This window comes from Pleurodeles waltl, chromosome 1_1 (genome assembly GCF_031143425.1).
Source record: "Pleurodeles waltl isolate 20211129_DDA chromosome 1_1, aPleWal1.hap1.20221129, whole genome shotgun sequence".
Lineage (NCBI taxonomy): Eukaryota > Metazoa > Chordata > Amphibia > Caudata > Salamandridae > Pleurodeles > Pleurodeles waltl.
This window is the reverse complement of record NC_090436.1, coordinates 618083124-618155212: the sequence shown is the minus strand read 5'-3', so window position 1 is coordinate 618155212 and position 72089 is coordinate 618083124.

Genomic DNA, 72089 nt, shown 5'->3' with positions numbered 1-72089 from the left:
CCCACCCACATTACCCACAACCCTTTCAATGAAAAAAAAGGATTGCCAACAGAGAGAGAGACAAGCCAGGAGCACCCACTCAATCTGAGCCACAGAACACCATCACCCATACACCATCCACGCACCTCACAGCACACACCACAACACATCACCCCACACATCATCCCACACTTCCTCACACATATCACTCACACCACATCCATGGCACCCCAAAGACACCCCAGGTTTTCAGAGGAGGAGCTAAGGGTCAGGGTGGAGGAAATCATCCGGGTAGAGCCACAGCTGTTCGGATCACAGGTGCAGCAGACGTCCATTACTAGGAAGATGGAGCTATGGCAGAGAATCGTGGACAGGGTCAACGCCGTGGGATAGCACCCCAGAAAAAGGGATGACATCAGGAAGAGGTGGAATGATCTACGACGTTCCGTGGTTGCAAGACACCAGGTAGCTGTACAGAGGACTGGTGGTGGATCCCCACCTTCTCCCCCATAACTAACAACATGGGAGGAGCAAGACTTGGCGATCATGCATCCTGAGGGCCTTGCAGGAGTAGCAGGAGGACTGGACTCTGGTAAGTCAAATCTTTAATACTATATCCCTTGACCCTTGACCCTTGGGTAGGTCGCTTCCTCGCCGCTGCAGCTCCACCTGCCAAGCCCCTGCCACGTCTTTTTTAAGGTTTTCTTTCCTTTCCTGGCGTCTTCCACTTTGAATTTCTTTTTTCTTTGCGCTTTCCCGCCGCTGCCACCCATGCAGCCCCGCCCCCCCTGCTCTCATTCGCTGTCCTCCCTCCTGCCTCCCAGCTGACCCCTCCTCCCCCCCTTCCCTCTTATGGCAGCCGCTGCACGGCAGAGACAGTGACCCTTGACCCTTGGGTAGGTCGCTTCCCCGCCGCTGCAGATCCACCTGCCCAGGCCCCTGCCACATCTTTTTTAAGGTTTTCTTTCCTTTCCTGGCGTCTTCCACTTTGAATTTCTTTTTTCTTTGCACTTTCCCGCCGCTGCCACCCGTGCGGCCCCGGCCCCCCTGCTCCCATTCGCTGTCCTCCCTCCCGCCTCCCAGCTGACCCCTCCTCCCCCCCTTCCCTCTTATGGCGGCCGCTGCATGGCAGAGACAGCGACCCTTGACCCTTGGGTAGGTCGCTTCCCCGCCACTGCAGCTCCGCCTGCCCAGGCCCCTGCCACATCTTTTTTAAGGTCTTCTTTCCTTTCCTGGCGTCTTCCACTTTGAATTTCTTTTTTCTTTGCGCTTTCCCGCCCCTGCCACCCGTGCGGCCCGCCCCCCCTGCTCCCATTCACTGTCCTCCCTCCCGCCTCCCAGCTGACCCCTCCTCCCCCCTTCCCTCTTATGGCGGCCGCTGCGCGGCAGGGACAGCGACCCTTGACCCTTGGGCAGGTCGCTTCCCCGCCGCTGCAGCTCCGCCTGCCCAGACCCCTGCCACGTCTTTTTTACGGTTTTCTTTCCTTTCCTGGTGTCTTACACTTTGAATTTCTTTTTCTTTGCGCTTTCCAGCCACTGCCACCCGTGCGCCCCCCCCTGCTCCCATTCGCTGTCCTCCCTCCCGCCTCCCACCTCCTAGCTGACCCCTCCTCCCCCCTTCCCTCTTATGGCGACCGCTGCATGGCAGAGACAGCGACCCTTGACCCTTGGGTAGGTCGCTTCCCCACCACTGCAGCTCCGCCTGCCCAGGCCCCTGCCACATCTTTTTTAAGGTCTTCTTTCCTTTCCTGGCATCTTCCACTTTGAATTTCTTTTTTCTTTGCGCTTTCCCGCCCCTGCCACCCGTGCGGCCCGCCCCCCCTGCTCCCATTCGCTGTCCTCCCTCCCGCCTCCCAGCTGACCCCTCCTCCCCCCCTTCCCTCTTATGGCGGCCGCTGCATGGCAGAGACAGCGACCCTTGACCCTTGGGTAGGTCGCTTCCCCGCCACTGCAGCTCCGCCTGCCCAGGCCCCTGCCACATCTTTTTTAAGGTCTTCTTTCCTTTCCTGGCGTCTTCCACTTTGAATTTCTTTTTTCTTTGCGCTTTCCCGCCCCTGCCACCCGTGCGGCCCGCCCCCCCTGCTCCCATTCGCTGTCCTCCCTCCCGCCTCCCGCCTCCCGCCTCCCAGCTGACCCCTCCTCCCCCCTTCCCTCTTATGGCGGCTGCTGCGCGGCAGGGACAGCGACCCTTGACCCTTGGGCAGGTCGCTTCCCCGCCGCTGCAGCTCCGCCTGCCCAGGCCCCTGCCACGTCTTTTTTAAGGTTTTCTTTCCTTTCCTGGTGTCTTCCACTTTGAATTTCTTTTTCTTTGCGCTTTCCCGCCGCTGCCACCCGTGCGGCCCCAGCCCCCCTGCTCCCATTCGCTGTCCTCCCTCCCGCCTCCCAGCTGACCCCTCCTCCCCCCCTTCCCTCTTATGGTGGCCGCTGCATGGCAGAGACAGCGACCCTTGACCCTTGGGTAGGTCGCTTCCCCGCCACTGCAGCTCCGCCTGCCCAGGCCCCTGCCACATCTTTTTTAAGGTCTTCTTTCCTTTCCTGGCGTCTTCCACTTTGAATTTCTTTTTTCTTTGCGCTTTCCCGCCCCTGCAACCCGTGCGGCCCGCCCCCCCCTGCTCCCATTCGCTGTCCTCCCTCCTGCCTCCCGCCTCCCAGCTGACCCCTCCTTCCCCCTTCCCTCTTATGGCGGCCGCTGCGTGGCAGGGACAGCGACCCTTGACCCTTGGGCAGGTCGCTTCCCCGCCGCTGCAGCTCCGCCTGCCCAGGCCCCTGCCACGTCTTTTTTAAGGTTTTCTTTCCTTTCCTGGTGTCTTCCACTTTGAATTTCTTTTTCTTTGCGCTTTCCCGCCACTGCCACCCGGGCGCCCCCCCCTGCTCCCATTCGCTGTCCTCCCTCCCGCCTCCCACCTCCTAGCTGACCCCTCCTCCCCCCCTTCCCTCTTATGGTGGCTGCTGCGCGGCAGAGACAGCGACCCTTGACCCTTGGGTAGGTCGCTTCCCCGCCGCTGCAGCGCCGCCTGCCCAGGCTCTTGCCACGTCTTTTTTAAGGTTTTCTTTCCTTTACTGGCGTCTTCCACTTTGAATTTCTTTTTCTTTGCGCTTTCCCGCCACTGCCACCCGTGCGGCCCCGCCCCCCCTGCTCCTATTTGCTGTCCCCCCTCCCGCCTCCCAGCTGACCCCTTCTCCCCCCTTCCCTCTTATGGCGGCCGCTGCGCGGCAGAGACAGCGACCCTTGACCCTTGGGTAGGTCTCTTCCCCGCCGCTGCAGCTCTGCCTGCCCAGGCCCCTGCCACGTCTTTTTTAAGGTTTTCTTTCCTTTCCTGGTGTCTTCCACTTTGAATTTCTTTTTTCTTTGCGCTTTCCCGCCGCTGCCACCCGTGCGGCCCCGCCCCCCCCTGCTCCCATTCGCTGTCCTCCCTCCCGCCTCCCAGCTGACCCCTCCTCCCCCCCTTCCCTCTTATGGTGGCCGCTGTGCGGCTGCGCTGCTGGCGTGCCAAAGGCAAGCCCGTCTGTGCCTGTCCACGCCTGGACCGTGCCCAGCACCTGAACCCCTGGCCCCCACCGCACTCAAAACACACGACTAAGATATGACGCCGCCTCCCTCAACGCCCTCAACCCCGGACGAACAGCCACCTGCTACCAAGCCAGCCCTAAACGAACCCATGGACCCTTCACCTGTCAAGCCTGCAAATACACATTCCTCCGATCTTGAAGACCACCCACCGGCCCTCGCAACAACAACCACCTCAAGTGCATCCTCCTCAACACACGCTCCGTCCACAAGCACGCCATCGAACTATGGGACCTCCTGGACACAACAGCACCAGACGTCGCCTTCATCACAGAAACCTGGATGAACGCCTCCTCGGCCCCAGACATCGCCATAGCCATCCCCAACGGCTACAAGATCGCCCGGAAGGACCGCATCAACCAAACCAGAGGAGGAATCGCCATTATCTACAGGAGCACCCTCAATGTCACGACCACCACCGAAGACACACCCCTCGCCGCCGTACACATACACTTCCAGATCCACACGACCCCAAAACCACCCTCAGAGGAACTCTCATCTACAGACCCCCGGGCCCACGCGCCCAGTTCAGCGAAACCCTCGCAGACTTCATCAGCCCGCATGCCCTAGCCTCACCAGAATACATCCTCCTCGGGGACCTGAACTTCCACCTGGAGAAAAACAACGACAACAACACCGCCACCCTACTCGACAACCTTGCCAACCTCGGACTCAAGCAACTGGTGAGCACCCCCACCCAGACCGCTGGCCACACACTCGACCCCATCTTCTCCGCCAGCAACCACATCTCCTTCAGCCACTCCTCCGGACTACACTGGACCGACCACAAATGCATCCACTTCACCTTCAAACGGGAGACTCACCACCATCGCACACAACAAATCCCCCGCAGACGCTGGTGCAAAATCTCCACAGAGCAGCTCCTCTCATCACTGAACCAAAACCCTCCAGCCAACATCACTGACACCAACAACGCAGCCCACAGCCTCACACAGTGGATCACCAACTGTGCAGACAACCTCGCACCACTTAAAAAAAAAACAGGCGGGACCAGTATCAGGAAACCCCCATGGTTCTCGGACGCCCTCTAAGAATCTAAAAAATCCTGCCGAACCCTCGAAAAAACCTGTCCCAGGGAACAAACCACAGAAAACATGACAACCTTCAAGATCGCCACCCTTTAACACCACCAGCTGATCCGCTCCACCAAAAGTACATCATTCAAAGAGCGACTAGACAACAACTCCCACAACAGCAAGGAACTCTTCAACATCGTCAAAGAGCTCTCCAACCCCAGCGCCAGCTCCAACAACATCACACCCTCACAAGAACTCTGCAACTCCCTCGCTACGTTCTTCCACTGAAAGATCGCAAATCTACACGACAGCTTCGGACCCCAGACCCCACCCCCTACCACCGAACCAGCAGCTCCCACCACTACACTCAGCTCCTGGACCCCTATCAGCTCAGAAGAGACCAGAAGCATCATGAACACCATCCACTCCGGCTCCCCCTCGGACCCTTGCCCCCATCACATCTTCAAAAAAGCCAACTCCGTCATCGCCCCCCATCTCCGGAACATCATCAATTGCTCGTTCGCATCAGTCATCTTCCCCGAGAGCTGGAAACACGCAGAAATCAACGCCCTCCTGAAAAAACCCACGGCAGACCCCAATAACCTGAAGAACTTCTGCCCCATCTCTCTTCTCCCCTTCCCGGCCAAGGTCATCGAGAAGACCGTCAATAAGCAGCTGACCGCTTTTCTCAAGGCTAACAACTCACTCAACCCATCCCAATCTGGATTTCAAGCCATCCACAGCACAGAAACCGCCCCCATCGCAGTCACCGCCGACATCAGGACTCTGATGGACAACGGAGAAACAACCGCCCTCATCTACCTGGACCTCTCGGCTGCCTTCGACACCGTGTGTCATCGCACCCTAAAACCCCCCTCCGCACCACTGGAATCCTAGGACAGGCCCTAGACTGGATCATCTCGTTCCTCTCCAACAGAACCCAGAGAGTCCCCCTCCCTCCCTTCCGCTCAGAACCCACCAAGATCATCTGCGGCGTACCCCAAGGATCCTCGCTCAGCCCTACCCTTTTCAATATCTACATGAGCCCCCTCGCCGCCATTGCACGCAAACACAACATCAACATCATCTCCTACGCCGACGACACTCAACTGATACTCTCCCTCACCAAAGACCCAACCACCGCCAAAACCAACCTACAGGAAGGAATGAAAGATGTCGCGGAATGGATGAAGCTCAGCCGCCTAAAACTGAACTCAGACAAGACGGAGGTCCTCATCCTCGGACAATCTCCATCCGCCTGGAACGACTCCTGGTGGCCCACGGCGCTGGGCACAGCACCAACCCCCTCGGGTCACGGATGCAACCTCGGATTCATCCTGGACCCCCTCCTCACAATGACCAAGCAAGTCAATGCCGTCTCGTCATCATGCTTCAACACCCTACGCATGCTCTGAAAAATCTTCCGATGGATCCCCGCCAAAACCAGAAAGACAGTTACCCATGCCCTCGTCACAAGCCAACGAGACTACAGAAACACCCTATACGCAGGCACCACCGCAAAGCTTCAGAAACGTCTACAACGCATACAGAATGCCTCCGCACGCCTCATCCTCGACATTCCTCGCCACAGCCACATATCTGCCCACCTGAAACACCTGCACTGGCTCCCCGTCAACAAGAGGATCACCTTCAGGCTCCTCACCCAAGCACACAAAGCACTCCACAACATGGGCCCGAATACCTCAACAGCCGCCTCTCGTTCTACATGATTGATTGATTGATTGATATATCCCCTAACCTACCTGCATGCCATCACAAACTCCTACCCCTACCCTCACCCCATCACCCCACCACCTCACACATACCCCACTATCACAACCCACCCATCCCAATACCAAGCCATGCATGCCACACCAATCCATGGACCCCCATCACAGACCTGCATGGACACCCATCACCACAGCATACCCATTAGAGAGAATCACCTAGCCCACAAAATCACCACGTACACAAGGCAAAGCTGACAGGGCAATCACAACCATACAGGGAAACACACCCATGCACAAGATGGCACACGCAGATACAATAACACTGCATTTGCATCCCCACAGGACCCCTACTCAACGTCACTGGAGAAGAGTTGCCAGCAACATCCAGTCTCCCCCAGAGGGGCCCACAGTAATGACAGCAGCTCTGCACGCCAGGATCACGATGTCCAACTTGGCCCATCAGGGACCTCTGGACAGTCAGTTATCCTGCCACAGTCCCAACCCACTACAGACCCTCCCCCCTCAGGAAACACCAGCACAGCACCCACCCAGCAGGCCATGCCACTGTCCCCAGGACACCGTCAATCATCAGTGTGTCCACCACTACAGGGACCCCAGGCAACCCCACAAACACAGGACGATCAGGGACCTGGGGTCAGTGAGCACACGGTTTAGGGGACAGAGGCACACGACAACAGGGAAGCTGGAAGGACTGCTGTGTGACAAGGGGAGGACAGGCCCAGGGAACCCACTTTCCAGGAGGCACGCACCAACATCCTGGGAGCATACCACCATTCCCAGGAGACGATGGGCCAGATACTGGCCAAGTTGCAGGAGACCCAGCGGCTGCAGGAGGGACAGTAACTGGGGATCAGGGAGGACTTCAAAAACATCTACACCATCCTGGTCACCATTGCAGGGGTGCTGGCTGACATGGGCAACACTGTTAGGGAGGAAGTGGCACAATAACAGGCCCCTGACACTAGCCACACCGTAGAACAGCCCTCCACCTCTGTCGGCGCTAGTGGACAGGAGGCCCCGCCACAGGAACAACAGGCCACCAGCACCCCACCCTCTGCAGAAGGAGAAACACCATGCAAACGGTCCCTGCAATCCAGGCAGAAGCCGGAGAACATTGCCAAGACTCCGCCAGGAAATAAGACTCTCCTGATTGTCACCCTTGTGTCCCACTCTGTCACCCTGTCTGCCTTGAACTGCCATTGCTCCCCTTCCTATGCCCCCTTGGACAATGCACCTGTGATATAAATAGACTGGACTCTACCCTAGACTTTCCTCCATCAGCAGCCCAGCCCATTGCACATCCCCCTGTACGTATGAGCACTTAAAAAACACCATTGGAACAAATACAAATCTGGAGTCTGTCAAATGACTGAAATATGTATTAGTTCAACATTCATAAAACATTGCAAGTAATATGTAAAATTATGTAAACATTGGTATGACCTTTAGTCAGCAGCAGTAAACATACCAGGAGCCAGAGTGGGCCACAGATATCTGAAAATAGAGATGCCAAAGGGTACAGTAAGTGGCCATGGACATAGGGAAATCAGGCTGCCATGCACAATGTCCAACACAAAACTGAAAAGTAAAGTGAAGTTACAGTGTCTTACCTGTGTGTCAATGGAAGTACTGCTGTATGATATTACTTCTCTTGTCCACATCTTCTTCCTCTGCCTCCTCTTCCTCACTGTCCACAGGCTCCACCGCTGCCACAAGACCATCTCCAGGCTCATCCTCCTGCAGAAAAGGCACCTGGCGCCTCAAGGCCAGGTTGTGCAACATGCAACATGCAACGATGATCTGGCACACCTTCTTGGGTGAGTAGTACAGGGATCCACCTGTCAGATGGAAGCACCGGAACCTGGCCTTCAGGAGTCCGAAGGTTTTCTCAATTATCCTCCTTGTTTGCCCATGTGACTCATTGTAATGTTCCTCTGCCCTTGTCCTGGCATTCCTCACTGGGGTCAGTAGCCATGAGAGTTGGGGTAACCAGAGTCACCTGCAAATATCGAGGGATAACTGTTAGACACACACTAACCCTTAGGGACAACCCCATACCCAGACACCAACATTTACTGGGTGGGGACCTTGGGCTCACATATTAGCCACACCCGGTGCCTCTGGAGTCGGCCCATCACATATGGGATGTTGCTATTTCTCAAGATAAAGGCGTCATGCACAAAGCCAGGATACTTGGCATTGACATGAGAGATGTGCTGGTCCGCCAAACACACCATCTGCACATTCAGAGAGTGATATCTTTTTCTATTCCTGAACACTTGTTCATTTCTCCAGGGGGTTGGGGGGGGGGGAATGCTACATGTGTACCATCTATGGCACCAATGATGTTGAGGATATGTTCCAGGGCATAAAAGTCAGCTTTCACTGTGGCCAGATCCTCCACCTGGGGGAATACAATGTAGCTGCGCATGTGTTTAAGCAGGGCTGACAACACTCTTGTCAACACGTTGGAGTACATTTGCTGAGACATCCCTGATGCCATGGCCACTGTTGTTTGGAAGGAACCATTTGCCAGGAAATGGAGCACTGACAGGACCTGCACTAGAGGGGGCATACCTATTGGCTGGCGGATAGCTGACATCAGGTCTGGCTCCAATTGGGCACACAGTTCTTGGATTATGGCCCGATCAAGTCTGCATGTTATGATAATGTGTCTGTCTTCCATTGTCGCAAGGTCCACCAGGGGTCTGTACACAGGAGGATGTCTCCATCTCATATTCATCCTCATCGGTTGAAGCCTAGGGAGGAAAACTGTGAGCAGAGGGTCATAATTACACATCTGGTGCAATATTGATGCATTTCTACATTTACAACCAGTATGTGAATCCGAGAGTCAGTTGCTGTGCCAATGTTTGCTGTGATGCAGTGAGGTGCCATGGCCTGTGCCCCCCTGAAATGGTGGCTGTCTGACCTGTGAGGAGGGACAAGTGGAAATGAGGTCACTCCGCTGGCGCTGTGCACCGTTGCGGTAGGCGACCACCGTGCAACTTTGCGTTGGTTATTATTGGGCCCTACGGGTTCCAGGACCCAATGCTGATGTACGCCGGCGATGACGGTACGTACCGCCGCGGACGTGACCGCCATGTTCTATCTCTTCACTCACTTGCTACCTGACCTTTAACAGGAGAGGACCTACACTGCAAGTGTTGCTGTGACCTGTGTCTGGTAGCCACAATGGGTCATGTGTCTGGGAAAATGGCCCCTGCCTTCACTGCGGAGGAGTTGGAGAGACTGGTGGATGGGGTTCTACCCCAGTACATGTTATTCTACGGTCCTCCAGACAAACAGGTCAGTACACTGTGAGCATGATGCGTGGGCCATGAATGTATGGAGTGCTGTGCATGTAAGCCACATGCAGGGGGGGCTGAGGGATCCTGGCCAGAGTGCTGCATGTATGGTGGTGAATGTATGTGCATCAGGAGATGAAAGGGATATGGTGGGCCATGAGTGTCACGTTACAGACGGTTAACTAATTCCCTTTTCTGCTGTCTTTTTCCTGCAGGTCAGCACCCATCAGAAAAAGGGTATTTGGCATGCCATCGCCAAGGAGGTGCAGACCCTGGGATTATTTGACAGGCAGAGCACCCGCTGCAGCAAACAGTGGGAGGACCTGCGCCGCTGGGCAAGGAAGACGGCGGAGGCCCAGCTGGGGCTGGCCTCCCAACGAGGAAGGGGTGCCCGTCGTACCCTGACCCCCCTGATATTCTGCATCCTGGCGGTGGCCTATCTGGAGTTGGATGAGCGCTTGAGGGCATCACAGCAGCCACCAGGGGGTGAGTACAAATTCTGATTCAGTACTTTGCGCGCGTTAAGCTTTTACCTGTGTGGGGATGTGGACAGGCCAGGCCAGGGCGAACATGGCAAGGTAGGTCCCTTGTTGGGCAGGCTCTGAAGCACTCCAAACCCAATAGTGTTAGTGGGCATCAGCTACTGGTCAGGGCCCTGTTTGTTTCAGGTGTGCAGCTGATGGCATTAGGCATTGTACTCCATGGTCTGGTGACTGGCATTGTACCTGGTAGTCCATGGAATAGTGCATAGGGCTGTTCCCTGTGAGTTGTGTACGCCAACTGTAGTGTTGTTGCTGGCAGTGACCAAGTGTATCCTCTGTCTCTCCCCCCCTTTTTGTTTTGTCACCCTGTCCTTGTGTGCGTTAGCATCATCTGGCAGAGGAGCAGAGGCACCAGCGACGGAGGGAGAAGGTCTGGAGCCTCCACCTACCACTGGCTGCACTGGCACCTGCACCGCGGCCAGCACCGCCACCTGCACTGCCGCAAGCACTGCCGCAACCCATGCCACCTGCAATGTTGACAGTAGCACCACTGCCAGCAGCAGCAGCCCCAGTGGGCATCCGTCCGAGGAAGCAGGAGAGGAGCTGGAGCCTCCCTCCACCACTGGCAGCACCCCAGCGGTACCGGCACTACCACCATTGGGCAGACGTAGCCGCCACCGGATGGACTCTAGCCCATCCTCCATGGACTATCATGCATCCTGGTCACTGCAAATCTCGTGGCTCAGACACCCAGGTGAGGGACTGTGAACTGCCACACCCCAAGTGTAGCATCACTGGGCACAGAGCCCCCACCAGAACCAGTGGAGAAATGCATCCACTCACCCTATCCTTGGCAGGATGAAGCACACTGGGCACCAAGCCCCCTCCAGAACTAGTCGAGAAAGGCATCCACTCACCCTATCCTTGGCAGGATGAAACACACTGGGCACCAGGCCCCCTCCAGAACCAGTAGAAAAAGGCATCCACTCATCCTATTCTTGGCCGGATGAAGCACACTGGGCACCAATCCCCCTCCAGAACCAGTGGAGAAAGGCAGCGACTTGACAGACTGTGTCTTTGCACTCCCCAGGAGCAGGCAGTGGGCAAATCACCCATTTGAGAGACTTGAGAGACTGTGGCTTTGAACTCCCCATGAGCAGGCAGTGGGCAAACCACCCACTTGGGAGACTTGAGAGACTGTGGCTTTGAACTCCCCAGTAGCACGCAGTGGGCAAACCACCCACTTGAGAGACTTGAAAGACTGTGGCTTTGAACTCCCCAGGACCAGGCAGTGGGCAAACCACCCACTTGGGAGACTTGAGCGACTGTGGCTGTGAACTCCCCAGGAGCAGGCAGTGGGCAAACCACCCACTTGAGAGACTTGAGAGACTGTGGCCTTGCACTCCCCAGGACATCGCTGTGGGCATGGAGCCCCCTCAAGGAACAGTGGCATTGTCCAATTTTCGTGCTGAGGTGCTCCCCCCTCCTCATCCCCCTGAGGTGCCTGTGTGTTTTCGACCTGATACCCCTGCAGTGTTCTCTCCTTATTGAGGCAGGAGTCAAGTGTGGGCTTGGCCTATGTGATATGGCCCTGTGGCCCACAGACATTATGAGTGGACAATGTACCGCCTTATGTACATATTGTATATATTGTAAATACTGTTTTTGAATTTGTAACGTATATCTGCCTATTTCTAATATGACACTCATTTGACTCAATTCCTTTTGTCCTTGCGTTATTCCAGAGGGTTACGGGGTTTATATGTAATGTTGATGCATGTGTTTGTGTGTGTGGTTTTGGCGGTGAGGGTGGGAGTGGGGGTGTTGCGTGTTGCATGCGTGTGTCACTCTATCCCCCCCATGCTCTAGGTGCAGTACTCACCGTGGTCGTCGCCGCCGCCATTCGTACTCCTGGTAGTTGAGAAGATACACCAACATCAGTAACACCTGTAGTTCGGGCTCCATGGCGTCCTAGTTCTTCGTTGACTGTCGAGAGGTAAGTGGTTTCCTTTCTGTGTACTGTTCCTGTTGTGCTTTTGATGGCGTTGGTACCGCCCCAGAAAAGTTGTGATGTGGTGGGTGGTACATTGACTTCCACCAGTCTGTTGGCGGTTACCGCTGCGGTGTTTGTTGCTACCGCCATGGAGGTCAGAGTGTTAAAGTGGCTGTCTGTGTTGGCAGTTTCCACCATGGTCGTGATTCAATTTTTTTTTACCGCCGGCCTATTGGCGGTATTACCACCACTTTAACACCGACCGCCAGGGTTGTAATGAGGGCCTATGTGACCACTTCCTGTGGGCAGAGGTCACTTTCCTATTCCTGATAGGCTATTTTCCTACCATGCAAGATGGAGGAAAATGAAATGGAGAGGTCAACCTCCAAGCAAAATCTTATGGGTGGTGCAAGCAGGGGGTGGCCACTCCTCCTGTCCTTTGTGCATTTCCCCACTGTTGCTCCTGCCAAAAGAGGGGGTTTTCAATGGGGCAGCCATCTACTGCTAGCAGCATGGCTGGGGGTTGAGTTTCGAGGGGGTAAGCCCTTTGAAGCTCTTAGGCAGGGCTGTACTCATTCCTGGGTGAGGAGGGCGGGCTTTGTTCTCTAGACCCAGAGAGCACAGGCTCTCATCCCAAGGTCCTAGAATCTTGTCTGGTTGTAGCAGGCTGGTTCTGACTGGCCACCAACCATGCCAGGGTTTTTATCTAAGGTGGCCCCTGGGTACATTTTGCAATTAATCTAATACTGATGCCAGTCTGGATTTATCATTCTGAGTTGTTTGATATCAAACAGCCCAGGGTGCTGAGTGGCCATCATGTAGCTGTGAAGCTCGTACTAGCCAGTGTCCAGCATATGCATGTAGAATGTCTGCTCTGTTCACTTACTATGCCCCAGGTTTGGCAGGGACACAGTAGGGGCATATTGATCATGCATTTGTGCCCACACATGCAGTATAGTGCACTACGCCTTAGGGCTGGAAGGCCTGCCAGAGGGGTTACTTACCTATATTGCATGCAGTGTGTAGTGGACAGGGCACACAGGCTGTGTGCCATGTCAGCTTTGCAAATTGTGATTGCACCAGGACACTGGCCTGTAATGGCAGTGCTGGGTGAACTTGGATGCATGGTACCTGAGGGTGGCACAGTCTGTGCTGCTGCCCTCAGGGGCCTACCCCATTTTCCATTTAATAGGGACTTATACTGGCAGCTAAAGGTGTTGCCAGTTGTGCCAATGCATCACAAAAGTTTGGGGAAAAGATCTGGCCCAGGGAACCTGGTTAGCAGGGGCTCTGGGCACTAACAACTTTGAAATCACATCAAATACCAGACAAAAAGTGGGGACTAACCATGTCAAAAGAGGTACTTTCCTGTACTTTGGACCAGAGTTCCTAGTGCTGGGCGCGGTCCAGGTGCAGATGGGCATAGACTGGCTTTCCTTTGGCGTACTGGTGGCGCGGATGTGCTGCTGCTTCCATTAATCAGGGCTTTGGAGAATTTAAGGAGTGCTAGGGGTAGGTGGGCGGGCTCAGCAAGAATGTAGAGGGCGGCCTGTCTGGCAGGAGAAGCAAAGCAGGAAAACACGATCAGCAGAGCAAGTTAGGGGGGCAAAAACTGACAGAAGAGCCAAAGATGCAAAAGCCACTAAGAGAGGAAGATGTACTTGTACTGACTGCAGTGAGGTCATGGAAGCAAGTTTTACACTTGGGGGGTGGGCTAAAATTGTGCAGTATGTCCAGTGATTGAGCATACAAGCTATGACCGCTAAGAAGAGAATATCCATAAAATAACAACTGATGCCATATTTTACATTTTACTCACTCTGTACTGAATCAGTAATTTTAAATTGGTATCTTAACATATATTCCCTAGATAAACCAGTAAAGTCTACTTTCATAAATCCAAAATACAATGGGAGTATGTTTACAGGACTTTTGACTTATTTCAGGGTATCAGTAGTTGTCACTCCGTACAGAGCAGCTTGGTGGATGGCTTCTTTCCCCGTGTGAGTTGAATCAAGGTGCAGCGGCACCTCCTTAAAAAAAATCTACATTTTTCACTGTAATATCAGGAGACAGAAAGAAATTAGCCTTTCCTTACGACTCAACCCGTGTTTGGTTGGGTATAGCATTGCATATATCAGTCATCTCTAGCTTATACAGTAATTTCTTCAGATCTAGGAAGGATGGCTGGACTTCCTTTTCCGCAATAGTGAAGCGGGATATGTCTAAGCCCTTGTGAATCGTAACTCCTTGCCATTCGAAAAATGAAGTCCCTGTACCTTTAAATTAATACCAGCTTGCAATGTAACAGCTTGGCGATTACAGTCTGAGGTTGTTCACAAGGTGGCGGTCTGTGTGTGAGTGCTGTTTTTGTGCCTTTAACTAAATACACTTGTATATGGGGCTCTAAGCCGAAAATTGATATCATTGTATTATTGAGTAATAGTTCCATCTGACCAGTGTTTGTCCTTTCGAGAGCACCCAGGATCCGGATGTTAGTGCAGAAATAGTAGCCTTTTACATCTTCATTGGTAGATTTAATACTTTGAAAAGTATTTTTTTAGCTATGCAGTTTTTCGTTAACAGTAATAGAGTTATTTTACACATGCTATATACTTTTTTTGGCAATGTCCAAATGTGATGCATGCTTGTCAAGCTCCTCCTTCATTTGGTCCAGTTTTGATATTATATAGTCAATTTTACTGTCGGTAGCTAAATTTGCTCTCATTTCATGGAGCATGTCTTTCATATCTTTGTTACCTCCCTCGGTTGCTTCAGGGTTGGGATTTTCTTTTCAAAGTCTAGTTTCCCCTTTTTTCATTGTGCCATCTGGTGATGATCAAAGTTGAAGACAGACAAGTTTGCCAAGAGTTACTTGCGTTTTTCTCATATTTAGAGGTGAGATTCTGGGCATATGACTTTTGAGTTACTCCACTAAGCAGGAATATAGGTCTTTTCAGAGGCCATCTCTGCATGTGACCACAGCTCATTTGCAGCTCAGCACAAATAGTGACCTTGGGCTCTTCATCTTCCTGGTCTTTGTGTTGGAGGATGGTGGTTGTGTTGGAGGGTGGTGTTTGCGCATACACAAGTACACCCGGGGACTTCTGAGTTATTAGCGCTCCTATTCAGCCTCGTTGGAGCAAGCCCCACTCTTTACTTTATTGGAAATGCCTGTTCCAGAAGCCGGACCTGTACCGCTTTACTGCTGGATAGAGGGTACTTCAATATTTCCCCCTTATTGTGGCCATGGGCCTCAGCGTGGTTGAGCCGGATCCAGCTTCTCAGAATTCCAGGATGCTTCAACCCTTGCCTCTTTATCTCTTCATGCCTGAGGCTCGGTGACAGCAATTCAGGGATCCTAGGGGCCCTGAATTGGATTGACCGGGACAGAGCCCTGGGTGGAAAGAAACATGGGTGTTTGTTGTGGGGGTGGAAGGGTCGCTGTTGTGTAACGCAGGAGGTTTGAGGAAGATAGGAGGAGTGCAGGGGGCTGATAGGGTGCTCACCAGTATGGTGAGGTACACTAAGGGCTGAATACAAAAATGTTAACGGGACCCGATTGAGACCAAGTAGGATGGGCAAGCTGCTGTTTGCTTGACATTGTAAGACATTTCCCTCAGAATAGTGGCTGCCCGCGCCTCGCCCATGCCCAAGACCAGCCCTGCCTAGGGGTCCTGACACCTCTCACTCACTCGCCAGATTGATTAGTCTGATTATGGTAGGATTATGACCTGGTCGCAGGGGATTGCGGTTTACAGCACCATGTTACTACGCTGCTGACTGGGGCACCATTAGTTCACATTTAAAGTAACCATTGTAAGTCTGAGGCGGCGATTAACTTAGAAGATTTCATTTGTGGCGCCTGTGCTCAAAAGGGTTTTTGCGTGACACTAAGGGCTCCATTAAGAGTCACCTGTTGCCTGTTATTTGGAGAGTGGATTCTAATTCCGGCAAATCCTCTGCGCAAAATAATGGTCTTTACATGTTATTCCACCCAGGATGGAAGTTAACATACAGACCCAGAAATATTTGGCACTTTTCACGTGAAATTCCCACTTCCAAGTGGAACAACAGGTCCTTTCCCACTGTTCTTTAACCAACTGCTATAAGCATAGAAAATAGTTGCACGGAAACGTGGGGTGGAGGGCAGACAAGGCAGATCAGGACAATACGGGAGTGGTGTTGTCTGTTGCCCCTGTGGTGATCCCAATACTGAGCACGGACCGGGCTTTTCCCACAATCCCTGCACACGGTTTCACCAGGGACAGAGTATAGCTTAATGAAACTGGGCCCCATAATTCACTTTGCAGGCCCAGCAATCCTGGGTCTTCAAAACCCAAAGTGGTACCCGCCTTGGACATGTCACCCTGTGTAAAGAGGCCCTGAATGTTGTGTTATTGTGTTAAGTCAAGTCAGTGCTGCCTTGTGTGAAGTTTGCACTTCATGTACACCTTCTAGTGCAAATTTAAATACAAGAACAATCATCCACAGGTAAACTGCATGGAATGTGCAATTTCGCAAGTTATGTGGAGGAATATCGTGAATTCTGCTTTCATCTTGTTTGCCCCTAATTCCATTTCGCGTTAGGATTTCATGCAAAGCCAGGTCACACTATTTTAGTAGTCCTGGCTTTGCCTGAAAACATATGGGTATGTTCCCGCACTGTTATACACCTTTTGCTGTGGTTATATGGGTGGAGCTCCAGAATGCAAAAGCATTTTTTGCTGCTCTTTTGCCTGAAAGTTGGTTGACGCTGCCGTTTGGGCCACTGTAAGTAAATATTGGCATTGTACCCAAAAAGTATTTCACAACAAAAGATAAAGTGGTCTGTAGGCGAGCCCTAAATCAAGTTTTGGGTACAGTACCCTCTTGTCTGGAACACATTGTTTTTGCAACTGAGACAATATTCGAATATTCTTATTTTACATAGCCTTTCTTAGATCCTCCAGATATTCCACGAGTCAGCTGGACAGCACCTAGAGACGGTTTTGTTCACTATGCATGCTTTACAAATGTTTTGATTCAGTCATTGATTTATATAGTTTCACACTTTGGGCATGTTGAGATTTATGGTTGGGGTAGTGTAACCTGAAAATAGTTTTCAGTTTGATCCAAGAGATTTTATTAAGTCATAGAATATTAACAATTATGTAGTGTGTTTGTTCTCATTCACTAAATCATAATGTTATGCAAAGTAGGAAGAAAGTGAAGGGGATGGTAGTGAGGGGGTTGGCTAATTAGGAATCCGCTTTGTACTTTACTTGGGAGGGCTTTAAAATGTTCTGTGAGTATAAACTCATTGGGCCAGCCGGGTGATAACGTGAGATGAGATTGAACCCAGGTTGGTCATACATAGGCCTTGTCAGTATCTTTTCGAGGGAGAGGGCCCTGATTGCAACATCTAGCCGTAAGCTTCCATTTGCATAGTTCTTTCACCATTGGAAGTCATGAATCTGGTGAGAGCCCACAGAGTATGCAGAGGGGATTTGAGATGTGTGAAGAGACCTAAGGCAAAGAAGACCACTTTTGTTTGGTTGTAAAAATAGGCAATGTGTAGAAGATGAAATGCAATTGTCAAAGTGAAACTGTGGTGTAACATAAGGGGGCAGAAAAAAGACAGAATTTTGCAAATGCCAATGACTCAAAAAAGAACAGCGATATTTAAGGGATGGCAAAGTTAAAGCCAGAGATTAGGAAGAGTCTAAAAACCTATAATTGGGGAAATATATTTCCATACCTCACTTTCTTTATGTGAATCTATATTACTTTCTTCCCAGACGATTGACCATTCCAAGGCATGGTGGTCTGAGCTGAAATGATATTTGTAAATAGATTAGTAGCAATGGCAAGGGAACAAAAAGGCAAACTTATAACTCTATCATGATAAAGCATGCAAGGTGTAAATCTTAGCAGGAGGGGTATTTGCAAATATGTGTGTATTGTAAGCAGCTAGCCATATGTGACACTTCTCAAGGTCTTGTTCATTGACCCAGGGAAGCACGTAGAAATGCATAAATACTGCATATCAAAGACACCTATTATTATTTACTTCTAGCCAGCTCTACCCATGGTACAAAAGGCAAACCAAGAGAAAGGCATTTAATATGAAGACTGCATGTCACGCCTAAGTGTTTATACTTTTCCTTTCAAAACGGTCCGGTTTTAATAGATGCTTGTTTCTGCCTGGTATCAGCCACAGTTTATCAGCGCGTTGCATCTTCAAACGTCCTATAATGATTTTTTAAACCATGTACAATGGCTTATCATTACTACCGAAGGTGAGGTGGTGTCCTTTACTGTGATTTCTTCAGGGTAAAACATAAGTGGTCCCTACCACTGCAAACCTCCGCACGGTCATTGGAAAGTCACGACTTGATTAGAATATGTGGTCACTGCACACCTTATTGTGGTATAGTCAGATATGAGGCCAGCTAACCGAGAAGCATGACACACCTAAGATTTGGCATAACACTATTTCATTGCTTTGCTTAAGTGGGAATTTGGCGTTATACCACGACTGGTTCTACACGAGAACTATGAGATCATTAATTGAGCTAATTAAGAGTAAACATAAACGGCGCTAATTTCCAAAAACATCCAGCAGGTTTATGTTGTCTTTATTTGTTAAGTGATCCGGTTTGCGTCTGAAAATGCTGGTGCTGTTCAGTGTTCGTGACTGAGTGTGGAGCCTTCAGTCCCACTCTTTGATCGGCGGCCAGGGGCCGGCAGCAGCGCGTGGTAAAATGTGTCACGGCGCGCGCGCTCCACAACCGCCAATATCAGCTCAACCCTTTCATTTCATTCACAGCTGAACAGCCTCGAGCAGTCGAACTCAACTGGCCGTTGCACAAAGGACCTCTTCAGCCGACTCAACTGCTAAGCTCACACTGTGAAAGGCAGACCCGAAAAGGCGTCACTTAGACCTTGTAATGTAGCCGTTCTATTGGCAACAACACAAACGGATTCCAGCCAGACTGAAGAACACTTGCTGCTAGCACTCTGAGTTACTGCTAAGGTAAACTGCATAAAGTACAGTGGAAATGTTCCAGCGACGGCCGTTGCTCTTGCTATAAAGAATGGGCTGGCTTCTTGAAAAGCCACAAAGGGCTTCACATGAGTGCTACAAAAAAGCGATGACCGTTGGTTTCTTGGCGAAGATGCTTCCTTTGTCTTGCAGCAGCTGGTTTTCCCCGTTTTCTTACCTCTTTCACTAGGGATAAAAGAGTGCTAGACAAACGTGTCTAAAGGGAGCAGGAGTTCTCAGATAAATACACGATCCATTTGGTTGGAACTTCGGTGCCATTTATTCAGTTAAAAAAAATAACTATGTGAAATAAGCTTGGTTCACAGATATTGGGTTTCAGATACCCCCCACCACAACATTCATGACCACCGCATATGTCTCCCTAATTCTGTTGCTCACATACTTGAGAGAAGCCTATCCCAGAAGTTGTAAAGCATGCGTCTGGGAAGAAGTTTTTTTTCACTTTACCTGGGGATAAGCCTATTTTTTCCTTACTGTGCCCATCGGGCGGAACAGTGAAAAGACCACAACACTCTTTATAAGGGGTAAAAGGATGCTTTAATAAAACAGGTCTGGCTATAAATCATAACCTTGGCGTAAAAGCCTCACAAAACTACAAAATCCTCCCTAATACAACATTTTAGCTCCTATCCCCTCCCCGTCCCTCTAAACTTACCCCTCAGCACTACCCCTTGTCCCACCCCCACCTTGACCAACCCATTAACACATCTGTCCTGCTGTCCACCTTCTGCAGTTACCCTTGCCTGTGAAAACTCTCTGCCCTCTCATCTTTTATGATCAACCCCTTCCCCCCCGAAAGGCTTTCTATGAACAGAACCCCCGCCACACAGGAAAACCCAATAGGCGTTTTCCTGCCCCACCCAACCCAACCTACCTATCCCAAAGTTTCTCACCCAACAAATCTGCAATTACCAAAGCTCCAACTAATAATGCTCATTGCCCAGAAAAGATAAGTGCACGCCATCCTCCCGAAATAGCTCCCTGTCTGAACCAATGATGTTCTCATGCGTCAAAACTGAAAAATCATGCAGCCTACAGATATTCCTCGTCTCCGATTGACCTTCTTACGCTGCTTCTCTATTCCCACAAAGGAATTAGCACCCCTCCAAACTCTTCTCGGCACCAAACTCGTCCATTCAATATGTGTACCTGCCCAACGTTCCTTTATCCTTCCCAAATCCAACTTCATCGCCTTCAAAAGGCCAATACCAGATAACAGCACTAAATCATTCTCTCCCAAATGGATGACCAATAAATCCAGGCAAACCCCCTGCTCCAGTCTCTTCGAAAGCACGCATAACAATTTGCCCCACCTCATGCCACTTTTATCCACCCAGCTAAGTTTAATCCTTGCCCCATCTAAACCTAGTTGCCGACCAAAAGGCCGCGATGAAGCTTGCTTCTCAGCCCAACGAACAAATGAGTGCCCCACAATCCATACAGCACAGGCTCTGTCTGGGCCCCCGACGCAACCTACAAGAGAACAAATCTTAATTAACATTGCATAAAGAAACACATTACAGCAAATGAGGGGAAAATTCGGAGGAGGGTAGAGAAGGTGGAAAGAAGGAAGAAGGCACAACATAGCAGAATGAAAACACCTCCTCCCTACTTAAACAACCTCATGTAGCGCTGAAAACATTGCGATCTCCACCTACCCAACTCCTTAATAGCCTGATCAGGTTTACCCAGCCTTCTTGCTTCTGTGGCAGCCCCAATCCTAAATGAATGTGTGCCATAACAATTCGAATCCAAATCCAACTTCTTAATAGTCATTTTCAAAACCGCAAGCAATTGCGAGGCTAATAAACAGGAACCATCTTGGTAAACAAATACCAACCTGTAAGATTCTGGCAATAATCAGGCAAAAGACCTCCAACTCCTAACAGGACAATCACAAGAGTGCTTACATTTAGAATGACCTCTTGGCCCCTTCCCAACTGATCCACTTTAGATAAACGCAACCAAATACAAATATCCCCCCTCTTACCTGAACATCCTCGCGGGCGATACTTTCTTTACCCCTCACCCCCAATAGCTCAGAAACAGGAAATGCACCATGAAATAACCAAGACATGCAGAGTGATATCAAATGCACTTCCCAATTTGAAAAGCAACCCTCCACCAGAACACGCAATAATGCCCGTAAAAGGTGAGATGTAATCGGGCGCCTGCGATCCCACTGCGCACTTCCTGACCTAGCCTAGCCTGCCAAAATTCTCCTACAAATCTCACCCTCTGCCGGATCATAACCCCAAAAATACTTACCGTAAAATGAAATCCCTGATAATTTACTGCCGACAACCCAGCCTCAGTCTTCTGCATGACAAAACGAACAGCATGCTCCTGCCTCCTTGAAAAAACGTCAAACCCACCCGTCCGTTGTACAGCACCTGAATTTAGAAACTCCAACCAGGCCTGAAAACAACCCTTCCTCATTGACGGAGCTATAGACTGCTGTACTAACTCCAGCATCCTCAATCTCCTATCTCCCACAACTCCCCCGGTGTGACAGTCTTCTGAACATCCGCTCCCGGTGCCAAACCACGGAATCTCTGCCACTGAAAACGAGATAGGGCATAAGCAATATCATTATTAATGACAGGCACGTGTCTAGCATTGAACAATATATTGAACTTCAAACAATTCAGCAAGAAAATTCTCAACAGCCTGAGCACCCTCTCATCCTTTGCCTTCTGCGAGTTTACCAAGAAAACAACGGTCTGATTATCCACATTGAAAACCACATTCCTATTAGCCAAATAGGGACCCCAAATGACCAAAGCGACTACCAAAGGAAAAAATTCCAAAAAGGCAATGCTATGCTGAGCTTGTTTCCAACTCACTGGCCAAGCCTCCGCAGCCCAATGCCCGTCCCTAAACAGACCAAAACCATTAGCACCTGATGCATCGGAAAAGATTTGAATTGCCAAAACCAATCAGAGTCCTCAACCAACATTGTCACCCCGTTGAAATCCTGAAGAAAACCAATCCACATCTGCAAATCGTCTTTTACACTGGCCCAAAGCCGAATATGATGATGTGGCAAAACAGCACCACGCATGGCGAAACCCAACCTACGACAGAAAGCCCTGCCCACTCACCACTTTGCAAGCAAAATTTAAATGACCAACCAATGACTGGGCCCAATGCAATTCCAACTTAGGTTTCCTTACCGCCTCCTCCAACATCGAAATCAACTGCTGCACTTTGTCCTGAGGTAGCCTCACCTCCATTCTTTCAGAGTCAAGCTCAATTCCCAAAAAATTAAGACATGTTGACGGCCCTTCCATCTTCTCCCGCACCCGGGGAACTCCAAAAAGAGACGTCATTCTCTCAAACTCACACAAGGACCTACCGCACTTACCCGAATCGCCCTTCCAACAAAGAAAAAATCATCCAAGTAGTGTGTCACCAACTTACAACCACCCTGAAACTGAAAAGACCACTGCAAGAAAGTGCTAAACATCTCAAACAGGGAACAAGAAACTGAACAACCCATCGGCAACATCCGATCCACGTATATGGCATCCTCAAATTGCATGCCCAATAAAGAAAAATCCTCTGGGTGAACCAGCAAAAGCCTAAAAGCTTACTGTATGTCGGACTTTGCCATTTCCACCCCCTTACCACATCTCCGCACCAATGAAATCGCCTCATCCACTGAAGCGTAATGCACCACCGTATCCTCCGCTGCAATGAAATCATTAACCGAAGCACCAGCCGGCCATGACAAGTGATGAATGAAGCGAAATGCGCCTGCCTGCTTCTTGGGCACTACGCCTAGGGGTGAAATAGTCAAGTTCAGCAAAGGCCACTCTGAAAATGGACCCACAATTCTGCCCAGCTCTAATTCCTTCCTCAATTTAGACCTCACCACTTCTGGATAATCCTTTGCAGATTTCAGCTTATTGGCCCACCTACGCAACCTAGGGTCCTGATAACACAACCCGAAACCCTCCAACCACCCACTAAACAGAAGCTTTGTATCCTCAACACATGGATAAAACTGCAACCAAAAAGAAACCACCTCCCACTTAATAGGTGTAGGGCCCTTTACCTGCCAACTGTTGCATCTGCCCCCTACCTCTCTCAACACCTCTTGTCGGTGGCCCATGCCAGCCCCATTGGAGCCCACCATAACATTGATATGCTGGGTGTCTCCCACCACAATTGGAGCAGTCATGTCGAAACTTACACTGTTGCCTACTACAAAGTTCGCTATTGAACGACCAGCACGCCCCATTACCCTGGAAGTGTCCTCTATGTCTAAAACCCACCCCAAATTGGGTGGGATGTCCCTGAGAGGGCTTATACTGTACTGGTAGACCACTCGCCATATGCGTCGTAGGCGCATTCCTCGCCGTCCGTAGCCTTGCATCCAAAGTTCATTGTCAATTTCACCACACGCTTTATTTGAATCCATGGCCTTCCTTGCTCTAAATTCCTCATCATATCTAAACCAACCAAACCCTCCATAGTCCATCTGTGCCCGACGCACAATATCCATATATTTAAACAAAGCCACACAGGAATCTTGATGCAGCTCACAAAATACGCTAGCATAAATCAAGAAAGCTGACGTCCAATTTTCAATCATAGTTGGAACTCTAGATCTCCTAGCTAACTCCCAGTCTTCTTCTTTCGAACCCTCCTTCGCCTGGACCTCCCTAAGTAACAATTTAAAAACATCAACAAACTCCCCTTTCCATATTCTTTTCTTCAAACTCTGAGTGACATGAGCCCCCAAAGGCATCAACACTCCCATATAAGGTAGCTTCTTGGCTTTGGACGTGCCCCCCGAACCCTCTCCTCCCACAGCAGATATGGGAGGCCTGCACCTCCCCCTCACCCAGATCCGCCTTTTGTACGCCAACAGAACCAGTCCCCAAACTCACCTCCAACTTACCTGCCCCCATATCCGTAACCTGACCTACCTGTATGGACGCGTCTACCCTACCCTTCCTTTGCTCATTGGTCACACCACATATATCCTTACCCACCTTTTGGGTGGCATCCCCAACGCCCTCCCTCACACCTCCCAAACCAACTGAAACAAATACCCCTTTCTCACCTCTCGGCAAACTGCCTGCCACCAGCTCCAGATGGCGAACCCCAATGTGATCACCCTGGACCACCTTTGGGATGACTCTGGGCTTCATAGCATCACCCCTCTGCACAGACGTTACATGTTCTTCAACTTCATCGTCGTAATCGAGCAGTTCCACCTCAATGCGTTCCAAACTGACACCAGCGCCCCGGCTAGTGGATGGCCGCACGTCAACAACTGGGTCATCGCACTGTCTCATAGATCCAGCTCCGGCTGCCTCCCGCGATGTCAGGTAAACCGTTCCGGGTTTGACCCTCCCTTCAGCCCGGTGTCTGAAAGGTGCCTTGACCTTCACCGGCAAGCTCTGCACATCAGCCAGCCGCCCGACTGCCGATGCACCATCCTCTCCCCATGTCTGCCCAAAAAATGAGGAGCGTCACACCCAGAAGGACCCTTGTCTTGATCTGACTGCCAAAAATCCAGGCTGACATAAGCCCTACCTACTGACCCATCGCCACTAGCTTCCCCACAAACCATACCTTTAAGTACCAAACCACTCCTATCCACCAACTCAACCTGCTCACCCAACCTAAACACTGCCTGATTTTTCGCATCCCAAGCCTGTACCCTATGTAGCATAGAACTGACTACCCTAGGTATCCATTGGACAATCCTACCTGCCTTTTGCCTAGAAATACCTCCACTACCAACTGTTTCCCTACACACAACCTTACTCTGACTCACCCGCACTTCAACCTCTTCATCCGATATTACCACCACCTCATCATCGATGTTTGAAACGGGCGCAGCCATTTTGCACGGATCACCTAACTTCCTTTCCTCTAATCGACTCCTTTTCAGCCTATCAGCATCGAAGGACGCCGCCATCTTGGACGCACCTCCTAACGTCCGTTCCTCACCCAGGCCTTCAGCAAGCTCCCCGCATCTTTCGAGCGGCAGTTGAGCTTGCCTTTTGTTCTTTTCCTATCGCATATGCTCAAAGCAGGCCTTCTCCCCCATGCAGCTGCTTGCGCTCACCACACTCATGGGGTCAGACCCTCTGCCACCAGCAGCAACGCGCCGCGCAAGGGAAGCGCTTTGATGCTGGGAAAAACTACTCCCACCTCGCCGCCGCATCCCGACCGTCGCCAATGACCCGGCGACCTCCTCAACCACCCCCACCGCTTCATCAGGTAAGCACGTCACTTTACGCCCCAAAGCGCTCTTCGATTTAAATTTCGTAAACGTTTTTTGTGGCGATGTGCAAACAGCAACTGCCGCCATGACACCTTCAGCAGAGAGCCTTTTTGGCCTTCGGAGACCCACCTAAGCTTCCTCTAAAACACCCTATTTTATTAGGTCCTCTCTCCCCTCATCCTGCAACACTTTTAATGCCTGCACAACTTTACTAGGCTCCAGAACAACTATTATGTTAACACACAGCAGAAAGAATTTAACCACTGGCTCCTCCCACACTCTAACGACCGCCTCTACACCTGCACCTAAAACGCCTTAAACAACTCCTACCACGAAGACACAACGCCTACTGGGTGTGACAATGGCCAAAGAGGCCGCCCACACCCTGCCCCTGCCTTATAAGCCCGTGCCCTAATCACCGCCCCGTTCGGGTACCACCTCCAATCACCATTCGAGCGCGTGGACCATTCCACTGTCACCCGATAATCCCAGGGGGAGACCGGGCAAGCCCTCTGCTCCCCCCAAGCCCCCATTTCCCATTCTATAACCATACCTCATCCAAGGGCACCACTCACTGAATACGATATTTGGGGGAGTGTGACTGAGATTGACTACTCTTGCTTTCTTTTTGTCATAAAACCCCCTAGTTCTCTGCACTCCTTCTGCTGGTGATGACTCCACCTTTCCACCTTTCCACCTTCTAACTTGCCTTTCCTCTCTGTAATAACACTGCAGTATCCTGTACTTTCCTTTCAAGCTCTCCTTCGTCTTTGCTTAGCGGCCTGAAAAGTGAAAGGGTGGGACTGCATAGGTGATGCTGCTCCATTGATGTATCCTTGTTCATTCAGGTTTTGCGGTATTCATCAACAGTAGTTTGTTATGCGAAACATTGGTCACAGTTCGATGTCTGGTGCAAGAGAAGGGGGTTGCTTCCTGGATTCTCTCATTTGTTCCATGTTTTATATTTCCTGCACACAGGTTTCTTTAAGTGTTTAGCTCCTTCCCCCATAGTGTTCTCTGAGCAGCCATCTGGAGTTTCCAGGATTCTTGGGTTCTGTAGCTGTCATTGTTCACTCAGCATTCAGACAGATGAGTAGCTTCTGAAACCTGTTCTTTACTCTTTTCTTCTTTCATGGCACCTTCCATTGGTTCTGCAGGGTCTTCTGTGTGCTCCTTTTGGCGTCTGTATTCAGCCACCCTGTTGAGGCTCTTGGCTAAGGTGGCTTTTCTGATGGTGATGACCTCTCCCACTGACATTCGAAGGATATTTGAGGCCCCAGACGAGACACATATTTGGAGCCCTTTGTTCATAATACTTTCAATTAGGCCTGGGTGGAGTTCACGGAGTTTGCAGTGTTCTGCTATGTGGAACTCCGCAAAGTGATGCAAAAATTCTGCGGCGCTATGTGGAGTTCAGCGAGCGGCATAGTTTGGGTAAGTTGCATTGTTCGTGCTGATTTTCAGCGCTAGGAGTTTCTCCTGCACTGTAAAATCAGCACAAATGGCATGACACAGAGCATCACAGGGCGTTAAAATCTTTCTGACACTCGAGGAGAGTTTCTACTCGAGTGGCAACTTCCTCAACGGGAGCTGCAGCTTTCTCAACGAGGGCAGGCACTGCCTGGCGCGACTGCCTGCATTCAGAAATCTCGCTCACCAACATATTGATTTCTTTGACTCGAGAAATTAACGTTGGTGAGCCGCATGAGAGGAAAAACTCCGCTTTGCGTCACTTTGCAGTTTTTCGGAATAGTGGGCAAAACTCTGTGAACTCCGCCGGCGCAGCGGAATTCTTCATCCACCCCTACTTTGAATTTATTATCAGTTTTTAGCTAATTCAAGCTCTTGTGATGCCAAACAATATTACATTTTATGTTAACCTCTCAGAAATTGGGCTGCAAAAAAATAACTGAAAGTAAAGGATGCTCTTGTTTGACAGCCAAATTGTACTAGAGCTCGTATCGAGAATTTTTTGTCTTGTAACAACAATATATCATGTGGCTTTCAGTGTCTAGGCAGCTTGTTACACTTTTTGCAAGAAAGACATACTAGGGGTATCTTAGTGAATGTTTAATGGGCTAGTGCATAGAATTAAAAAAAAATATGCACATCACCCCTGGAACTGCAGCTACAGTTTCTGATATTTGTAATCACAAACACATCCTTCTTTATGATTGGTATTCTTGCTGCATAATTGAATATTTAAGCACTACTCTGAGACTTTTCAATATTCCATTAGGTGGATTCTAATAATTTGCTCCTTAATTATTTTACCCTCTTTTGCCCGTCTCCTTCTATTTTTGTGTCCCTGTCTCCCGCTACACAGTGACCTCCTACTCTGATGAATAAGTGAAATTGGAGGAGGTGGGAGTAGAAAAAAGAATGAGAAGTAAAGATAATGTGAATGAGATGAAGTAATGGGAAAAAGAAGGTAGTGATTAGGCAGATTGATCAGTGAGGTAGGGAGAGGTGTAAAATAAAGAAGGAAAGTTGAGGTAGCCAGAGAAAGATGTGGAGACGTAGTAAGATAGGTAGAAAACGTAGAGTACAGTACTAGGTGTGGTTTCTAAAGCAGTCAAAAGAACCAGAGATAGAGAGAAAGAAATGTAGCAAGAGGGAGGAGGGTGGAGGATAAAAAGGAGTAAGGTAGAGAGAGAGGTAAGAAAGGAAGAGAAGTAAGGTAGAGAACGTTAGACAGAATAACAGATAGAGGTACACAAGATGAGATGTTAAGATCAGTATAGAGAGATGCAATGTAGAGAGAGCAGTGAGGCAAAGAAAGGAGCAAAATGAGTAGAAGTTTAGAAAAACCTGTCCAGCAAAGAGAGAAGTGAAGCAGAGAGAAAGAAAGCTAGAGTGGAAAAGTGAAGTGTAGAAAAAGAAAAAGTAATGAGGTGCAGAGTGAAACGGGTGAAACAGAAAGACAAGTGTGAGGTACTGAAGAAGAGGTAAGATTGATACGGATGGAGAGATATAGAGGGTGAGGTAGAGAGAAACATGTGAGGTAGGCAAGAGATAGAGAAAGACAAGTGAGGGAGATATATGCAAAAAAAGGAGAGTGAGAGGCAAAGATGAGATAAAGCGAGTGAGTTGAAATAGAGAAGGAGGGAGAGATATGAGAGAAGAGGTTATGATAAGTAAAAGTAAAAAAGAGGTAGCGGTAGAGAAAAGGAGGAACCTAGAAAGCTAAAATCAAGTAAGTTAGGATGAAAGATGAGCTAGAGGGAGCATATGGTAAGGTAGTGAATGAATAGTCAGAAACAATGAGTGCCTGATTCCCAAAGGAGTCACTTTTGTGTAACGTATTCACAAACTAAGAGTTAATAGTAAGTTAACGACTGTGAAGACTCCGCAGACGGGCCGGAGAACTCCACCATAAAAAGATAGGACAGGCCTGTTCATTAGAGTCTTGTGGGGCACTATATTTAAGTCTGCTGTTAGGTTGAGGAGGATCAGCAGGATGGGAGTGTGGGAGAAATCATTATCCAAACTGTTGTTCCATATGTTGGTGCAATTTTTGTGCTGGGTCTGGGGTGATCCTAATTGGCATGGCTGCTGATGGAGTTAGTTTGGAGGTGCACTGAAGCTGGGAAACAACATTATTACCATGAGGTTGAAGGTTGATGCTGTTGATGAAAATATAGTTGCGAGTGTGGCTGGGTGAAATTAAGACTTTTTGGATGAGAGGAGGACCTCTTGCTTGAAGGCTGTTAGGATTATTACTGTAATCAAATGATACATCAGTGTATTCTAAAAGGAAAGACCAGGACAGAGGTCATTCTCTGGTTGTGGAAAAATGGTGTCTCTTGGGGTCCATGAGGGCCTCTGTGCATTGCTAAGGTGGAGTGTGCAGGTGGTACTGATGTTGGAAAAGAGACTCTGGGTGAGAGTTGCTGGGTGAACAGTCTGAGTGAACAGGAAGGGTAGCTAGTTTGGATATAGTTTAGATTTTTTATCAGCGAATATATTCTTAATCTTGAAGCAAATATATTAGTCCAGAAGGTAGTAAAGTGTAGCCAGTGCAAAATATGATTTGACTTCAATTTCAACATAGTACGTGAAGCTAGTCCTGAAATAGGGGAAAGAGCAAGGGAGCATCCTGTCCATTTCTGTTAGACGAACTCAGGTAATGGGTTCATAGAGTCCCAGTAGAATGTAATGTGTTAGGCACCAACTATGTAATGGACCTGAATTGCTGAAGAAGAGATTTGATCATCCTTCCAGAAATTAAAATCCTTCCTGGCTTAGGATTTTGTCCCATGAGGACACCAGAGGAAAGACAGTTGAAGAGGGAGCTAAAGAAGAGTTGGTGGCTGCTGGAGGAAGAAAGCAGATGAGTGTCTTGAGGTTGGTAATAGGGGAGAATGCAGTGTCAAAGCAAAGGAATTCTATTACTCAAGAAGGGGTAAGGAACCCCAAATCAGATAAATACTCTTGTTTAACCACCATGCCTGAATACCTATATTGGGTTTTAAGGTGGTCTGCACCAACAGAATCTCTGTGGCATGCTTCATAATAGGACCCTTTCACCCAGAATGACGGTTCATCTTGGTAGGCTTCAAGCAGGACATCTAAAAGCTCTTTGATAAAGTAAATATGAAAATAAATAAAATAATCTAGGGTAATACCAATTCTAACATGTTGTCAAGTCTGTGTATAAATCTGTATGATTTTGACTATATTGTGATAGAAGGTGAAGGTTAACCCAAAAATAAGCCAAAATTATTTCTGTCTGACATTTGTCCGGTCCTCCAGAACGTTGGTAGTGTTGGGAACAGTGAAGTCCTCCAGGTGGCAGTTGAGGTCACAGAGGATTATGAAGGCACTGGAGTTGAGTATAATGAGGCGATACAATTCATGATTGTTCTTCCAAAGTTGATTCGGGTTTCGAGGTGTGTCAGTAGATGAGGGTGCCACTTGAGATGTAGTCAAGGGTGATGTGGAGTTTGAAAGTCAAGTGTTCCATGTTGTTGTTGGTGCTTGTTAGGCAATAGAGCACTGAATGTGATCACTGAGGATGATGGTAAGTACGCTGCTGGGTCTCTTAGTCCAATCATGTCTTCTGATCTTGTATCCGAAGAGGAGAGCTATGGGGATGTCGGGGACCGATGAGGGAGTCAACCATGTTTCTGCCAGGAAGAGCAGGTTCAATGAGTGATCATGCAGCAGGTTCCAGAATCCACTGACATGTTTAGTGAGATACGGGGTGTTGAGGTGCAGGCAGGAAAGGAGAGTGGGGAAGGTCAGATGAAAAATGACCGTGTGTGAGGTGTGTATTGTAAGCGGTGTATGGTGGGTCGGTTTGAGGGCTTAGGAGGGGGCAGGAGAAGTGGCATGTGTGTCAGGAGAAAGCATCAGCTCACCAGCAGCTCAGAGAGATGCGTCTGAGGTACAGAGCAAAGGAAGGAAGCGGAGAGGTAGCAGCAGGAGGTGTGGGGAGGGCCAAGAGCCCTGACTCTGGGCAAAGGTGGGGCACGGATAGTGGAAGATGGGCTTGCTATTGGCACACCACCTTCATGCTCACTGTGGGCATACGCAGTGCAGCTACCACTAAGTAGGAAGGGGAGGAGCTTTGGGGAAGCTGGGGTTAAGCAAATGGTGAGAAGGGAGCCCAGTGTGGTAGAAGTGCACAAAAGAGTGTGAAAAAAGCAAAATGAGGAGGTAAGTGAAAGTGCCATGAATGGAAGGAAAAAGGTATAAAAAACATCAAAGGAAGCACAACAAGTAGAAAAGAATAAAATAGAATGAGTGAGAAAAGGCACAAAAAAGTGGCAAAATAAAGGTGGGAAAAGCGCAATAAAGAGGGCAAAGAATGAAAGAGAAAGTAAGAAAAGCACAAAAAGGGGGCAGAGAACGAACAAGAGAGTCAGGAGGCACAAGAGCAGCAAAGAAAGGCTGAGAAAGCACAAAAAAGTTTGCAAAAAATGAGCAAGAATGAGTGAGAAAAGCACTGAAAGGGCAAGGAAAGAAAGAGAAAGGTGTAGAAAAACACCACAGAAAGAATTAGAAAGGCACAGAAAATGTCAGGGAGAAGGAGCACAGAGAGAGTGGAAAGTCGTGGAAGAGAGGGAGACAGGAAGTCGAGGCCGGGAGCACTGTGGCAGCACTGGAGCTGGGCCTGAAAGGGCTGATTGGAGGACTGGGAACAGAGAAGATCTCAGGCACATGGCAGGGGCCAGGTGAAGGTGAAGATGATTCCAGCATGTACCTACTGTAATATCAATGCATAAGGCTAAAGTACTTCCTTGTCAACACTAAAGGCTGGATACACAAGATAGGCTTTTCTGCATCAGGGAAATCAGCACAGATTACATGAAAACAATTTGAAAATACTATGGCAGGATAAATAACACCATTTTGAAATAATGTAATACCATCCTCTTCTCTCTCCGTATAGCGTTTTGAAAAACATTAACATTTTGTTACCTGAAAAAAATTCAGATTTATGTTATTGGATGCGAGGGTCCTCTCATCCGCAACCAGCATCAAGGGAGAAGGCAGAAAATGAAAATGTCCCCCACTTTGACCCAAAGGTCTGATGGAATTGAGCAACTGAAAAGAATGAGCCCCATCTCCCTGGAAGAGCTCCTTTGCCTCTTCCAACCAAGCATCCATCCATTCATCCTTTCATCCACCCACGGACATCCACAATTTCAACCTTACATTCTGTCACCCATTCATTATTTCACACATCCACCATCTATGCAACCATCCATATATCCATCCACCTAAACGCTCATCCCTTGATTCACATATCCTTCAATAAAAACTTTGGTCCACCAATTGATACTTTTTGCCAATCATTCACTCAGATTACTATTTACTCTGCCATCCTTTCACACGTCCATCCATTTCCCTCTCAGATTTCCATTTATTCTACCATCCTTTTACACTTCCATCCACCTACACAGTCATCTACCCACCCTCCATCCACCCACTCATTCACCCACTAATCCATCTGATCACTCTTCCTGCCTTTCTTCCACCTTCCCTTACTTCCACTTTTCTTTCCTTTCAAAATCCACCCTTCTTTCCCTTTCCTATTAATCCATGTTACTTTCTCACTTAAAGCATTATTTGTGAGCTGTAGTGTTGTCCCTTATGTCGCAGAGATCATCTGTATATGACAGTTTATGCCTTATATTAATCACAGCACTAATAGTTCAGTTGTAAAGTGGTGCACTGAAAAGATATTAAACATGATTTCACTCTAGGTTCGTAGCATGCACCCCATATGGGATAATATTTTAATTTTATGTCTAATGAATCAGTTTGCCTCTATGTTATAGTTTATTCTGTAAATCAACAGTCAGCATTAAAACAATATTAATTTTCATGAAAAAGGTATTTTAAAGTAAAATACAAACATAGAGGATGTGGTGATCTGTTATAGCTACATGAAAGGGTTAACAGAATCTTGTTTTAAATCTACTGTAATAAGAGCAAGTCTAATAGCTTTTCAATAATTCATTTAAGGCAGAGAGATGCTAAAAGTATATTAAATGCATAAATGAATGTGCTATCTTAACTCACTTGCATTTGCCTAAGTGAGGCCTGAAAGGTCCTGCTCCATGACAGTACAGAAAATACTTTTTCACTCTTGCTAACTTTAACTTTTCTTTACAGATATCATTCCCATGAGAAAGGTGGCTTAGAAATAGATATTCTATTGTTTTATGCATAGCCGGTTTATTAGCTAAATCTTAAAGCCCCCACAAGTAAAGTTAGACTTTTGGTCTAAGTTTACACTTTTGGTCTAAACTTAGACCAAAAGTCTAACTTTACGCCAAGTAAAGATAGACTTTAGGTCTAAACTTGGACTTTTGGTCCAAACTTAGAGTTTTGGTCTAAATTTACCTTTGTGAATCAGACCCATGATGTTGATTTAGAGATATCACAAGCCCTTAAAGAGAAGTTAAATATTGGAAATTGGTAATAAGGATATATTAAACATAAGACCTACTGGAATTAAATTGTAGGTCAGGGAATTAATCATGTACATCCATAAATGGAGTGCAATAGATAAGTGGGTAGGCAGATAGACATAGAAAAGAGAACAGAAAAAGGCAAAACCAGGTGTGCCTCCAGCAGGAGCAAATCAAGCTGAGGCAAATGTGAAAATGCTTCTCATGAGAGAGGTACTCGGTGGAGGTTATGTTTATGTACCTTGGGGTAGAAGTGATATATTGTCATTCACAAATGATTACCCGAAATTGAGAGAGGTGACAATGGAATGGTATAAGTAGACAGAAAGTCTTGTGAAACTTTCCAAATACCTGTGAGAAGATTTGAGTACACAGTATGACATTGTGGTTCCAAGTGATTTGTGGACTGAATGCAAGGTTTTTGCTGATTGGCCAGAAAGTGAACCTCCAGGAGATCCAGTAACAGGTGCTTTGTCTGAATAGGACATGAAAAAGTATTACAAGGTAGTTGGCTTTCTGAAGGATAAAGTGCCCCCAAGGATATTGATTTGGTAAAGATTGACACAACGACTCGAGAGCCAAAGGAGTTGATTAATTCTTATTAGGAGGGATTGTTACACACTTTCAAACATTACAGTGGTACAGAGACTACAGCAGCAAAAGATATTGCCCATTTCGTGTTCATACTCTTGCAAGGATTGAAACCTGAGATAAGTGACATGATTGAGCATCATTCGATTTTCTGGCAGAACAACCAATTGATGAGTTCCTCCGGTATGCAAATCACTGCAGTGATGAATTAGGATTGAAGCATAAGAAATTAAAAGAAAAGGTCATAAGAATGCAGTTGAAAGCTGCACTGAAGGCTAGCCAGAGTCCGCAGATGGTGGTGCACACTGGTGGTATGAAGACTTGAAATTTACTTTATAAGTTTATGTAGAGTTTGGGTTGCATTTCAGAAAAGTACATCCTATGTTGGAGATCTCCATGCATGCAGGTTTACGTCTACATCAAGTCAGAGATTCATGCACACTATTATGAATACCTGTCCCCATTCCCATTCATGAGAGAGTGGGTGTAGGAAATTAGGTTATTGATGGAGGGGTGTGACACCCTACTCAAGCAGCAACCACAGTTCCTGTCAGAGGGAAGTTACAAGAAAACCCCAAATTAACTTGTGCTTAACCCTCTGGTAGCTTCGCACAAATCAGTCAGGCTTACTTCAGAAGCGTAAAGTATTTATGCAGCACTTCAAACAGTAATAAAGTGGAAACACAACGCAAAAACAATCCCACACCAATTTAGGAAAATAGAATAAAATGTAATAAGTTATTTGAGATCAAAACAACAAAACTCCAATCAGTCAAGCCAGAGATGTGCAATTTTACACATTGAAGTGAAAATAGTGCTAGAACCACAAATCGCCTATTGTGTGTTTCTAGTTACGCCGGACCAAGACAAAGTCACAAGTTCAGGCCTACCATGATGGAGTGCGGGATATTTACAGCGACCAAGTTAGGCCTGCTAAACAAAATACCTTAAACCCTGGTTGTGGGGAGTTGTGAGATCTTGCGTCTAAGCAGGCGTCACGCAGCACCGGTTCCGATGAAGCCGTCAATGAGCCTTGCAATGCAAGGTCCTGCATCATCAATGAGCATGCATTCGATGGATGCTTGCAATGCAAGGCCCTGGGTTATGGTTGAGGTTGCCGTAGACAGAGGCTTGTGATGCAAAGTCTTGTGTCTGGGATGTGCAGTTTCCATCTCTGAGACGCAAGCTCCAATGCGAGGTCCTGTATGGGAGATGTGCTGTGCAGCAGCAGTTCCAATGCGGAGCTGCAAGGAGATGCATTGTGCTGTGTTGGTTCCGCTCAAGGGACCACAGCTGGGCCTGCAGAGCACCTTCAGGCCCATTTCCAGGTCCAGGACTGGGGTGGCACCACTTGGGAGACAAGAGTCACAGCCGACAGTATCCGGGTAGGTTGAGCCTTTTATAGCCCTGTCGCTCTGATCAGGAGGACCAGTCAACTTGCCTTTGGAGTCACTCCGGTGGTCCTGGCTTTAAGATGCAGATCCAGTCCTTTCCACCCAAGCAGCAGGGCTGTAGAGTAGCAGTCCTTCTTTCGGCAGAACAGCACAGCAGTCCTTCTGAGTCTTCCACAGGTCCAGAGGTGTACTGATGAATTGGGTCTGAGAGTCGACTATTTATCCTTGGTGCTGGCTTTGAAGTAGAAGACATTTATTGAGTTTCCCACCTTCCAGAGGTATTTGGTATTTCCTGCCTCACAGTCCTGTTCCCAGCTTGCCTGGCGGCACAAAAGGGTAGTCTGAAGCCCTTTGGGGCCCTTTGGGAGTGAGCAGAGGCAGGGTCTTTGTGATGTGCAAGTGTGGTAAGTGACAGCTCCATCCCCTTATCAAGTTAGAGATGGCCCATCCTGACTGTCTGGAAGCAATTCACAAAGACCAACTGCCAGATACCCCTAATCATGTGAACCAGGTTGCAGGCTGCAGGCACCAAATGGTTGGGGCAAGAAAATGCCAACTTTCTAAAAGTAATAATTAGAAAAAAGAGGCCAAACCTGTAACCTTTTTAAAGTAAAAAAACAATGATCCCAAGGGGTAAAGTAAGACCCTTGCCTTCTAGGAAAAAAGTCTCTTTGACAGATCTATTGGTTGCTTTTGGTGAACTTCTCCTCACTATGCAATTATTTCAATAATTCATCTTTTATTTAATACATACATTTTCTTTTGAAATTAAGAACATTCATTTAACTATATTTAGACTTGAAATAATAGGTGTTCCTAAAGGGACGGCACAGTGAAAGTGAATCACGTGAAAAAAAGAAAGAGTGATTTTTACAATATATTCAAGATGTGGTTAAAAACATAAGATTTTAGCAATCTGTTTAGCAGACTCTCATTGTTTTCTGAAGTCACGTTTTAAAATAATAATCCACAGCATCAATATGTCAAGGTTTCGACCCCATATATGAGGACCAATCCATCCAGGGTCATCATCAGGACTGTAAGTCTTTTTACAGGCAGAACCAGTTAATCATTGTAATCTCTCACATCTGTTGTTACTGTTATTCCCCAACCATCTCTTCCTCTGTTAGGCATATATCCTAGCTGCTCGTCCTTTTTCAGGGGATATCACTTATCTGTGGTTTATATATTTCTTGCAACGCGGAGGAGGATGATTGTTTCAATCTCTGAGATGCAGGCTGCGATGCGAGGTCCTGTGTGGGAGATGTGCTGCGCAGCTGCATCTCTGGGATGCTTCCAGGGCAGCCTCAAAAGAGAGGAAATCATCCACAGGGTAAAGATCCCTTGATGTCTTACACCCTGCCGCTCTCCAGGATGTTGTGTGGACTGCTGTGTTCTCCTCCTCCACTAGCCAGAGCGTAACGTGTTGTATTTGGGAAACAAGGTAATACCACTGCAGCTGTGGGACCACCAATCCTCCCTTCAGTGTTGGCAGGTTCAAGTTCTCCCGTGCCACTTTACATCTCCCGCCCTTCCAGAGTAATGTTGTGAGCAGGGAATGTAATCATCAAAACTCTGCTTTTGATAATGTATCGAACTCATGTTGCAAAGTGTAGAGACAGCGAGGGAGGAAAAACATTTTTGAATCCTCCACTCTTCCAGTCAGAGAGAGCGGAAATGTGTTCCAGAACTGAACCGCTGCTGGAAGGCCTCGATAATTTTTCTACATTGTTTTGCATTCACATTTGTGGCGTGGACACTATTATTACACCCAGGTACCTAAATGTATCCACTTCCCAGTGTAGCAGAGGAGGCAGCAGCTGAGTGAGGTCCGTCTTTGCCAACTTTCCCAGCGGGAACATCAGAGATTTAGCATGATTAGTTTGTAGTCCTGTAATGTCCTCGAAAGCATCCATATATTGTAGCAATAGAGGCAAAGACTCTCCTGGGGATCTCAAACAGAGGAGAGTATTGTCCACATATAGGGAAACAAGGTTATTTGTGTCTCCCACCAGAATCCCCCATCTCTCCTTCCGCTGTCTAAGTTGTAACAGCAGTGGCTCTATAGCCATTGCAAAGAGCAGGGGGAACAACAGACAATCTTACCTTCTCCCCCTACCCACCAGTACCGGCCCGAGCACAGCTGTTCAAGTTTGACTTTAATCATAGGCTTAATGTAAAGGAGCTGAATCCAGCTCAGAAACTAGGCTTAAATCCTATCACCTCCAATACGCTCTGAATATACTGCCGGTCCACCGTGTCGAAGGCCTTGGCTATATCCACCGACACCACCATCAAGTCATCTTGGCCCACGTTGTCTCTTGCATCACATGCATGAGGTGCCTTAGATTAATTGAATTGTTCCTACTGGGTATAAAACCACATTGATCCACATGTACTAATCCTATCATCACAGGTTGGAGACGGAGTGCTAATAGCTTACATAAGATCTTAAAGTGTCTGTTAATCATCATGAATGGTCTGTACGAGGAGGAGTCTGAGGAATCTGCACCTGGTTTTGGGACCAACGTTATGCACCCTTCTCTCTTGGAAGGAGCCAATATCCCTCTCTCCTAAGCTTCGGAATATACGTCTAGCAGTTGTTGAGTAATGTCTTCCAGGTATGTGCAGTAGAATTCTGTCACAAAGCCGTCACTCCAAGGAGACTTCTCCCCCCCGGCAAGGTGTGCAGCACTAGTTGCATCTCCTCTAACATGAGGTCAGCCTACAATTCCTGAGACACCTCCTCCCCCAATCTCAGAATATCTAGACTTGCGAAGATTTCCGTCACTCCTGCTGCATCCTGTGCAGGAGGGCTGGGGCACACCTGTTGCAAGTGGTCCCTAGGTGTATTCAGTGAGTCTACATGTGTGTCAGCTTTTCCCCCTGGCGGAATTCTGAGGTGTATAATAATGTGTTATGGTAGCTTTCTGCAAAGAATCCAAGCAAGCAGTCGCTCCGAGCTGTCCCCTTGCCTATGTAATAGCTGTTGGTAGGGCCTCAGTATGTAGTGTTCAAACCTGTCCCTCACCTCTGTTTTCTGTTTCCTCGAGATGGTCTTGTCACCCCTCCCTCATGTATCCTTCAGGGGTAGTCTCTGTAGGGTCACCAGTGCCTCCTCCTTACGTGGAAGTTCTGTCTGTAGAGTCTTACAAACTCTGCATGTGAGGCCTATACTATGCCGCCTCAGTACTGCCTTCATGGCTTCCCACTCTGTGGCCCTACTAGATGTGCCCTGCCACTTATCCACAAAGTAATTCTGGAGAGCCTCTGCTAGTATGTCCCGGCCCTGAGGGTCCTGTAATATGTCAGCGGAGAATCGCCAGGAGATAAGCCTCTCCCCCATTCCAATGTGGTAATCACTGGTACATGGCCTGACAAGTATCGAGAGAGGTGCACCACAGCATGTATCCCTGAGGCAAGTCCTCAGATATGAGTATTCTTTCTAATCTGCTAAACGTGCCATGGGTGTTCGAATAACATGTACGTCCTCGTCTCGCTAGGTGTTTTTACCTCCCCACATCGTGTAGTGAGATTTGTGCCATAACTTTGTGTACTTGTTTGGTCATCTGGGGTTTAGTATGTTGTTTAGGTGGGTGGCAGTCCAATTTCCTGTCTACATTGCAATTGAAGCTCCCAGCCCAAATTAGCTTAATATCCACCACTGGGACAACCACTTCCAATAATGCCCCATTGAATTGACCCCCATCAATATCAGCCCCAGAGGAATTCAGAAATCACTTCCAACCCATCTAATCTGCCCTGTAAGAACAAATATGCACCTTCCACATCTGCTTACATACATGTCAATGCAAACGGTACTCCTGGGGCAAACCAGATTGCCACCCTTTGGGAATAGTTAGTGTAGTACACCTGTCCCCTTCATTTCTTAGTCAATTTGGTAGCCTCTTGGTCTGTGAGGTCCCCTGCAAGCGAGCTATGTCCACCCCTCTCCAGTTCAGCAGATTCAATACTCTATAGTGTTTTTGAAATGTCCCCAGGCCCCGCACATTCCAAGTAAGCAGTTTCAATTCATGCATATTAATCATAAGTTAACAATTGCAGTGGGAGCCCTAGAAGGACCTCTTCTCTGTTGCTTTCACAGTGTCTCTAAATTATCAAACAAATAAAACAGTTCAACACAAAATCCTTCTACCCCCCACCCACCCCGGACAAGGAACAATTAAACAAAACCATGTTCTCGCCAATGTTTCCTGATGTGCAAGGACATGGCTCGTCGTTCCCCCCTCCCTTTAGTTCGTAGGCGTATGAGCCCACTCAACCAACTATCTAAGGATCCCGGCCCCTGAACCCTCCTATAGCTGTGTCAACAATACAATGTCAATATGAAATGTTTTTGTGCTCTACAATGGTAAAGGGATGTCACCAGTAGCCATCCCCCTCAATTTTACCCCAGCGCTTCCTCCAGCCATATTGAGGAGCAGTGATTCAATGATTGTTAGTGGTATAATGCAGTTTTTAAACAGCCAGCACCACCACCCCTTGGCGTCCCCAGACTGGTCATTCCACACTTACAGATGCATACATTGCCGTTACATGTGGAATCATGCCATCGTTCTCACCTAATGTCTCCCCCGATAGATTCAGGTTGGATGTGCTTATAATGCAATTATGTTATTTCCCCCCAGTGGCAGTCTTCAGGAGGCATCCTCACCCATTCCCAAATCTCACCCAGATAACCTTCCCCCTTTTCCAGGTTATACAGCTCACCCCTTCCTCTCCTTATTACTTATTGTCTCTGCTTTGGACTTTGAATGTCTGTGATTCCGTCGTGCTCACTCCAGTGTCTAGACCTGGGACCATTCACCATCCTCTAGGCAGGGACACTGGTGTCACATGCCTATCCAGCCTTAACGCCCCAGTTTACATCACCCATGGTCGAGGGGGGCACATCGGATCCAGTATCCTCTTCTGAGGAGTGTCCAGGATTATCTGCCAGGTCTTATGTGTGGTCTACAGTGGTCATTGTGCCATCTTCACAAATGACTACCCTTCCAGTCCCCCTTCAGCAGCGTGGGGTCAGACAGATCATCAACATCGAGAGCCCATAGTCCCCCTCTCGTTCACTGTGAATCTCTCTGATCTCCTGGGGGCCCCTGAGGGAATCACATCATGTACAGCCATGACCATATCTCCTCCGGTTGTTCGAAGAAGCACCATTTGCCTTTGTGGATGAATTTCAATTTAGCTGGTTATAGAAGCATATATTTGAGGTGCATTGGTCTAAGGTGTTTGCTTACCTACCAGGAAGGTTTTGCTGTGCTCCTGAACTCTGCGGGTGAAGTCCGGATAGATTGCTATATTCCAGCCTTCATATTGTGGTGTGGAGTGTTAACTTGCTGCCCAAAGTATTGCGTTTCTGTCTCTACAATTTCAAAGTTGGGCTATAAAGGCCCGGGGTGGAGCACCCAGAGGAGACCATGGGGCCAATGCCCTATGAATGTTATGTTTAAATATTTATGATATGATTTATACATGTGCCTGTGTTAAAGTTTTTGTTCTAGTACGAATTTTGTATGACAAATGATTTATTTTAAATAAAATAATTATTTTTATGATGAATATGATCATAACCCATGAATTATTAATGTGACACTTGGAATTATGTTAGTTAGCGGTTTAGAAGTGTATTTATTAACGTAGTTTAGTTATACAACATTTTTACAGAAGCACTGTTTTATTAACATGGATGCAGTTTTGGTGTTGCTTTCATACTGCTCCTGCTCATTACCCCTCCCAATCAATGTCCTCCTGAATGTCTTCTCTCATCACAGTTTTCACAGAGCATCTCAGCAGGCACATTTTTTTGGTCCTGGGTTTTCATTTAACAAACCAGCCCATTGTAGGAGTCCTGGTCTTCATTTGATTAACATTTTTCAATAAATGCACCTAATTACAACCATTTGTTAAAGGAAAACTCATGACTGTAGACATGGAGTCCTGTCAGTATGGAGTCATCTAGCTCACCAACTGATAAGGGACCATTCTATAGCAGCCTATCTAGGGAATTTCCACTATTCATGTCAAGCTTACAGGGTGGTTACCACAGGTCAGAGAAAATGCCCTCAGTAACTGTGCAAGGGAAGATACCATCATGTTTAAACAGAAAACACATGGTCCTGGGCACATTAAATGAGTAAAAGTGTAGGAGAGTGATCAATCACTATTAGCAAGAATGGGCAGATTGGCTGCACATGAACCAAAGGCTAGGAATGTTCCAGGCACTAAGTCTATCTGGAGCTCAGCAACTGCATGAAAGACTTTTTCAAGAAGAGCCCTCCAGAGAGATATTCTCCCGGTGTAGCAGACATTTAAAGTCTAAGGGTTGTGCCTAAGTAGCAGTAGAGCTACTTATGTTAGCAGTCAGTGAGCTGAGGCCCCTACAAAGCATCTAATCTCCAGAGTAGGCATCATACTGCACCGAGGGATGGAAAATAGATCTAAAGTTGAACACCTTTTTAAGGATGAGGAGCTTTGTTTCTCAAAGACAGTTAAGGAAGCACTGTGCCCTTGGCTCCGTTGTGGAATTTATGGCAGGCATCGGTACAAGAGACCCGAATTTATGTCAGGCATCGGTGCAAGAGACTCTGTCACCCTATCTATCACATCTTGGTTCCATTTGAAGCCCAGATGGTAGCTTTTTCATGTCAACACTTACCAGAAATGGTTTTGTCAGTGCCTATTTGGGGCCCACTTGACTATATTCTGGATCTCAAGCACCTCGTTCCTCTGCGGTGAGACTGATCCATGTCCGGTATCTCCCTTGCCTGTTTCAGGATACTACGAGATGCCCTGGTTGGAACTCACCTGCATCCAAAGGTGGTGGAGGTCCGAATGCATGACGTGTTTCTTAACGGTCATGGCCTGGTAAAGCAGTATGGTCCCTTCCATGAGGATTGTGTATTTAGGAAGCCCCAGAAGTCCTCAGTTGTTATGGAATGTAATGTGCTATGTGACTTACTATTTGGTGCCACTACGCTGTTCATTTTTAGGGTGTGCATTATAAATTATGAGTGCTACTCATAAACAGCTGGTAAGATGAATCAGTGAGTTAAATACTCGTGAAGGACTTTTGATGTGGTATGTAGGTCACAGCACGTGTTCCAAGTTCAGGAAGGGACACATCACTTTGAATCAACAAAAGTGCGGCATGAAGCCCTCCGTTAAAACAAGTTATTATTATATTCTGTAGTGAATATGACAGGTGCACAAGCGATGCAATTGAATCTTGTCCGGGTCTGTTCTGCACTTATACTATTGTAAAGGTGGGACAGTGGCGTGTTCAATACCAGTGTATTCCTTGTGAATAGGCGCACACATTTTCATCAGATCAGCAAAAGGGAGAGGTGTACATTTGGAAAGCTAGTTGAGCAGATCTGGGGGTGCACTTGTATACTCTCTATCTATGAATAGAGAAAAGGAGAGGATACAGTAGACGACTCTGTAATAGCTATACCACGCACAGTGTAGGCAAACCAAAAGTTTAGCCTTCACCCACAAACGACAGCAAAAGAGGGTGGACAAATGCAAAAACAAAAACAAAATCCTCGATGACGCACGTTACATATCTTTTTCTACCTTTCAAGAGGACTGAAGGAGAAAAGAATTATGAAGCCATACGACATGTAAAAAAAACTGACAAAGTCTGTACATGTCGCTTAGGCGAAACCTATTGGCTTTGCCAGTGCTTGTTTAGCCTACCTGGGGGGAAGTGGGAAGAGAGGAACGTGGTTAGACTCAGTGTTTTGCTTTTCTAAGATATGCATGTTCCATTCTAAAAAGAAAGTAATGGCTCGTGACTGTAGATGCAACTTCGACGTTTGGCAATATCCTCTCCTTTTTGCTGCTTCTGGTTCCAACAAGAAACAGAATAAACAAAATAACAATTGCCACAAGCATCTAAGACTATGACTGATCTGCTCTCCGTTGAAATATTGTCCTTTTAAATGACGTGTTGTGTAGGTAAAACCAGCAGGAATGCACATTAAAATTGCAGATCCTTGGGGGCCGACCGATCCAAGGTCCAGCCCTCGACAGGCCTAGACTGGGTGACTGTTACGACATTTGAGAAACATTCTTCAGAATAAAACATGGGAAACATAAAGGCGTCTTATGCAAATGATCATGACACGCACCATAATGTATGCAAAGGAACAGCTGGTAGTAGGAGTAACTGCTCGCCCATGCTTGTTCTGAATTTGGTGAGTTACAGTTGCTTATGAATTAAAGTTGTAAGTATAGTACTTTGATATAATATGTGCTTACTGTGTAGGCTGATCTTGGTAGAAAAGAGGATGAAGAACTGTGATGGGGACTTGTTGGGGGAACGTGCAAGTGACATGTCAGTAGTATGCGTGTATCGGACGGAGAAGATGGGGGCAGCCAGAGAGGGACGTACACTTGTCTTTCCCACATTGGCATATGGGGCACACCTCACTGAGGATGCTATTTAGTATTACCTGCACCTTTACCTCAAGCCCCTACTCATGCATCTGCATAGTTAACAGTAGCGTTGTTAGTTGCTGGGGATCGGAGATATCAGCCCATGCAGAGACTCTTCTTTCGATCCAGCAGGCTTCCTTTTTCTCCTGGGTCTAAATTGTGTTAACGGCCTTTGTAGGCACTGTGGGGACAATTTCTTCTCTTCATGCCTTAAATGTTGGGTCCTCCTTCGGCAATGCTGCTGGAACACCTGCTGAAACTGTCTAGCTCCATATAATGTATCTAGGTGTGTGTTGTACTTAGACAGGCACACTACTGCCACCCGCCCTCCTGGCCTCCCTGTAATTGCTGGTCTAGTGGTTACACTAAAGTGCACGAGCTATTTCTAGTGATCCCCTGTGGTAATTGCAGACTTGCTTGACGCTGATTTGGGAAATGCCCACTGATTACTTGCCACCATGGCCTTCAGCAGGTTCTTGCTTTCACATTGTCTGAAGTTATGTCCTTGGGCTTGTTTCTGTCTACTGTACTTACTCCGGCCGGTTGTAGTTACACCGAATGGCTCATTGCAGTAACACTATCTGGTTGCTCTTAACATAACGGGATGCCCCTTGTCTAGTTCCTGTGCACCTTGGGTCAGTTGCAGTGATGCACTCAGGCTGGTTCAGTGATGGACTTGGGCTTGCTGCAATTGCAACTGAGCACTAATCCATGTGATGTACATGGGCGGGTTTTACGCGGATATCTTTTTGTGGTTATCTTTATAGCACTACTACACAGAAATGATTGGCATAGTACAGTAGGCGCTAGAACTATATGCATATTGAGGGCCACCAAACAAGTAATTAAGGCATTAGGTGAAATAAAAGTGTATAAGCTCAGCTCTAATTAAGTAAATGGTCTTTAAGCTAATGCGCTTGGGTTGGTCATTATTGATACCATGAGACAAGTGCAACACCCGTGGTCTGGTCCCAGTGATGCCCTTTGCCTACTTCTACTTATATTCTCAGGAAAGCTCCAGTGAAGCTCTCTCGATGCTTTCATTGGAGTTATTTTATGTGATATTATATTGCTCTTTGCAGTAATATCCTTGCTCAAAATATGTATTCTGCTTGGTTCCATTTATACCATTAAGCTGGTTTAGTGACACCATTGTTCTATTGATGATATTCAGATGCTATGAGAGATGCTATTTAGAATCCTATGGTGATGGCTTCAGGCTGCTTCCATGATGCCCACATATACTCTTCAATGAATCAAAAGGCTAGTTTTATTGATACTCCCTTTCCAATGACACCCATGTGCTTTTTACAACCCTGTGCTTAAGAGCTAATGGCGCAACAATCAGCCTAGTTACTATAATGCATTTTTGCTGCTTTCACAAATAGTATTGGACTGAGTCACGTGGTGTCATTGGGCTGTCTCAAAGATCCCTCAGATTGGTTCATGCAGTAGTTTTCAGGTTGTTCAAGTGATAAAGTTGAAATGTTTTACATAAGAGGAATCATAATGCATAGAAGAGTGGATGGGTAACATAAACTAGAGTGGGTGATTGAGGTATTGCACAAAGGGGCTGCTACATGTAAAAAAAACTGTCATCCAGTGCTGTTATTCTCATATTAGAAGCAGGAGCAAGACAATCAAATGATCAATCAATCAATCAGGTTTTTGCGGTATAGCGCGGCTTGTCACTGGAGTGGGTATCCAGCTGCTTGCTGCAGGTGTCTATTCGAAAATCCAGGTTTTCAGTCCTTTGGTGAAGTGGGTCGGCAAAGGTGCGGTGCAGAGGTGGAGGGCGTTCCAGGCTTTGGCGGCGAGGTGAGAGAAGGAGCCTCCTCTGGCATGGTAGCAGCGCATGCGTGGTACCTTTACGAGAGTGATGTGTGTCAAGGGGAGGTTCCTGGTTGGTTGGTGGAGGTGAAGGTGGTGGTTCAGGTAGAGGGGTCCTTGGTTATGGAGGGCTTTGAAGGCATAGGTCAGGAGCTTGAAGTGGCATCTTTTCTGGATCAGGAGCCAATGGAGGACCTTCAGGTGCTGGGTGATGTGGGTTCTCTTGGGCAGGTCAAGGATCAGACTGGCAGCTGCGTTCTGGATCGTCTAGAGTCTTTCATGACTTTGGTGGTGGTGCCTGCATAGTGTGCGTTGTCATGGTCCAGTCGGCTGATGATGAGGTCCTGAGTCACTGTCTTCCTCGTGCTGATGGGGAGCCACTTAAATATCTTGCGGAGCATGCAGAGCATGTGGAAGCAGGCTGAAGAAATGGCGTTCACCTGGTTTTTCTTAGAGAGTTTGCTGTCGAGAATGATGCCGAAGTTGCAATTGTGATCTTTCGGTGTGGGTGTGGGTTTGAGCTCTGTTGGCCACCAGAAGTCATTCCAGATGGTTGAATGTCTGCCGAAGTTCAGAACCTCGGTTTTGTCCTTGTTGAGCTTCAGGCAGTTGTCCCTCATTCAGGTGGATGAGTTTTTCATACAGTTATGAAAGTTGGTCTTCGTTTTGGTGGGGTCTGTTGAGAGCGATGAGCGGCGTGCCGCCAGCGGAGGAGATGATATTGATGTTGTGCGATCTCACAACGGGTGTAAGTGGTGTCATGTAGACTTTGGAGAGCATTGGACTTAGGGTGGAGACATGGGGGATGCCACAAATGGTGTGCTTCATCTGTGAGGTAAAGGGGGGAGATGGACTCTTTGGGTGCGCCCTGAGTTCTGGAGAGTTCTGGAGAGTCCCACTGAGGAAGGAAAAAAGAAACCTTTGTGAGAGAGTTGAGTCTATCTATCAAACAGCAAAAGGGAAAATGGCAAAAATTTCACCAACAAGCTGTATCTCACACTGCAAGGAAGCGGGCTATGTGGTTACCATGGCGAGGTGCAGGGTATAAAACTGATGAGACCAGAACACTGAAGAAGCTTGCAGATTCAAAGTTAAAGGCTGAAACTTAAGCATCTAGTCAACTTGTGTTTGGCCTTATCAACGGGTGCACCATTTAAAAAACAAGACCCTGAGGGCCTGGACATTGTGTCAACCATATTGTCTCCCATATCAGAAAGTTTGCTAATAAAAGAGCTTGTTCAACTGTGAGGAAATATCCTGTAAAAGCTCTGGGAAAGATTCTCAGTCTGGTGGCCATGGCAAACACACATATATCTAGAGAGGTGTTGATCTACAAGCTAACCATGACAGCCAGGCCTTCATAAGGTGAGTAGGATAGGAGGCGCATTGATGTGCGATCCCTTCCCTCAGCAAGGGACAGCGCTTCTCGCACCTTTCAGACTCCCCTCTTCTGGGCACAATATTGTAGCTTGCAGGCAGTAGATTGTCCAGGATAAAAAGTGTGATGCATGGATCCAGGTCTGTATGACAACTAAGCAATTAGGCTGTAATGATGAAAAGGCATCAGAAATTATAGAAATGTTATTGATAAAGGATTTTGCTTTGAGCTGGCCTCACTGTAATGGAAATCAATTCATATAACAGTGTATTTGAGTCCTGGTGTTATGCTACCGCTTGGCATGTGAGCACAGAACTGCTCTGAAAAGGCACCTCATTGGTTTGAATAGTACGACAAACAGTGGTGACATTACCGTTACAGCATGACGGGCAGAGTCCTAACCCTTTACGGTTGCCAAGAGCAGTTTTTAGCTAAGAAGGATTGAACTCAGTCCATTTGTTTGGATAAGGACTGCTTTGTACCTGAGCTTTGCCTATTGGTATGGGTTGATTGACTTTTTGACCTCCTACCACATGTAGAGGATACATAAAAAAGCCCACCGCTTTACTTGCATGGGGAGCTTTGTATGAGCAGTCTCTAAAAGTCGATGTTTCTAAAAATCTAAAGTAGATGTCCTGACAGATACAATTACTCACATGTCACTTTCTGGTTTTATGCCATGCAATTTTGTTTGCCAGAATTAGGCTCTCATTCCTAACCACGAAAACAAGCCAAAGAATGCAAACAATCTATAACTGGCGATAACTCACTCTTCACATGAGTACCATCAAGCACCCAATCTCCTTAACCTAACTCCTTCCCTCGGCCAAACAGTATTTTGTCCCTCATTCAGAGGTTTGTGGAAAATCTGTGGTAATACCTCTTTAGAGGCAAGTATATGACTGCTGTTAGAAATAGGATCTCTAGGCAGTCAGTTTACACCCTGTCCAAGTAGGGACCCTCACTCTAGTTAGGGTAAGGGTGATACACAGCTCAGATAACCCCTGCTCACCCCCTTGGTAGCTTGGCACAAGCAGTCAGGCTTATCTCATAGGAAATATGTAAAGTACTTGTATCAAAACACACAGTAACACAGTGAAAACACCACACAAGGACACAACACCAGTTTAGAAAAATGGCAATATTTATCTAAATCAAGCAAGACCTAAATGGCAAATATCCAACATACACAAGCAAATATGTGCATTTTTTAAGTAAAAAGAGTCTTAATCAATAGAAATCAGTGGATGCGTTGTTTTAGCACAAAGTACCTGGTATACATAAAAAAAACAGCTGCACGGGTGAGCATGCGCCGGAAAAGCAAGCATTGATTCTTACTCTACCAGGCAAGCAATGCTTTGATTCTTTCCTCAAAGGGAAGGGATGCATCGATTTCTGGACATGCAGCCTCAAGTCTGTGTGGTGATGCTGAGGACTTTGACGCCCACGGTGGCTGCGTGGAAAATTCCAACACGTGTGCGAAGGGTCTGCATTGAGAGCAGGTGCTGGGTCGATTCTCCAGCCACGAGGCAGGCTCCGCGTCGAATTTTCAGCCATAGGGCAAGCGCCACGTCAATTTTTCTGCTTGGATTTTCTCCCACAGGTTACCAGCTTCCACTTCTAACGGCCCAGGGACTGGATTTGGCACAACTTAGCAAGTCAGGACTCTCAGCAGAAGAGCTTAGGCACTGGCAGATGAAGTCTTTGATGTTCGTGAGACTTCAGAACAGAGGGCAAGTTCAGTCCAAGCCCTTGGAGAAACTTCACAAGCAGGTTTTCAGAAAGCAAAGTCCAGTCCTTTCCCTCTTAAGGCAGAAGCAGCAGCAGCAGGCCAGCACAGCAAGGCAACAGGCAGAGTGGCAGGTCCTCCTCAAGCATCAAGCTCTTCTCTGTGGCAGAGGTTGCTCTGGACCGAGAAGTATTCTGAAGACCTGTGATTTTGGGTCCACTACTGATACTCATTTCTGCCTTTGAAATAGGCAAACTTCAAATTAAAGTCTCTGTTGGTCACAAGATCCTGCTTTGCCCAGGCCTCTCCCCAGACACACACCAGGATGTTGGGGACTGCATTGTATGAGGACAGGCACAACCCTTTTAGGTGTAAGTGTCAGCTTCTCCCTCCCCACTCTAGCCCAGGAGACTCATCAGGATATGCAGGACACTCCTCAGCTCCCTTTGTGTCACTGTCTAGAGGGAATTCACAAACAGCCCAACTGTCAGTCCAACCCTGATGGGGATACCACAGGCACACAATGGTTAAGCAGGAAAAAGCCCACTTTCTAAACGTGGCATTTTCAAACCGATGATCTAAAAACCAACTATACCAAAAGATGCATTTTTAAATTGTGAGTTAAGAGACTCCAAACTCCAGATCTCCACCTGCTCCCAATGGGATACTGCACTTAAAAGACATTTAAAGGCAGCCACAATTGTAACCTATGGGAGAGATTGGCCTTGCAATGGTGAAAAACACACTTGGCAGTATTTCACTATCAGATCATGTAAAACACACCAGTACATGTCCTACCGTTTAAATACACTACACCCTGCCCATGGGGCACCTAAGGCCTTCCTCAGGGGCGATGTAAATGTAGTAAAAGGGAAAGTTTGGGCAGGGCAAGTGTAACACTTGTCAGGTCGAATTGGCAGTGCAAGACTGCACACACAGACACTGCAGTGGCAGGTCTGAGACATGTTTACAGGACTACTCAGAGTGGTGGCACAAATCGATGCTGAAGGCCCACTGGTAGCATTTGATTTACAGACTCTGGGCACCTCTAGTGCACTTTACTAGGGACTTACTAGTAAATCAAATATGCCAATCAGGGCTAGACCAATCACCAATACAATTTAGACAGAGAGCATATGCACTTTAGAACTGGTTAGCAGTGGTAAAGTGCCCAGAGTCCTAAAGCCAACAAAAACTAGTCAGAAAAAATAGGAGGAAGGAGACAAAATGTTTGGGGATGGCCCTGCAAAAAAGGCCAGGTCCAACAACTACAATCAGGATTTGTGAAATTACTGCAAGTTAAACTTTTTTAGCACAGATAATCTGTCCTCCAGATTTTTTTTAAAGAGGAGGCAACCTTTATTACGCTTCCTCTTCCTTAGCTGAAAAGACAGCAAAGAAGACTCATCAGAAAACATGTGGGTCATTTGAATTGCAGCTAAAATGTTAAAAGGTTAATACTGACAGAACGTTTGTACTTGCATTAATCTTACGACCACTTGCGTTGCTTTTCTTGATATGTTCTAGATTTACTAGCTGTTTTTTTTTTTTAGTAAATTGTACTTTGAAGTGAATACACTGCACACGGTGTGAGGACTGGCTTGAGGAACTTGACAGCCATGCTAATGCCGTAGCTGACACTGATGTGTGGTGTGATGGCAGTAGTGCAGTGGCTGGTTTTGCTATTGGGCACCAGGACAATCATTCTTCATGAGTCCCAATTGAATGTGCAAACCGCAGACATTCCAAGCCTGAAAACGATCAGGTCGCTGATTGAGGGTGGGAGTAGGTGGGCAGTGAGTTTGCCAAAGATCTTATTACAAAATAAATTCTCAGCAAGGGAGGCCTTATTTGTTGTGGACCTTGTAAAGGCTGAGTATCCTAGTAGAAAGGAACATTGTCTTTCAATGGAAATGCATAACTCGCATATTCTTAAGCAGACTATGACAAATTGAGAACAGGCACAGAGGTATTGACTCACACCAAGGCAGAATCAGGGCAGAATGTTAAAGATAAGAAACATGTTGTTATTGTTAGATGTGTTTGAAAGTATTACCACGGGCAAAACATGTCGAAAAGTAAATAGTGTCCATACACAGTTACCTATCAGCCGAAGTAATAATATTAATAGTAACCGTAATAAATTAACAATCATAAAAGTTAGCTCCTAATACCACCGTTTTACTGTTTCTGAGCACTGCAACAAATTACCCAATACAATGTTACTTGTGTAATAGACCATTGGAGGTTGTTGCGTCTAGGTATCTATGTTGTGTTAGCCCACAGAGCGTGCTTAACTGGAAGGCAACAACATTCTGAACAGGGCAAAGAGCTCTGAATGATACAATCATTTTACAAGAGGCAAGAAAATGTAGGTCTAGTGCCTTGAGGGGTAGTGTTCCCTAAAGTGATGCATTTTCAGTTTCTTCGCGAATTGCAGAAGATTCAAGAAGTTTTGATGTCAATGCTCTTACAGTTTGAAATCATTGGCGGATAAATAGAGAAGGTCAGTCTTTTGATTTTTTTCTTTCTTTCATCTTCTCATCTCTAGTTTAGCAAGGGCCTGGCTCCTGGTGAGGCGCTGTCCGCCAGAGGGGATTGATTCCTTTGCAAGATGTGATGAGATTTTGTTTCTGATTGCTGCGTGGGTTATGCAGCTAGCCTTGAAGATGAAATGGACCTACTATCTGGGCAAGCCATCAGTTTGGTGGTAATGTGGTTAAACTTCTTCTGATCCTTGATGAGACACGATGCCCCTGGAAAGTGCCTTTAACTGGTAGTGGGCTGCGTCTGGAAGGAAGTATTGTTTCCAACCAAATGGTAGAGAAGCAGGGCTTGTACTGTTGTCTTGAAATCGGATTTTGAAAGGAAGGTTTTCACTTTCTTGCTTTTGTTGGTAATGTGTACTTGGAATGTGAGGCATTTGCAGAAGGTGAACCCAGGACATTTTGTGTTGCCTATCAGCTTGGGCATAAAGCCATCTAAGTTCATATCAGACAGTCAGAATACTATGGCTGTTTGTCACAGCTGACAAAGAACAAGAAATTAGGTTTTATCTGGTTGAGCTTCGGGCAGAGAAATGATGGACCACTCCTTGAAATATAAACATTTATTAGTTGAAGAGCAGTAGAAGAGATGCTGCTAAGGCTTGAAAACAAGGTGCAGAAAAATACTTGGAATCTATACACAAAGTTATACAGGAAACCTGGGCCGAGCACAGTTGTCTAGAAATATGGAAATCTGCCCATAGAACGAGCAAGAATGGCCGTGCCAAGGGTCGTTTGGCCATTTATGTGACTGTCAAATTAGATCGGAGAATACTACCTCTGGTTTGGGAGGATAACTGGATCCAGGGGATTGTCATAAGGAATGGGACTGTGCAGGAGACCCTCATAATAATCAATGTTTACATTGCCCCCGGAACTTAGGAAAAAAGGGGCAGGCTGTCTCGACTGACGCAGATTGCAGCCAATTTAGTTGGGGATTCCCCACATGCTAGCTATCTTATAACTGGTGATTTCAACACAAACCTGTTTCAGGGTACAACAGAGGCTCTTGAGGGTCCAGATTGTGGTCACCACCGGCTAATTCTCGAACAATTAAGGCCCCGGGGTTGTCTGCACTGCCCGCTGGGAGAATACTTAGTAATGCACTTTAACAGTATGGGTTTAAAAGTTTTGAATGGTCGCTTATGTGATGATGCCCCCCCACGGTGGACAAGATCCAATGGTCGATCTCACTCCTATTAGATTACACCATCTGTAATATCGAATTGTTTCCCCTCATCGAAAGGTTTCTGATTTTCCCTTCGGAGTGAGAGTGACCATTGTCCTCAAATTGTATCTATTAAATCAAGATTTTCTGCTCATGATCGAATCACTAAAGCGCATAAAATGGAATGCTTCTATTAGCGTAAGTTGTGGATCAAACTTTCTTGCCTTTTATGGTCAAAATCTGTGCACAATTGTGCCCCATCCCGGTCTTTTGTTGTCTCCAGGGGAACCAAGAACTTAAAGAAAGCACGGAATAGGCTAGCAAGGGCAATCAGGAAAAGCCCCGATTCTGAGTGTCTATTCATTGAATATAAACAACTGAGGAAAGATTATAGGAAGGCTGTTTATGACGACTATCAGACCTATCTCAGCCAGTTTTGAGTTAAACTTTTAAGTGCAAGTAGAGATTCAAACTCCACGAAATTTTGGTCCTTTATCAATAATCTAAGTAGTAACCAAAGGGGCTCGGGCATTGTTGACATTTCAGAAGGAGCATGGGTGGCCTACTTGACCACCAATTTTTTGGATTGCGGGCAGGATGGGGAACCGTTGGATGGGGGGCCCATAGATCTTTCGTAGTCTCATTTAAAATTTGTCCCCCAAATCTCCCCGCAGGGAGTAAGGAAGTCTTTCCAATTACGCCTCCCCCACATCATCTCGACGGCTAAGCAATTTGGAGCCCCCTGTCCCAATGGTCTTCCACAGGCATTATTCAAGCAGGATCCCCTCCTTTGGGCCAACCATTTGGCACATTTGTTTGAACATTGCCTTTTAACTTCAGCCATACCTGAGTCCTGGTGTGGTGCCATCCTTCATCCTCTATATAAAAATTGCGGCTCAAGATCAAATCCTGCCAATTTTAGGATGATAGCCCTGCTGGACAATGAGGCTAAGTTCTATGCCAGCCTTTTGTTGCAGGATCTCCGTGCTTGGGCTGAATCGAAGTCACTAATTCCTGTAGTCCAAACGGGGTTCTCTGATGGTTCAGGCACTTCAACTAATTTATTAACACTCTCTATCTTGATTGATAGGGCGATCTCGTCAGGCCTGATGCTGAATTGCTGCTTTCTGGACTTCAAGGAAGCATTCGATCGGTTCCCCCGGAGTGCCCTATGGGCCAAATTACAAAGCTGGTGCATTCCCCCAGTTCTTTTGGGTGCCATTATAGAACTCCATACTAACACCTGGGACTGTATTAAGCTTGGTGACGGGCGTTCCTTATCTAGGAAAATTCCCACCACTCGTGGTGTGAAACAGGGTTGTGTATTGGCTCCTCTTCTTTTTAATCTGTTCATTGCAGATATGTCAACACCTCTTGACGCCATCAACTCTCATCCCCCCAAGATTGGTGGCTTCAGGCTTAGTCACCTGCTTTATGCCGACGACCTTGTTTTATTTAGTTGCACTTAGACCGGCCTTCAACGGTTGCTCAACCAACTTGTGACTTATACTTCCGCCAATCAGTTAGAAGTTAACTTGTCTAAAACAAAAGTGGTCCCCTTTGGGAGGAAAAAACATTTGGGCTTTAGCTGGTACTATAAAAACCGTAAACTTGTTTCCAACCAGTCCTACAAATATCTAGGGATACATTTTGACTCCAGGGGCAGTTTTGTTAAACATAAGAAGGAAATGGAACTTAAAGCTGTGGCCTTGCAGGTGGCCTTTTCCAAATTAGCAAAGGTTTTAAAGGGGCCGACCCTTCTTCCTTTAATGGATGTTATGAGAGCAAAAATCACTCCCTCGTTGGCCTATGGTCAAGAAATTCTGTTGGGCAAAGGCTCTTGCCTATTAAATAGGTTGGTTATAAAATCTACAAGAGAGTCTTTCATGTTCCACACCTGGCCTCACTCGCGCAGGTACGGCTGGAATTTGGGCTTCCGGATTCGGTGGCAGTTGACGCTGGTGCTTTTTTGAAGGTGTGTTATAAAATGCGTCAGGCCTCAGACAGCCACTGGGAGGCAGTCCTGTGGCAAGTAATTAGCGAGCCAAAATCAAAGTGCACCTATTCCCAATTTTTGGTTGAATGCAAACGGCTATTGGTTGCTGGCGATCTTTGGGAAAATAATCCCCCCTATTCCTTGTTGAAATCAGAGATTAAAAGGCTTATCCAACTGTATTCTTATCATTCAGATTGCTCTCTTCTTGTCCATCGGAAGCATGCCTGGGCAGTAATTGGTTCCTTTAAGCCAGGTATGCCCTCCAGTTTTTTCTCTTGTACATACGGGTTTTGGTTGAAAAAGGCCTTTCTTGCCCTAAGGATGGGTGATTTTTTTTTTTTTTTAAAACACCGGCCCAAATGGCAGCTACCCTCAAGGGACAGCGTGACATGTAGAGGCTGTAGTAATGTGGACGAAACCATTGACCATGTGGTTTGTCTGTGCCCAGCTCTACTAAAGGAGCGTAGACTCTTTCTCCGGAGCAAATGGATCGAATTGGGAGTCCGCTCCTGTCGACAAGCTATTATCCAGTGTCTGGACCCTGGTAATCCAATGCTAAATGTGTCACTGACCAAATTTATTAAAATTGCACAATCTAAATTTAATGGCACTACAAGCAACGAACACGTCTAGTTGGAATCTTTCCACGCTCTTGTCATTTTGCTCACTATTGGTTAGGATGAGGAGCTCTAACGGTATAAGCTGATGCTTAGCGCAATTACTAATTCATGCACCATGCACCTTAAGGCTGTGCCTATGTATATTGCCTTGTGTTTTATGTGGGGTTTTGGGTTGGGTGATTTGTATTTTATTTATTATTGGGAGAAACGTTTTTAACATGTCACACATGCGCAACTTATGATGTGCTTTTAGTTTGAATTCAGTCCTTGAGGGTATTTATTTTGATTGTCATTGATTGTTTTTTTTTTTTTCTCTCTCTTGTTCATTTGTATTGGATTTTATTATCTGTACAATAAATTACTATTACATCATAAACAGAACCGCACATGTACTCCTACCTGCGAAAATAAGTAACACCAAATTTCCTATAGCAAATGAGAATATAGAAACGCAATTTAAAATTGACATTTTACATATTCTATGTGAGGGATAAAAATTACTGCACATACAAGGTAGGAAGAATACAATTATCATAACTGAATACTAAGTACCACTCTGGAACTAGAGAATGCCCAGTGGATCATGGGCCATGAGGATGTTGAGGACACAAACCCCTTTAATTGACTGGTGAAACCTCTTTAAAGGACGACTTTCCTTCACCACCACAGTCTCATCACTGCTAGCACCACACTTCACACGCGTCCAGCCATGAACAAATGTATCCTTCCTACTCTACACCATGGGTATCTTGTCAAAACACCACATCCTACCATCATCTGTGACCACAAAGCTAGGTCCATTACTTTGATGATCTGAACAGGTGCCACAAATAACAATTTACCCTTGTGGAAAAAGTTTTTAAAAATTGTTTTACCTTGTCACCCACCTTAAACTTCATCCCACCAGAACGTGCCCTCACTTCAGCATACTTGACTGCAAACATTTCCCCACATCCACCCCCTGGTCCACTTAATACTGAGCTACATCCCTATGTCCCATCCACTGTCTATTAATGATGGAACTGGATATTCTTTCTCTGAAAATCGTCCACCCGTGCTTGCCTGAGTCATTCACTTCATCCAAACCATATCCTTCAGGGTTTTTTCCACCCTACCCTGTAAAGAGGGCCAACAGCAATTGATTTGCTCCAACAAACTATTGCTGTTGGGATAGTACAGTGACGTCCTTACATATTTGATTCCTATAGATTCTAAAATGTCCCATCATTTCATCAAACACCACTGAGTACCAATGTTGGGCACAAATCCATTGGGATAATGCTCTCTCCCAAGCACATCTTACAAGACTTCAATCATGCAGCATGTGTTAACACTTTCTATAAACCTTGCCTCTGGTCAATTAGACATGTAATGTAGTAACACTAGTGCATACCTAGGCATCCCTTCTAAAATCACAGAGAGACCCAAATATCTGACTTGATCTTGATCCAGGGTAACATCATTGTGTCCAGTGTAGTAACTGGTAAAAATTGTATTACCTGGGGCTCATTACTGAGCACTCACAAACCACAATCTCTAACATAGCCCCTTATACTGCCTTATCAATACCTGGTCACCAAAAGTCCTCCCTAATCCTCTGCTTGAAGGCCCTAACACCTATTTGACCTTCATGAACTGGAGTAGGCGTGAGGAATGTCATCTTATCTTTTTAACTTAACAACAAACACTGGTTTATGTGATAGATCATTTTCAAAGTAGAGATGACCACTATTATTAGTGTGTGCCAAGAAGGATTGGAACAGAATTTAAATACTACAAATATTGCAATACTTAGTTACAGAATTACTTACATTTTAAAATGCACATAAAAAGGCAACTTAAATCATTTGTCAACGTTAGTAGCCTTCTTTTCTACCACAAGCTTAGGGAGCAAACATTAATTCAGAGTACAGTAATGTACACCTTGATGAATAGAGATTTACTCAAACCAACCGTCAATTTTCAAACTACTTCAAGACACTTTCCCTCACTGCTTGAATGTTGATAAAACACCAGCACAAACAGCATCTAAATTGGTTCAAAAAGTGCAGAAAAGGGATACAAAAGGGACACAAAGATCTGCTACAATACACCTCCAATCACTTCTACTAATGAAGATAAAATCGTGTGTTAAAGCCTGCCAATGATGTTATCCTATGTTGCTAATTGGTAGGGGACATGTATCACCTCTTTAAACATCCTTCATTTATAAAACTATTGTGGTTTCAATTCCTGTTGGAGTTGCCCCTAAGCACTGACAAACAAAGTGAAGGCGAATGACAGACAAACAGAAACTGCCAGAATTGCAACATAGTGGATGGGGCACCACTGAGCTCCCTCACCACATCCGGTGCCATCTTCATGTTTCTTGTTGTCTATAGTACCTGTTTAATAAAGTCACAGTTGCTTCTTGCAAATTACTGCCTGAACACACTGATGTTTCAAACCTACCATCCATCTTGATTTTTCCACTGGTCAGCTTGATTCTTCAGAGAGGCCTGTAGTGTGGGTTAGTAACTGTGTAATTAAAAAGTGTTTCCTAGTGCGTCACAGCTGACTGCACTAGCATTAAGCACTCTCTGAACCAGGTAGAAACCTGAGAAGAGGTCTTACAACAGGTGTGTGCGGATATCTTCTGAAGGCCAGTTGGCTGGCTGTGTTCTGCTGGCAGGGAATTTGTTCCACACTGGGGGTCCCTGCATGTCAAAGTGTTGTGATACTTTGCTGGTGCAGTAATTGCTGAAAGCAGGGTGCTCATTGGACAGGGTTCCTTCCAAACAGACCGTGCTGTTGTAGCTTGATTCTACTGTTGGTGCCTGCTCCTACAGTATCTTGCTGAAAGGAATGTAAACATTGCAAGCAGGAGGTTTGCTTCATCTCTCCAGCGGTCTCCTGTTCCCTACTCCAAATTTGAGGATTCAGCGAAGGAAAGGCCAATAAACTATTAGCTAAGCATTAATTGGGGAGGGGAGCTTTTGCAGAGAAACTGTGGCATCACAGTATAATTCTGACGTCTGCTTGTACCTGCACAGGACTATTTGGGTGAATATTACTGTTGCTGAGAAGTTGGTTTGTTTCAGCGACCCAGTAGGTTCCCATTCACCAGAGTTCCAGTATACAGTGAGGTTATGGCTGTGCTTAATTTGTAAATAAAAAGGTGCCAGTGCCCAAAGCCCTCCTCTTAAACATGCGGCTGCTGCAATTAAATGTGTGAACACGGAATACTGAGGTGGCGTAATCCTGAAGCCATCTCAGGCCTCTTCAACCCATATAAAGCCACTTCCTGCCCCTTCAGCTCACTCTTGCAGCTTTCTAATTTCTCCCTTTGTGACGCTTTTTCGTTTTTCCCTTCCTCCATCTTTCCCATATGTGTCTTTTGCTTGCAGAAAATGCTTGAGGCAGAAGAATAAGCCCGGGCCTTCAAAATTAAGTGCCAGTGCTCAGCACCGGAAACAAGCACAAATTAAGTGCCAGGTGTCACACGTGCATGGCATGCATCGGTGATCTCTTTAGGGTGTTTTCCTTTTTCCTCAACTAACCCACCTTCTTCTTTAGGAGGTTATTCCCCCTCTTCGTACCCTCACCCTCTCTCCGTCTCCCCTAACCTCAATGGGAGTTCTTTTACCAAAATAAGATTGTACCTTGTGTAGCCATGTCCCTCCAGGAACGTGGCGGGGTCTTCTTGTGCCGGGCTCCTCTCCGGGTTGGTCTCAATCCCTCTTTGCCTCTGCGGCTTAGTCTTTTTCTGTGCTCGGTTTCCGTCACTGTTCACTTCTGTCAACGCTTCTCTCTCTGTCCTCCTCTAGCGCTCCTTATGGTATAAGGAATTAGAGTATTAATCAAGGAGGTGAGAATCCACCTCAAATAATAATCACAATCAGGGTGAACCATAATGTCACTAAATAAACGTATGCTTAAGCATATGGCAGCATGGCACAAAGCAGTGAAACTGAACTTGGAGCTAAACCAATTTCAGTAAAATAGAGAATATTTTAATAAATATAATGAGACCACCACAACACAAATCGAAAAAGAAAACCAAAAATATTAATGCCTAAAATTTGAATTAAAAATTGTGCCAAACTTTAGAAAACGCCAACTGTGGTTATCTTGTTGCACTAGACCAAGTCAAAGTTGAAAGCTAAGGATGATGGCAATGGAGCGCAGGTCGGATACAGGGACCAGGTACATCTCATTGGAAAGGTTACATACGAACATAGAAACTTTTATGGAGAAAATTAGGCTCTTAATGAGTCATCTGCATGGCAATGTGCAAGCTGACTCCGAAGCAGAACTCGAGGACACCAGGTGGCTGAAGAGCGAGGTCTTGGTGCGGTAATCGACAAAGTTAGGAAAGCTCCAAGTGGGCAAAATCTGAAGTCTGTCTCTAGGAAGGCCTCAATGCCGATGGGTTGCTGCTTGGTGTTGGTCACATTAAAACCCTCTACATTCTGACTTAGATACTTTTCTTGAAGTCAGAGGTCCTTCAGTGGGGCAAATCAACAAACTGATGTCCGCTGGTGATTTAAAGTAGAAAAGTAGATGTCTTTGATGGTGATCCCAGTCTCCAGTGGTTCTCCAGATAAAAAGTTGGCAAATGTTTCTAAGTCCCAGCTTTTGCCGTGTAGACAGGAGGAGTACACTCTTAGGGGGCACCACTAGGTGTTTAGGACTCACTCCCTTGGAGTCATTTCTGGGTTCCTGTGTTTAAGACAAGCAGGTCCAGTCTTCCTTGGGGTTCTTCAGACAGCAGGACAGTCCTTCTGATTCTCCATATGTTAAGGAGTGTACTGAGGAGGATACTGAAGATGCCACATTTACACCCAGAGCCAACTTGTGGGTGGAGTAGACTCCGGGCCACTTCCTGAGCAGTGGGGTAAAAGTTCACTTCGGTGACCCTAACCACAGCGACTCTCTCTATCTAAATTCAAAATGGCATAACCTTTCTTCCCCTAGTCAGAGCTCTGTGTGCCCACCCAGGGATATGGCTATAATAATGGGCAAATCCTCCCTTGTGGTCAGTCCAAACCAGTTCAGTGACAGCAACACCCTCCCACTGGATTTGGAGCCAAAAAGACAAAGGGAATCTGGCCTGGGTGTGAGCTACATCTGCAGGTCACAGGCTAGGCACCCTTTGAAGCTCAGGAAGGGGCTGGGCACACCCCCAGGCCATTCTGCTCAAGTAGGAAAAAGACCTCTCCACACCAAAGCCTCTTGTATACTGTCTGAAAGCAATTCACATCTCACCACAGGGAAGCCATCAGCAGTTAGGTGACACAGAACTCTGGCCAAAAGGCCCATTTTGGTTTAGGCAGGGAAATGGTAACTTTCTAAAAGTGTATTTTTCAAAATAGTAATATAAAATCCCACTTGACCCTTAGGGAGAATTTTAAATTACTATTAAAATGAGTCCCTAAATGTTTTTGTTCTTGAAGCTCCTACACTAAAATTAAGCATTATGAATTGATATAATGGAACTTTGGGATCATTTACAAGAAATGGGAGCATTGTGATCCATGCACTAGTTTTCTTGCACTGCTCTGCGCCGCCCTAAAGATGCCATGGGAGCGCTGTATTTATAGTACGGTGCGCCATAGTGCACAGTGTCCACAGCTGCATCAGAAATTCTGACACAGTTGTGACGCCAAACCGTAGCATTTCTGGACTAGTGTCAACATTTTGCAATGCTAGGAGAGGCCCCATTGAAAACAACACAGCGTAACTTTAATGCCTGCCTTGAGCTGTGACAGCGCACCATGGCACAGTGAAATCTAGTAGATTTCACTGCGCCATTTCTTTGGCTCTTTTTGCTAGGGAACACCTACCTTGCACATATTATACCTGGTGCAGGTATAATGTGGTGCAAAGCTTCACCAACTGTTGCAATGGAACCATTGCAGTAGTTAGTGCGGCACTGTGTGGGGGACTGTTTGCACCACCATCGCATAAAAACAAATGAAGCTACGGTGAGCCAGCCAAGTCACACTGAAAAACAACTTTGTGGTTTTTTTTCACGACCAGGATAGGTAAAACAATAAATATACATGACCTAACTTTAAATACCAAGCACCCTATCTTATGGAGATTTAGGGGGTCATTCTGACCTCGGCGGTAAAAGGCGCTTACCGCCGGTCAGAAGACCGCCATAACACCGCCGCGGCCGCGGTAAACCGCCACGGTCATTCTGACCCGCAACTGGCAAACCGCCAAAAACCCGACATCAACAAAAGTCCGCCACACCAAAGGTCAGCGAAAAACTGGCGATGACCAAACCTCCACCGTCACGCCAACAGAAATACACCCATGCCATTCCGACCCACGAATCCACGCGGCGGTCTTTCAACCGCGGTATTCCATTGGCGGTATACACCGCCGCGGTCAAAATACACACACCCTTACAAAACACAACCACATTGGACAATTTGAAATACACACACCTGATACACATACAAACAACACATCCACACACCCAATACAATATAAAACACACACCCACATCACCCACAAACCCCTACGACAAAATAAACCGACAGAAAGCCAGAGATAGACAGCACTGCTTAGACAACACCATCACACAGAGGCAAACCACACCATCACCCACACAATATCCACGCACAAAACACCACACATCACCACACTCACCACACACTACAACACATACACCACCCCACACTTCATCCACACCACCCTATGGCACCCCAAAGACACCCCCGGTTCTCAGACGCCGAACTCCGGGTCATGGTGGAGGAAATAGTTTGGGTAGAGCCCCAGCTCTTCGGGACACAGGTGCAGCACACCAGCATTGCCAGGAAGATGGAGCTATGGCAAAGGATAGTCGACAGGGTCAACGCTGTGGGACAGCATCCACGAAATCGGGATGACATCAGGAAGCGGTGGAACGACCTACGGGGGAAGGTGCGTTCCATGGTATCAAGGCACAACATCGCGGTGCAGAAGACTGGCGGCGGACCCCCACCTACTCCCCCAGAATTTACAGCATGGGAGGAGGAAGTCTTGCACATCCTGCATCCTGAGGGCCTCGCAAGAGTATCTGGAGGAATGGAATCTGGTAAGTCAAATCTCAACTACTTCTTCCCACCCCCACCCCACCTGCATCCCAAATCATACCCCCACCCTCACCCCCACCCCATCACACCTACTCCTTGCAAATGGCTCACCATCACAACCCACCCATCCCAACACCTAGACCTGCATGCGTCCACAAAGCATGGACACCCATCGCCAAAGCATGCCCACTGCACATACACATCTCCCCCACAAGCCACCGTTACAAACGCCCACACACAGGAATGCCAGCCCTGGGGTACACGGGCACCCACCCATTAACCGATATGGCACACACTGAAGCAATAACCATACCTCTATACCCCTGCAGGACCCGAACGCCACCACACCGCCCAGGAGGGTCCAAAAATGTCCATCCCTCCCCCAGAAGAGGCCACCAGTGATGACAGCAGCTCTGTCTCCCTGGACCCAGATGACCAGCCCGGACCATTGGGGACCTCTGGACAGTCGGTTCCCCTCACACAGCCACTGGCCACAGCAGACCCAACCCCCTCTGGGAACACCAGCACAGCTCCCACCCAGCGGGCCCATGCCTCTGTCTCCAGGACACGTCAATCAGCGGTGTGTCCACCACTACAGGGCACCCAGGTTAACCCACCACCCCAACAACAACAGGGACCTGGGGGCAGTGGTAGTGGGCACACGGTCCAGGGGACAGAGGTCCAGGGAAACAGGGGAACTGGGAGGGCTGCTGTGCGACAGGGGGGGGACAGGCCTAGGGAACCCACTCTCCACGAGGCCCTCTCCTCCATCATGGGAGCATACCACCACTCCCAGGAGACGATGGCGACGATACTGGCCAGGTTCCAGGAGATCCAGGTCATGCAGGAGCAACAGTACATGGGGTTCAGGGAAGAACTTAGAACCATCAGTTCCGCAATGGGCACCATCGTAGGGGCACTCAACCAGATTGTCACCACATTGCGGGACCATGTGGCACCACAAAGGGCCCCTGTCACTAGCATGGACCAAGAACAGGCTACCACCTCTGCCGGCGCTAGTGGACAGGAGGCCCCCACACAACAACAGGCCACCAGAACCCCACCTCCTGCAGAAGAAGAACCACCCCGCAAGCGGGGCCTGAGATCTCGTAAGAAGACAGAGTAGGATGTCAAGACCCCCGCCAGCAAAGGATACCCCCTGATGTTATCCCACTGTCCCACATTGTCACCCTGTCCAACCTTTAACTGCCCCTGCTCCACCTTCCACAGGCATATGGACAATGCACCTGTGAGATTGAAAAGCTGGACTCTGCCATGGACATTCCTCCACCATCACCCATCACCGATTTCCCACCATGTCCCTAAATTCAGCTTTTTAATAAAAACACGTATTGCACAAAAACAATCTGGAGTCTGCCTGTACTGTGAACAAATGTATTAAACATAATGCTGCCAAAATGTCCAGTTACACAGTGATGAAAACATACCACTGTCACACAGCTGTAGTCCATGGGGAAACAAAGCAGAGGTCACGCAGTGGGGGCCACATCTCAGAAATTTGAAGGGAAAGTCACAACTCAGTTAACATACACTGGGGGAATAGGCCAGACAGTAGAGAGGCAGGAGACTGTAAGTAATTGTAAAATGCCGGTGTTGATTCTTACCAGCGTGTTATTGAAAATACTGTAGTATCACTGTGTCCCTGTTGTCTGTGTCGTCCCCGTCGTCTTCCTCCTCTTCACTCTCCACAGGTTCCACCGCTGCCACAACACCATCATCTTGACCATCCTCCTGCAGGAAAGGCACCTGGCGTCACAAAGCCAGGTTGTGAAGCATACAGCAGGCCACGATGATGTGACACACCTTCTTTGGTGAGTACATTAGGGATCCACCTGTCATATGCAGGCACCTAAACCTGGCCTTCAAGAGGCCGAAGGTCCGCTCGATCACCCTCCTAGTACGCCCATGGGCCTCATTGTACCGTTCCTCTGCCCTGAGGTTCCTCACTGGGGTCAGTAGCCATGACAGGTTGGGGTAACCAGAGTCACCTATTAGCCACACACGGTGTCTCATCACATAAGGGATGCTGCTATTTCGCATGATGTACGCGTCATGCACTGACCCAGGGAACTTGGCATTTACATGGGAGATGTACTGGTCAGCCAAACAGACCACCTGGACATTCATCGAATGATAACTTTTTCTGTTCCTGTACACCTGTTCACTTCCTCTGGGGGGTACCAAAGCCACATGGGTCCCATCAATGGCACCAATGATGTTGGGAATATGTCCAAGGGTATAGAAATCACCCTTCACTGTAGCCAAATCCTCCACCTCAGGGAAAACAATGTAGCTCCGCATGTATTTCATCAGGGCAGACAACACTCTGGACAAAACCTTAGAAAACATAGGCTGACCCATCCCAGATGAAATGGCCACTGTTGTTTGGAATGATCCACTTGCCAAAAAATGGAGTACTGACAGAACCTGCACTAGAGGGGGAATCCCTGTGGGTTGGCGGATGGGTGACATCAGGTCTGGCTCCAGCTGGGCACACAGTTCCTGTATAGTGGCACGGTCAAGTCTGTAGGTGAGTATGACATGTCGTTCTTCCATTGTCGACAGGTCCACCAGCGGTCTGTACACGGGAACAGCCCTCCATCTCCTCACAAGTCCCTGCGGACGGTGCCTAGGAAGGACAACATGGAGCACAGAGTCAATCAACCCACAGGTACGTTCACACAGCTTGCACTGTACATATGCATTGAATGGCTTGTATGAGTGGCGATGCAAGGCCTAGGCCTGTGTGACGCAGTAGAAATCAAGCCATGTGGGCCTTTGAAATGGCGGCTACCTGACCTGTGAAGTGTGACAATGGGATGTGAGCTCATTGCGATGGCGTGGCACACCGTGGCGGTAGGCGGTCGAAGACCGCGGTGCAAAGCCGCATTGGTTAACATTGAACCCTATGGGTTTCAGGAGCCAATGAGGATGTGCGCCGGCGGTCGCGGTACGCACCGCCGCGGTACGCACCGTCACGGGCGTGACCGCCAATTTCTATCTGCTTAATCACTCGAGACCTGATCATCCACAGGAGAGGACCTATACTGCAAGTGCTGCTGTGACCTCGGTCTGGAAGTGACAATGGCTGCTGCGACTGGGGAAAGGGCCCCTGCCTTCACTTCAGAAGAGTTGGAGACACTCGTGGATGGGGTCCTCCCCCAGTATGCGCTACTCTACGGTCCTCCAGACCAACAGGTGAGTACACTGGGACCATGCTTAGTGGGCAATGCCTGGGTTGAGTGGGGTGAATGAACGATGGTGGGGAGGGGAGCGAATGAGGAATGCATCGCACGACAGATGAGAGCATGTGCCACATGGCAAGGGTGGGGAGGGGGGGCCACTCACAGCGACCATGCAGAAAAGTGATGATGTTTCTTTTCCCACCCTGTACATGTCACATAGGTCAGCGCCCATCAGAAGATCGACATTTGGCGTGCCATCGCCAAGGACGTCCGGGCCCTGGGGGTCCACAACAGACGGGGCACCCACTGCCGCAAGAGGTGGGAGGACATCCGCCACGGGAGCAGAAAGACCGCCGAGGCTCTGCTGGGGATGGCCTCTCCACCTAGGAGGGGTGCCACACGGCAATTGACCCCCCTGATGTCCCGGATCCTGGCGGTGGCCTACCCCGATTTGGATGGGAGCGTGAGGACGTCACAGCAGACACAAGGGGGTGAGTATCAGCACATTCTGCTATATTAGCGCACAGTGGAGGTGTCTGGGTGGGGGAGGAGGGCTGTGGCTATCTCTAGGCCAGGGCGGTTTCTGTAGGCTAGGCCCCTCAGTAAGGCATGGCCCTGTGCCCCCGCCCCCCACCTCTGTAGGGTGCTAAGTACAGCTATCCATGGCCCGGACTCACCTATGTGTGCATTTGTCGTCCATAGACTTGTAGGCCAAGTCACAATAATTGAGTAGTGTACCCCGAGTGCGCGGCGTAGTGCAGGGGGCTTCTGTGTCTGTCCTCTCCGCCAACGGTGTCGCCAATGCATGCACTCAACATGTCTTTCTTTCTTCTCCCCCCCCTTTTTTTTGGTTTTCCTGTTCATGTGTGCATTAGCATCATCAGGCAGAGGAGAAGTGGCATCGGCGCACGAGGAAGCTGCATCTCACATGGCCCCGGAGGGCCATGCAACCGACTCCGAGTTCACCAGTGAGACGGAGGGCGAGGGGAGCTCCACAACGGGGACCCGTGGAGACGTCAGCGACACCGACACGTCCTCGGAAGGGAGCTCCCTTGTGGTGGCGGCAACATCCGTGCCCACCGCTACAACAGGTACAGCCGCCACCCAGCGCACCACCTCCGCCCTCCCAGCAGCCCCTCAGCGTTCGCCCCGTGCCCGCTCGGCCAGGAAGCCGGGCATCTCCTTCGCCCCAGGCACCTCAGGCCCTGCCCCAGTTACCCCTGCTGCCCTCAGTGCGGAGATCATTGACCTCCTCCAGACGCTCATTGTTGGGCAGTCTACCCATTTGAATGCCATCCAGGGGGTAGAAAGGGAGGTGCATCGGAGCAATGCATACCTGGAGGGCATTCATTCGGGTCAGGCTGCCCATCAGCGATCGTTCAACGCTCTGGCCTCAGCACTGACGGCAGCCATTGTCCCTGTCTCCAGCCTCCCTCCTCCAACTCCCTCCACCCAGTCCCACTCCCCTGTTCCTCTGCCTATCCCAGCCACACCTACAGACCAGCCTGCACACACCTCAACACCCAAGGGCAGCTCATCCAGACATAAGCACCACAGATCACACAAGCATTCACCCAAGCAACATCCACATGCAGACATGCCAACAGCCACTGCCTCCTCTGTGTCCCCCTCCTCCTCGTCTCCCTCCTCCCTCCCTGTGACGTCTCCACTCACACCTGCATGCACACCCCCATCAGCCAGTACGTCCATCACCAGCACACCCACCAGAACACTCCGCACATGTGCAGACACCACCCCCACTGCCATTTACACGTCCCCTGTGTCCTCTCCCTGTGTGTCTGTCACCACCTCTTCCAAACCACACAAACGCAGGCAGCCACCCACCCAACAGCCATCCACCTCACAACAGCCTCCGTCACAAGCACCTGCACCCAAAGACAGCACACTTGACTCTCCTACAACCACATCCTCTTCCTCCACTCCCATACCCACTGCACCTACCCTTCCCATTGCTCCTAAAAAACTTTTCCTCTCCAAAATTAACCTCTTTGCATCACCTGACCCACCCCCTCCATCTGGTAAGAGTCCAAACAGCACCTCAGCCACCACAAGCCCTGCACCTACTAGGACCATAGTTCAGGGCTATTGGAGTCCACCAGCTCCTATGGCAGGAACATCGGCCAGCAGCAAGGGGACAGCCAGCCCACCCCCTGGGAAAACAACCAAAAAAGGGAAGGGCCGGCGCGACAGGCCTGAGACGGCTGCCCCCAAGGACACTACCCTTGAACCGTCACCTGGCACATCCACAAAGGGAGGCAAGGGCCCCAGAGATTCGGCGAAGGAGGGCAAGGGCAGCAGGGCGGACAAGTCTGGCAGCAGACGAGCTGCCCAGGAGGGCCCCACCAGCCCCATTTCGGGTGTGACGGAGGACACCCACGGGCCCAGGACTCCAGCACAGGAGGGCCCCGCAAGCGAAAGGTCGGATGGCGACTGAGCGTGAAATATTGGCCAGATCTGGTTCCCTAGGAACACAAGACAAGCACCGCTGAACAGGGCCCCGCCAAGACAGGCACCGCTGAACAGGGCCCCGCCAAGACAGGCACCGCTGAACAGGCCCCGCCGTGACAAGCACCACTGAACAGGCCCCGCCGTGACAAGTACCGCTGAACAGGGCCCCGCCAAGACAAGCACCGCTAAACAGGGCCCCGCCGTGACAAGCACCGCTGAACAGGGCCCCACCGTGACAAGCACCGCTGAACAGGGCCCCGCCAAGACAGGCACCGCTGAACAGCGCCCCGCCAAGACAGGCACCGCTGAACAGGCCCCGCCGTGACAAGCACCGCTGAACAGGCCCCGCCGTGACAAGCACCGCTGAACAGGGCCCGCCAAGACAGGCACCGCTGAACATGGCCCTTCCTGTCAAGCACCGCTCCGCTGGGCACCGCCGTCTCTGAACTGCTCCACTGGGCCCTTCCTGTCAAGCACCGCTCCGCTGGGCCCTTCCTGTTAAGCACCGCTCCGCTGGGCCCTTCCTGTCAAGCACCGCTCCGCTGGGCACCGCCGTCTCTGAACTGCTCCGCTGGGCCCTTCATCTCAAGCAACGCTCCGCTGGGCCCTTCATGTCAAGCACCGTTCCGCTGGGCCCTTCCTGTCAAGCACCGCTCCGCTGGGCACCGCCGTCTCTGAACTGCTCCGCTGGGCCCTTCATCTCAAGCACCGCTCCGCTGGGCCCTTTCTGTCAAGCACCGCTCCGCTGGGCCCTTCCTGTCAAGCACCGCTCCGCTGGGCCCTTCCTGTCAAGCACCGCTCCGCTGGGCACTGCCGTCTCTGAACTGCTCCGCTGGGCCCTTCCTGTCAAGCACCGCTGCGCTGGGCCCTTCCTGTCAAGCACCGCTCCGCTGGGCCCTTCATCTCAAGTACCGCTCCGCTGGGCCCTTCCTGTCAAGCACCGCTCCGCTGGACCCTTCCTGTCAAGCACCGCTCCGCTGGGCACCGCCGTCTCTGAACTGCTCCGCTGGGCCCTTCCTGTCAAGCACCGCTCCGCTGGGCACCGCCGTCTCTGAACTGCTCCGCTGGGCCCTTCCTGTCAAGCACCGCTCCGCTGGGCCCTTCCTGCCAAGCACCGCTCCGCTGGGCCCTTCCTGTCAAGCACCGCTCAGTTGGGCCCTTCCTGTCAAGCACTGCTCCGCTGGGCACCGCCGTCTCTGAACTGCTCCGCTGGGCCCTTCATCTCAAGCACCGCTCCGCTGGGCCCTTCCTGTCACGCACCGCTTCGCTGGGCCCTTCCTGTCAAGCACCGCTCCTCTGGGCACCGCCGTCTCTGAACTGCTCCGCTGGGCCCTTCCTGTCAAGCACCGCTCCGCTGGGCCCTTCATCTCAAGTACCGCTCCGCTGGGCCCTTCCTGTCAAGCACCGCTCCGCTGGGCACCGCCGTCTCTGAACTGCTCCGCTGGGCCCTTCATCTCAAGCACCGCTGGCCCATTGGCAGGGCCGGATTTGTGTCGGGCAGGGCTTCACGAAGCACTCTGGCCAACATGCCTCCTCCATAACCAGTGGAGTCTGTAATCCACCTGATGGACTGTGGCTTTGCACTTCCCAGGATGTAACAGTGGTCAACCCACCCACTGTATAGACTTGAGAGACTGTGGCTTTGCACTCACCAGGATATGGCAGTGGGCAACCCACCCACTGTAGAGACTTGAGAGACTGTGGCTTTGCACTCCCCAGGATGGTACAGTGGGCATGGAGGCCCCTCGTGGATCTGGCGTCGTGGACTCATGTGGCTGAGGTGCCCCCCCTTCCCTTCCCCCTGAGGTGCCTGTAGTTTTATTATCTGATGCCCCAGCAGTGTTCTCTCCAATGGAATCGGGTCTCATGTGTGGGCTTTGCCCATGTGTTTATGCACATTGGCCCACAAACAATGGAAGGTTGCCAAAATGTGCCGGACTTTTGGGCTATGTATATATTGTTCATGTTGTTATTAATTTTATTTATATATTTCATATTTCACTTAACTTCAAATGTGCTATAATATACTTCAATTTTAATGATCATTTTATTTTGTCTTTGCATTATTCCGTGGGGTTTGGGGGGTGTCACTCTGACTTGTTGCTCTGCATTGGTGTGTAGGGATTTGGGGGGGCGGTGGTGGGGAGGGTGTGTCGCGTATGTGTGTGCCCGTAACCTTTTCTCCTCCCCCCTCCCCTGTGTCGTAGGTGCAGTACTCACCGTCTGCGCCGGCGTTCGTGCTCCTGGTAGAGGAGCAGGTAGACAATAGCTGGTAGGATGTTTAATTCGGGTTCCATGCTGTCCAGATTCCTCGTGGAGTGTATAGAGGTGAGCGTTTTCCCGTTCGTTGTCTGTTTCCGCCGTGTTTTTATCGGCGGGGCTCCCGCCCCGGAAAAGGTGGCGGATTGGTGAGTTGTGATAGGGTGGGCGGTACATTGTCTGCCGCCTGTCTGTTGGCGGTGACCGCCGCGCTGTTTTTTTGTCCCGCCGTGGCGGTCGGAGTGTTAAAGTGGCGGGCTGTGTTGGCGGTTCCCGCCAGGGTCATAATTCCATTTTTTTTACTGCCTGCCTGTTGGCGGGTTGGCCACCGCTTTAACACCGACCGCCAGGGTTGGAATGCCCCCCTTAGTGCCTACCTTAGAGGTGACTTATAGATAGTAGGAAGGGCGGTTTTGGCCTGACAAAAGGATTGCTTTGGCAGATTGAAATGGCAGTATAAAACTGCACAACCAGGCTTCAGGGGTATGCCTGGAGACATGCTTTACAGTGCTACTTTAGTGGGTGGCACCATGGGAGCTGTAGCACACTAACACTTAATTTTCAGGACCTGGGTGCATGTAATTCCACATACTAGGGAGCTATAAGTAAATTAAATGTGCCAATTATGTATATGCCGATTTTACCATGTTTAAAAAAGAAAGCACAAGTACTTTACCACTGGTTGGCAGGAGTAAAGTGTCAAGAGTCCTATGGCCAACAATAATGGTCTCGGCACAAGCAGGCAGAAATCAGGTTGAATGCAACCACAAATATGTCAGTTCCTACATGTGTATACCACCACTTAATATGCAACACTTTGTTGCTACCTTACTAGGATTGCATGATATAATTGCCAGTACATATATCGATCCATTGTTGGCTAACGTCCCTTTAATACCGAACTGTCTATGAAAACTTTAATTTTCAAAAAGTCTAAAAAGTTTAGATGATACTTGTAAGAAATTCGTTATTAATTGACAGGGGTGGAAGCCCCACTCAAATAATAAACACAGTCGTTATCAGGGTGAACCCATAGAAGTAACTAAATAAAGCTGTGCTTTACCCAAAAATAGGTTGGCACAAAAGCAGTCAGGCTTAACTTAGAGGCAATGTAAAGTATTTATGTAGCACTCAAACAGTAATAAAATGAAAAGAGAACACTAATCCCAAGCCAAAGGAAGGAAAATAGTTAATAAATAAAATAACACAAACTTACTTTTTAATGTTCTAGGTGAAAATAGCATGAACAAACACATAAAGCGCCACTTGGGGGTATCAGGTCGCACTGGATTGGGTCAAAGTCACAAGTTCAGGCCGATCATGATGGAGCTTGGGTAGGATAGAGGGACCAGGTTTGTCCTGGAAAAGAGTTTACCTCCTCACGCCCAAGGCCGTGCGGGAGCGTCAGCTGGAGCTTCGCTTTGGCAGATGCTGCAAAGAATCTATTGTCGGCGTGAGGAGCAGGTTGCCACTGGTGCTTTGCGTTGGCAGTTGGCATGGGCGGGCACTGTTTGGTGCGAAGAGCAGGTCATCACTGGAGCTTCAGGTTGGCATGAGATGCAGCCGTCATTGGTGACATTGACGGTCAAGACTGAACTGAAGAGCAGATGGTCGCTGGAAATCTGGAACTTCGCATTGGTGAGTGTCATGAACAGTCATTTCTTGGCACATAGATTCTGCACATGATAAGGAAGAGCCCAAAATCTCTGGATTTTCACCTTTAACTTGGTTTTGAGATAAGAAGACATAGGCACTTGAAGTAGGGGTTTAGAGGGTGCCACAGCACCCCCAGAATAGTCATTCTGAAGTCCAGAATTTGAATCAGCACTAGAAATGCCATTACATTTTGTTTTCTATCCTACAACACCGGTTAAATTTAGGCTCTGTCTTCTGACAAACTGTTGCTTATTCTTTTAACATAGAGACAGGTATTTACTTTACGTTCTCTGACTGAAAAGTAAGTCAGTTAGTCAAGAGAACTTTATTTTGGCTACAAGAGCCATAAAAGCACTTAGCAGCAATAGATAAATACACA